At 35.6% G+C, this 61278-nt stretch overlaps 2 protein-coding genes and 2 pseudogenes across 3 annotated transcripts; 2 read left to right on the forward strand and 2 right to left on the reverse strand.

Moving 5' to 3' along the window:
- The first annotated feature begins 14788 nt into the window (after nt 1-14788).
- On the forward strand, nt 14789-18457 carry LOC120178178 (annotated as a pseudogene).
- Nucleotides 18458-20501: 2044 nt separating this feature from the next.
- LOC120178116 lies at nt 20502-30834 on the reverse strand (annotated as a pseudogene).
- LOC120178114 (zinc finger CCCH domain-containing protein 19-like) lies at nt 23376-35650 on the reverse strand. 2 transcript variants are annotated; one of them, XM_039184058.1, is made up of 10 exons: nt 33945-35650; nt 33783-33862; nt 29281-29468; nt 27607-28516; nt 27385-27512; nt 26743-26802; nt 26580-26630; nt 26200-26270; nt 25615-25763; nt 23376-25530 (listed from the first exon to the last, which is right to left on the reverse strand). In XM_039184058.1, exons 1-10 carry the CDS (start codon nt 35444-35446, stop codon nt 23498-23500), a joined length of 5172 nt encoding a protein of 1723 aa, XP_039039989.1. In that variant the 5' UTR covers nt 35447-35650; the 3' UTR covers nt 23376-23497. The 2 variants fall into 2 exon arrangements, with proteins under 2 accessions (XP_039039989.1, XP_039039990.1); XM_039184059.1 differs by having other exon boundaries at nt 23377-25530; nt 29296-29468.
- Nucleotides 27505-48296, forward strand: LOC120178115 (epimerase family protein SDR39U1 homolog, chloroplastic-like). Its single transcript, XM_039184060.1, has 16 exons — nt 27505-27508; nt 30183-30195; nt 33807-33814; nt 45400-45499; nt 45595-45648; nt 45884-45975; nt 46065-46108; nt 46285-46403; nt 46756-46800; nt 46903-46981; nt 47106-47167; nt 47238-47340; nt 47453-47513; nt 47636-47706; nt 47883-48022; nt 48098-48296. Exons 4-16 carry the CDS (start codon nt 45413-45415, stop codon nt 48197-48199), a joined length of 1059 nt encoding a protein of 352 aa, XP_039039991.1. The 5' UTR covers nt 27505-27508; nt 30183-30195; nt 33807-33814; nt 45400-45412; the 3' UTR covers nt 48200-48296.
- The last annotated feature ends 12982 nt before the right edge of the window (nt 48297-61278 follow it).

Consider the following 61278-nt stretch of genomic DNA (forward strand, 5'->3'; position numbering starts at 1 on the left):
GTTTAATTGCCTCTTGAGTCGATTCGGGAATAGTTACATCGATAATCAAGTCATCAATGGCATCCACTTCAAACGTCGACTCCGGTCTCGATTCGATGCCCGTCAACAAGCCTCCTTTCTTCAATGGAGCTAACTATGCCTATTGAAAGAATAGGAAGATGTTGTAGAATACAGATATATCAAACCTCTCACTCATCCAAGATTGTGGAGTGAAGGAGAGAGAAGAATGTTCTAGCTCAACTCCAAAGCCATCCATATCATATTTTGTGCTCTTGGACCAGATGAATATAGAAGAGTGTCATCTTGTACAACCGCCAAAGAAATATGGGATAAACTACAAGTCACTCATGAAGGCACCTACGAGGTAATCTAAACTAAGTCTTCAAACACATAGCTATGAAAATTTCTGGATGAAACCAAATGAAGATATCAAAGCTATGACGGATATATTCTCAACGATTGGCAATGGTCTCAAATCATATGGAGATATCATACCAAATGAAAAACTTGTGAGGAAGTTAGTTTACTCACTTCCAAAATCATAGCAATCCAAGAAGACTGCAATCATCGAGGCTAAGAACCTAAAGTCCTTAACTCTTGAAGAGCTAATCGGTTCCCTTTTCGCTCATGAAATGATGCTTGAATATGAGGTGGACCTCGATAAGATTGACGAGACACCAAAGGAGAAGGAGAAGAAGAAAAACATTGGAGTTGCTCTCAAATCCACAAAAGATGAGAGTGATTCGGATGAAGATGACGATGACGAGGAAATGACATTGTTTGCCAAACGGTTCAGAAAAATGATGAGACATTACCGAGGAAGAAAATTCAAACGAAATGAAGGCCTCAAAAATAAACCAAAAGTGAAGTACCCTATCAATTGCTATGAATGCAAAAAGCCTAGGCATGTCAAATATGATTGCCCACAATTGAAAAAAAAGGGTCAATCAAAAAATAAGCACAAGGCTCATATGGCTACATGGAGTGATGAAGAGGGTTCCGATAAAGAGGAACAAGAAGTAGCAAACTTGTGCTTAATGACATTCGGGGAAGATTCTAAGGTAACCTCTAACTCATCTGAATTTGATGATTTATCTTATGATGAGCTATTAGAGGAATATAATGGGTTGGCTTCGGATTATGAGAAATTATTTTTTAAAATATAAAAGTGATGTTTCAAAATTGAAAAATGAAAATAAACTCATATCCAAAACCAACAACGATCTTGAAAGTAAAATCAAAGATTTACAAATCAAACTAGAAGAGTTTGAAAAGAAAAATTTAGATTTGCAAAATTTACTTTCAAAGGTCAATGATGATCATCAAAAGAAAATTGATGATCTTAAAACTTATTTTGATAAAGTGGGAACAAAACATTTTGAAAATGGAGAAAATTCAAAATCCAACTTTGTTAGAAAAAAGTTTTAAAAACTATAATCATAGAGGTCCCCGGAGAACCTCTAATAGAAAAATCGTTAGAAGTATATAGGTTCCTAAAGAGCTCATTACTACTAAGGATAAGGATATCATACACAAATAGATACCTAAGGGGACTAGGATTTTGGAAACTAATAAATATGGACCCAAAAGAATTTGGGTACCAAAAATTAGAAATTAATCTATGATTGTAGGGAAATGAGCATTGCTACAAGGCACGGGAAACAAATTCAAACTCATGGTACCTTGATAGTGGATGCTCAAGACACATGACCGGAGACAAAAATCGGTTCATAGAACTTAACGCCAAAAATGGAGGAGAAGTGACTTTTGGTGATAATTTAAAAGGTCAAATCGAAGGTATAGGTAATATAGGTAATACCTCTTCCATACAAATTAAAAATGTTTTATATGTGAATGGATTAAAGCATAATCTCTTAAGTATTAGTCAATTATGTGATAAAGGATTCAATGTCATGTTTGAAACCAATGGTTGTAAAGTTATTGACATTGCATCTAATCGAATTATGTTTGTTGGTCATAGAATAGGAAACATATACATGGTGCATTTAGACTCTATTGATATGAGTAATTTATGCCAAGTTGCTAAGGATGAGCATGATAGTTGGTTATGGCATAGGAGACTAGGATATGCTAGTATGAGTGTTTTGCAACGGCTAATTCAAGGTGATTTTGTTCGAGGGTTGTCTAAACTAAAATTTGATAATAAAATCTGTGATGCTTGTGCTAAAGGAAAACAAAAGCGAGTTTCTTTTAAATCCATTAATGATGTATCAACTAGTAGAGTATTACAATTGATCCATATAGATCTTTTTGGGCCAACTAGGACTACTAGCTTGGGTGGAAAACAATATGCATTTGCCTTGGTAGATGACAATTCTAGATATACTTGGGTTCTATTTTTAAGTACTAAAGATCAAGCATTAGAAAAATTCATCACGTTTTCAAAAGTAATCCAAAATGAAAAAGGTTACTTTATAACTAGTGTTAGGAGTGATCATAGAACTGAATTTGAAAATCTTGGATTTACTGAATTTTGTGATTCTAACGGTATTAGCCATAATTTTTCAGCACCTAGAACCCCTCAAAAAAATAGAGTTGTTGAGAGGAAAAATCAAACTTTAGAAGAAATGGCTAGAACCATGCTTTGTGAAAACAATTTGCCAAAATATTTTTAGGTGGAAGCCACAAATACCGCTTGTTATGTTATTAATCGAGTAATGATTAGGCCTATTTTAAAGAAAACTCCATATGAAATTATCAAAAATAAAAAGCCTAACATTAGCTACTTTCATCCTTTTGGATGTAAATGTTTTGTTTTAAACAACAGTAAAGACAGTCTTGGCAAATTTGATGCTAAAAGTGATGAAGGAATTTTTTTGGGTTATTCCTTAAGTTCTAAAGCTTATCGAGTATTTAATAAAAGAACTTTAGTTGTAGAAGAGTCTATACATGTTGTTTTCAATGATAATCTCCTTCCGAGGGAAGGATTCTTGTTTGAATGATGATGTAGGTATTATAAATACAAATGACTTTAGACATGACGTTGGAGAATCATCATCAAAGGAAGAAACGAAAGATGAGGAAACTCATGATCTTCTCGAGAATCCAACCATTGAAGAAAGGGAAGTATCTTACCCAAGAGAGTACAACTATGTCAATGATGGTGAAATCATAGGTGATCTATCCAAAGGGGTAACAACTCGATCCTCTCTTAGAAATATTTGTAATTATGTTGCATTTATCTCATGCATAGAGCCTAAGAATATTAAAGAAGCATTAAATGATGAACATTGGATTATGGCTATGCAAGAAGAGTTAAATCAATTTGAGAGAAGTAAAGTATGGACATTAGTTGAAAGGCCTAGTAATAAATCTACTGTGGGTACTAGATGGGTGTTTAGGAATAAACTTGATGAGAGTGGTAATATAGTGAGAAACAAGGCTAGACTTGTTACTCAAGGGTATACTCAAGAAGAGGACATAGACTATGATGAAACATACGCTCCCATAGCTAGGATTGAAGCAATTAGAATGTTATTAGCATTTGCATGTTTTCATGAATTTAAATTAGAGAAAATAACCTCACTGACCAAAAATGCCTTATAATATACAATTTTAACCAACTTGTTTTGGATTTGCCAAAAATGACCAACAAATTCGTAACGCGATCTCAAATTCACAACGCAAATTCAAATTTCGTAACCCAGGTTCCAAATTCGCAACGCGAAAGTCGAAATTCGCAACGCGATTTTAAGATTCGCAACGCGATAGTCCAAATTCGCAACGCGACAGGATGGGACGGACGGCGGCAGCAATGCGCGAGGGTCCCCCTTATTCTCTTTCACTCGACAAGGAAGTGGGAAATCCAAGCCTTAAATACCCATTCCTAATAGTGTTTCCAATACTATGTGGGATTGAGTATTACCAACACTTGTTTCCAATGCTAAGTTGAAACATTTAACATTTAACATTTGGAAGTTGGAACACATTTAACCAAGTGAACATCCTTTCGGTTGCCAAGATAATTAAGTTGGAACACATTTAATCAATGCTTGAGAAGGCAATGTACTTGGCGAAAGTTGGGTTAAGAGAAGATAAAAGAGATGATGTGAAGCAAGAGTAAGCACTTCGTCGTGTTCCCCCGACGATGTCGCCATCATACCATGTAGCCAACACAAAAAACATTTGATTAACCCCAATGTGTTGTGTACATCCTGGCACGTAATAATGGAATAGGATCTTATGTTAAAAACAAATATCACTTAAATATTGCAAAACAAACCAAGTTTTCCCAACTCGATTACAAATATCACTTAATTATCTTGGCCACCGAAAGGATGTTCACTTGGTTAAATGTGTTCCAACTTCCAAATGTTAAATGTTAAATGTTTCAACTTAGCATTGGAAACAAGTGTTGGTAATACTCAATCCCACATAGTATTGAAAACACTATTGGGAATAGGTATTAAGACTTGGATTTCCCACTTCCTTGTTGAGTGAAAGAGAATAAGGGGGACTCTCACGCACCGCCGCCGCCGTCCGTCCCGTCCCGTCGTGGTAATACGTGTCTTCGACACGTCTACACGGATACTATCTTTTTAGAGAAAATTCTTAAGAAACAAATGCATTACAATTTTGGAGTATCGCGTTGCGAATCTTAAATCACGTTGCGAATTTCGACTATCGCGTTGCGAATTTGGAACCTGGGTTGCGAAATTTGAATTCGTGTTGTGAATTTGTTGGTCATTTTGGCAAATCCATAAAAAGTTTGTTAAAATCGTATATTATAAGGCATTTTCGGTCACTGAGGTTATTTTCTCTTTAAATTATATCAAATGGATGTTAAAAGTGAATTTTTAAATGGTTTTATAAAAGAAGAAGTGTATGTGGAACAACCTCCAGGTTTTGAAGACTCAAAATTTTCGGATCATGTCCTTAAATTGACAAAAGCACTTTATGGTTTTTAATTGAAAAAGGTTTTTCAAAAGGGAAGGTCGACACTACATTGTTTTTAAAGCATAAAGGTAAAGATTTATTATTAGTTCAAATTTATGTTGATGATATAATATGTAACACCCCCAACCCGTATCCGACCCGAATACGAGTCCGAAGTGTCACATTGACTTTTCAAACCTTGACTCTTCAGAAAAATCCCGGGAAATTTAAAACTTTATTTAAAACAAAATACAGACTTTATCAGAGTGCTCGTACTTAATGACTTATTACATGCCAACACTTTATACATAACCAAAAACATACTTTATCAAATATTTCTGATCTGATCTTTTGGTAAGGAAAACTGACCTGTCTTGCTCCGCATCACTCCTTACTCTTCTCGAAACCTACGTGTGAAACAATCACACGCTAAGTCGAAGACTTAGTGAGGCATAACCACTTATAATGCACTTTAAAACCTATATTGATACATGCATGGTTTGTTCTATCATGTTACAGCAAGTTCATGCATTTTTCATATCGTATAAAATCATATCAGAATAATTGCAGTCAATACATGCATACACATAATTCATCATTAACAGTTTATCATATAATCACATACTATTTCAATCAAACACTATACACACACAATATCATATCATTTCTATAGCATTTATCATACCACTAACTTATATTTGTTCATATCTCTGGATTAGCCCATGTACATATGTGAGAACTATCGATATGTGAGTCTATAGAGGTTGTGCACTATGCTGTCACCACAGCTCGTATAAATGCACCGAAGTGCCCCGTAGAATTGCACCGAAGTGCCCGTAGAATTGCACCGTAGTGCCCGTAGAATGATGTCCATAAGGACCACGTAGAATTCCTTAAGAATCATATACATATACTATGGATCAAGTATGTGTCTTTCAAGACTTCACACAGGTTCCAAAGGATATACATATGTCCTAAAGAACCGAATAAACCCTCGACTCTTGGCATGCCAACTATACCCCTAGCTCTCATGACACATAACATGGGCGTTATCATTTATTTCATTTCAAATATACACATAAACTTGTAATTCACTTTCACATATCACGTATCACATAGCTTCTTTTCATATGATCACATAGTCACGTAGTTCACTTACCCGTAGATCATTTCCATATAATTCACATGTCACATATGTCATGTTTTCCTATAATTTCTATCATTTCTCACCCAATCACCTTTATTCATATAAACATACTTATCATATCTTGTTCACCTAAAATCATATACTTCATATAATATATCGAAACACCTAGAACACTTTCACGTAGCTTATAGTCATAAGTTTTGTCTCGTATCATATACTTGTTTTCACATATATTTCCTATCAATTCTTATGCCATCACATAATTCCTTTAACATACATAACATATCATGTAACATTATAATAGAAATACTTATAAGTCATATCACTTAAAGCACATATACTTATAGTCACATTGCTTATATCTTAATCGTATGCCTTCTCTTAAACATATATTCACATGTTCAGGTAATTCACCATTTCATCACATAATTGGGTATTCATATAACTCATTTCATTTCATTTCATATCTATCTATATATATATATATCCTCAAGATTATCCTAATATAAATCATATAGCACTCTTATATTTCGTATTCATCTAGGGCAGACTTATAAACATATCTCACTTCTATTATTTCTATATATAATCTAATCTGTTACTTAATTCAATTTCTTATAGCTCTTATAATCTTCTCATATAACTTCACAAATTTCTATCATTCAACCCATGTTTATAGTTTTATTTAAACCTATGAATCTTTCTCATCTAGCTTATCTTATACGTTCATCTTATCATTTATGTTCAAATCCCCTAGTTGGTGTACTATTTTCACTTCATCCTATAGATCAATATTATCCAGTTTATTTCACTTATCATATAAAAATATAATTATATTTTACTATGATCACATAGTTTATATCTCATACTTTGCTTTCTCATGTTCACTATATCATGTCATATGGCTCATATCTTTCTCATGCAGTCACATAGTTCAGTTTCACATATGTATATATATACCTTATATAGCACATACTTCTCATAACATTACATTCAAAGCATGTCAACACATATATTCATGCATACATACAATTCATGTCATTCATATACGTATAATCATATATTCATGCATTCCAACATAGGAAATAGACTTGTCGCAAGTCTTGTTTCCATTTAGCACCATAAACTAACTAATATGCACTCACCTGGCCTCACTAGCCAATTCCAATCTCTTATCTTTCCCTTGATCGATCTTACTTGCTAAACGTTCCGGAATTGCTTTATGCGTAGAATCTACATAATGTATATTTCGAGACCATCATTAGATACTTACACCTTGTAATTGGATACTATCAATTTAAACGAACTTATTAAATCCATATCCCCAATTTTCCTTTAGGGGGAATCGGTTCCCCCCCATGGGGGTATCGGTTCCCCTATGACATACTGGAAATTCTTGTTCGTTTGAAGGGGTATCGGTTCCCCTTGAATGGGTACCGATTCCCCTTGCCCAGAAATCATATTTTCAACCCGAAAATTACTTCATTTCCTCTCAAACACTTCATATATCATCCCCTTTTCATCCTTAACTCTAGTACACATACTTAAACCAATCTATATTCATTTATTTCATCTTAAACCTCAAAATTCTATCTTCCATTTAAGATTCAAAAATCATACCAAATTTCCAATGTGTTCTAATTCCAATTCTAACACTTCCTACCTCTTAATTTAATCCTTGACAAGTCAAATTCAACTTCACAATCTATTAACTCCTTCCATATCAAAAATTCACTTAAAAACTCATTTTTCTTAATTTCTCATAACTTGTTAATCTTTGAGGTTTAAGCCCCCGAAAGCTTTCCTTAATCTTTCTTAATATCCCAAGAATCAAAACAAGCTTTAAAACGAAAGAATTAACCAACTAAAGACTCACTTACCTTACCTTATACCAAGCTTCACGGTGGAGAGGAGGAAGAAGAAGACTGAAGAATGCTCTGGACTCTTCTTCATACGTGCTTATTACCCTTAAAAAAAATTATAAAAAATCTTTCTGGTCAAATGACCATAATACCCTTAATTTCCTTTAATAATTACCAAATAACCTTCAATATATATTCAAATAATCATTGAATTCTTTCATTCTTCTACTTTAGTCACCAAATTCTGAAACTTTACAATTTGGTCACTAACCCGGTATTGCGGATGTTACATAATATTTGGTTTTACTAATGATGTTCTTTGCCAAGAATTTTCTAAGCTAATGCAAAGTGAATTCGAGATGAGCATGATGGAGGAGCTCTCATTTTTCTTGGGACTCCAAATCAAGCAAAGAAAAGATGGCATCTTCATCAATCAAGCTAAGTACGTCAAAGATATGCTCAAGAAGTTTGGACTGGAAATAGGAAGCCACATAACACTCCAATGAGCTCATCGACAAAGCTTGACATAGATGAGGAGGTAAATGTGTTGGATGTTAAATTATATAGGTCAATGATTGGTTCTTTGCTTTATCTAACTGTAAGTAGATCGAACATTATGTTTAGTGTTTGCTTATGTGCTAAATTTTAATCATGCCCTAAGGAATCACATTTACTAGCTGTTAAGGGGATCTTTAGATACCTTAAGGACACTCCTAGTTTAGGACTTTGGTATCCTTGAGACTCTAGCTTTAGCTTGCATGCCTTCTCTGATGCGGATTATGGAAGATGCAAATTAGATAGGAAAAGCACCTCCGGTACTTGCCAATTCCTTGGAAATATGATGATTTCTTGGTTTTCAAAGAAACAAAATTGTGTAGCATTATCTACCACTGAAGCGGAATACATTTCAGCTGGTAGTTATTGTGCATAAGTTTTATGGACGAAACAATAACTTTTCGACTATGGAATTGAAGTAGGTACCATTCCTATAAAGTGTGACAATACTAGTGCTATTTGTCTCACTAAAAATCCCATCCAACACTCTAGAACTAAGCATATTGAAATTAGACATCACTTCATTAGAGACCATGTCGCTAAGGAAGATGTAGTTCTAGAATTTGTTGATACTTTGCATCAATTAGCAGATATCTTTACTAAGCCTTTAGACAAGGAACATTTTTGGACACTTAGGAGAGAATTAGGTTTAATTGATCTATCTTCACTTAGTGTTTAAAATAATTTTAGCACTTTTAAGAATAAAAAAATATGCTTATAATGGTAATTTTTTATTGCATTCATTGCTATTAGTTAGGGAGAGGTTATGTTGCTTAGTGAAAATTAATTTTATGTTCAAATGAAATTTAAGAATTAATTTGATTGATTGAACATGATTAATTTTCATTATATGAGTTGCCAATACCACTAGAGCTAATTAATTTAGCATTTTGAGTGTTTAAAACAGATTTTTGACATTTTTGTGCTTCATGCATCGATGCACCTAACAGTGCATCGATGCATCCTTGAATGTGCATCGATGCACAAGGCCATGCATCGATGCATCCATCGGGTTTTTGGATAAAAACCCTATTTCTTCCTCATTTTCTCAAAACTCTCTCTTGGCCGCCGCTCCTCTTTCTCTCTTCACTATCAAAATTGCTCCAAATCCTTGGTTTTTGATCGGAATCTTCAAGATTTTCAATTCCGTATCCTGCTTCTATCATCAATTCGTGCAAAACAACATCTCATTTTCATTAATCCGAAATTTTCAAGGTAATATTTCAAAAACCTCTATTTCATTGATATTTGATCTTAGGACTAGTTTAGGTTAGTTCTAAGATGAACATTATATCGGGCATTGATTGTTTGATGATTATAAACTAGATTTTATAACCAATTTCATCAAAAACTCACAAATTTTCAATAAATTTTTGAATTTTCGAAATTAAAAAAAAATCGAAAATCTAAATTTAGTTTTTAAATTTGATATTTTTGATTTAATTATGTTGTCTTCATGAAAAACTATACATATTATAATTTTCAAAAGTTGTTTTCTAAATAGTTTTTCAAAAAAACTATGCCCATTAGAATTTGGTTTAGAGAACCTTGCATTATTGCGGACTCAATTGAGTTTTGGGATTGATTAAATTACATACATGTGTTTCAATTTGTAGGTTATATTTCTCATTTCGATTCCTAAACCATGTCTAATCCCAAACGCCCTAGAACTTCATCGAGTCGTTCTCGTTCAAACCAACCTCCTAATTCCATTCCTCAACCTTCTAATAGCCTATTAGGATCTTGCTTTAACATGCCTGAGCGTCGTAGAGATGAATTGTACTCTAGGTACAGAAATTCTTTCCAAACTTATAGAATCCGTGAAGAGCGTATTCCTTCGCTTCAAGCCATGGTTGATATTGACTTCGAATACCTTCCGATTCTTAAAGCTTGGAAATTTGAGAAATTGTTTCAGCTTAAACCTATCGTCTATCAACAATTGGTCCGCATTTTCTATTCCAATGCGGTGTGTATTCAAAATGAAACTCAATATGGAACTACAGCCATTAGATCCTATCTTTTAGGCCAATATATTAATATTGACCCCGAGACTATAGCTTTCCGATTTGGGTTAGATGATAGTGGTATATATAATGAGAGTGAAAATGTGGAATATCCCTATGTTCCAAACTCCGGTGTTAGTACTCTACGATCTCATCACGATCGTTTTCTCCATTTGATGATCTATTGGTGGTTTAGACCATCCGGAGGTAGGTACTCCACACTTCGTGCTAGGGATTTATGGTGGATGTATTGTATTAAAAATAAAATCAAAATAAATCTACCCCACATTATATTCAGTCAACTAGTGGACATCATAAACATTGTTCCTTCAAAACATGTTGAAACATTGATTTATGGATGTCTTCTTAGTAACCTCTTTATCAAACTTGGTCTAGACGTCTCTCTCGACATTCCTATCCCACTCCAAAATCAAATCAATCTTACTTCCTTGAAGAAAGCGGATTGGAAGCAAGACGAGGAAACCGGTCTTTGGGTATTTCGACCCGGTAAGCAAACCCCAAGAGCTAGCTCTTCACGAGCTACTCCTAGCTCTTCTCGTGCTCCTAGCTCTTCTTGTGCCCCTCCTCCTACTACGACACCGACTGGTGACGATGATCCTGAGTTTCATCAACTTAGGCAAGATATCGACGATCATGTTCCAGACGATGAGCCTGCACCGGAACCGGCACAACAAGAAGATCAAATGCCACCATATTTTCGATCCTTCTTGGAGTTGTTTGATCTGAGGTTTGCCTATATGGAGTCTCAGATTACTGAGTTTCAGCGGGAGATACGTGAACGTAAGGACGCGCTCACTCTTGAAGTTTGAGCTCATTATCCTCCTCCTCCCGACCCTCCTATGGAATAGACCTTTTTCATGGAGTTGTTTGTTTTGGATTGTTTAATATTTGAATTTGTTATGGTTTGGATGATTGGATTTTGAACTTAATTTATATATATTTGGTTTGGTTGAATTTTCTTATTTTTTTCATCATTAGATATATATGACCAATTATGCCATTTCACATTTACTTATGAATATTGTTTATGTAACTAATGGCTAATCTCTCTTTTGATTGTTATCTAAGCAGCTTAAGCTATATATATATATATATATATATATTATATTTAATCAATTGGCTATGTTTTTCAAAACCTTGTTTAAATCGATTTTTAAGTCTTTTGATTTAACAAAAAATGGGAGAAATGTTAAGTGTTAAAATGTTTTAAAAGGGAAAAGTGTTATAGTAAGGGGGAGTAATTTTTCAAAATTGATTTCAAATTTTTTAGAAAATCTTAAAATAACACAAATGTTTTGTTATATCAAAAAGGGGGAGATTGTTGAAAACATTTTTGTGTTTCGATATAACAAATTAGTTTAAATGAATTTTAAGATTTTACAAATGATTTTCTAAGTATATTCGATTCAATTAATCGAATATAAAATTATTACTCCAAGTCTTTTAAGATCAATTTCAAACCTTACTAAATGTGTAAAATTGTGTTTTATACTTAATATATTTTTGAAACAATTTTCACAAAGTATTTTGAACCAAAATAAAGCCTAAAATCAATTTTTTAGAGTGATGCACCGATGCACCAATCCATGCATCGATGCACCATGAATTAAATTGAACATCGAATGTATTTCATGCATCGATTCACATACCATGCACCGATGCACTGAGGATTTTATGAAAACATTGAATGCATTTGATGCATCGATGCACCAGCCATGCATCGATGCACTCTGGCTATTTTGAAACATCGAATGCACTTGATGCATCGATGCACTCTTAGTGCACTGATGCACAAAGAGTCCAACAGTTAAAATATTTGAATTTTACACTGATGCACATACACCTAGGGTATGCATCGATGCACTGATGCTCCCAACTGCTTTAATTAATTGTTTTCACACTTAAACGACTCTATTGACTCCACTAATCATCCCCAACGTTCAGAATCATTTGAAGGTGTATTTAAACATGCTTAGAAGCCATTGATAAAAAAAAAACAAGAAACAACAAGCAATTAGAATCAAGAGAGAATCAAAGAGAAAGCATCAAACCTCAAGTTTGAGCATTTCAAGCCTATTTTTCATTCAATATTCATTCAATCTTTTCAATTTTCTGCAAAAGCTTCCACCGAAATTTTTAATTACCAATTCACCCCCTCTTGGTCGATTCCGACGATCGATTAACTCAACACTTTTTAAAAGGATCTATCCCTCGAGAGAAAGAAAAAGGATCGATCCCTCGACCAAAGGGATCGATCCCAAAGTTTCTGTCTAACAAAGGATCGATCCATTTTCAAAATGATTGATCCCTTGAAGAAAATGATCGATCCCTCGAAAGAAATTATCGATCCCTCGAAAGAAATGATCGATCCCTTTTCTCTTTTGCTCGATTAAAAATGATAGATTTGTGTTCATTAAAGGTCCTAAGTGTTGTTGAATGTTCTTTTGACCCGTTTAAAGTCCGTAAGATCTAAGGACGATTCGTAATAGTAACACTTAGTCCGTGAGGGACATAAATGACCAAGCATACCTAAAAGCACTCATAGGAGTAGGTTACATCGGGTGTAACCATATTAAGCGTAATATAACAAAGTATCTTCAATCAAGGATATATACAGATAGTTGGGATCGAAGATCATTAAAAGAGATATCCGATAAGTGGTACGATGAATATGTTAGATTCAGTACTGACAAAAAAGCATGGGGATTCGAGAATGTCAGTGAATTGGGAATGGATAAGTTGTTCCACTACTTCAAGGGTTTTGGTAGAAGTACAATAAGAGCGTTAGGAGTGTTGTTAACCAATAATAAAATCAAGTCAGGTATTGGGCTAACTAGTGTTTCAGTCATTAAACAACAAACATAATCGGCTGAAAATCGTGAAACGCTTAGAGATCTCTCTAAAGTCATATATTAATAAAATACCCTTTAAGTGCTAATTAACATTTCCTTAATATCTTAGGTGAGAGAACGAGCGAGATAATCCATGTGAGAGGAAATGACCTTACCTGACTTCAGCAAGATCAGTAACGAGTGAATAAGCTACTTTGATTTCCTTAGAGATATAACATGTGTTAAGACGTTAGCTTTAGAGAAAGAATTATAATAATAGCGAGATAATAATAATTGTGTAATAACAATAAGAGTCTTATGAGGTAAGATTCCATAAGACTTATGCCCTTGTGTGCAGCTCAGGAAACAGTGAGGACACCCAAGTTACTTTAGCAGTAGGACGGTCGTCTTGTGTGTATAGAATATTCAAATATATCCAAGTCAGTGCAAGATGCATTTTAGTCGCTAGTTGAACATGGTACTGATGTTATGTGACCCATACACGTTTCGAGTACTCAAGAGGATTAAACTAGCCAGACAAGGTGTCGACGCTGTGTGACCCAGACCTAGCCTAAGGTATTGGGAGGTGCCGATGCTATGTGACCCGGACCTCACCTGAGATAATTGGGAAATGCTGATGATGTGTGACCCAGGTCTACCCATGGTACCTCTATTAAGCAAACAGAGGTGTGAGTTTCGTGATGCTATGTGACCCTGAGCTACATCACGATGCTTAGTTATTGTTGAGTGATAATATCAACGTCTCTGTGATATCGGGTACCGTCATGTTGTTTGGCATGATGATGCATTATGCTGGCTTACTTGCAGGCGGTGATAGTGGGAGTGGACGACAACTATAGAAGGAAAAAGGGGAAAGGAAAAATAAAGAATGGGACGAGGAACAATTGATTTTTTTTAAATAATATATTTATTTAGACACATATTTTTAGTAAAATATTTTTTACATTAAATCTTATTTAGATGTAATATTTTTCAGTGTTATGCCTAAATTTAATTTAACTTATAAATTGAAAAAGTCCAAAAGCTTGGGAAATGATCACGTGCAGCAATCTTAATATACAGTTAAAAAATGTGTTATCAATTTTGTTATTATTTTCTTAACAAAACCAGTAAAAATTATCGGAAACATTATTATTTCTATCGGTTTTGTTATTATTGGACACTTTACAGGGTTTGATAAAGCGCTACCGATTTTGTTATTTTTTCTATCGATTTTGTTATTATTAAATATTTTACCGAAAATATTAAGAACATTAATGTTTTATATATAAATAAAAATGTTTCCTATATTTTTACCAATTTTATTAAAAAATAATAATAAAACTAATAACATATTTTATATTAAAACAGTATCACCGTTTAACTCAAAAAAAAAACATCTTTAGCCGAAAATTTAACACTTTGAGAGCCACAGACTTTTTTGTCAAATGGAATCTTGAAAGCCAGGTTGAAAATGAATAAAGATCGACTCAAAGAGATTGCCTTTGAAAACTGTTTAGCTAATCAGGGTCGCCAGAAAAATAGGCCAATACCAAGCATCGTTTCAGTTAAAACTATAAAAGCACCCAATTAGTATTTCCCCATTAGATATCCGCCCACCTCTGTTTCTCCATATAGACAGATTTGTTTTGGATCTGGTTTGAACATAAATCTTCATTTAATGGGGAGTTTGGGAGCACTTGTGAAACACCCAGATGATTTTTATCCTTTGTTGAAGCTCAAGATAGCTTGCAGGCATGCCGAGAAACAGATCCCATCGGAGCCTCACTGGGCTTTCTGTTTCACCATGCTTCACAAAGTGTCTCGTAGTTTCGCCCTCGTTATTCAACAGCTTGATCCCAATCTTCGAAACGCCGTAAGCAATAAGCGTCTGGGTTCCCTGGTTAATCATTTGAATTTATATGGCATCTTCTGATTTTTCTTAAGATTTCTTGTGGATTTCGATGATGCTTGTTCTGGGTGTTAATCCTTAATGTTAAGACTAATTATTGTTCAATTTGATGCTTTATTCAACAGCTTGATCCCATGCTTGGAAACACACATTTCAGTGTTTTGATTTTCTAATCTCAATTGTTCCATTTGTGTGGTTTTGCAGGTCTGCGTATTTTATTTGGTTTTTCGGGCCCTTGATACCGTTGGTTTGTTCTTTAATCTTTTAACCCTTTATTTTCTTTTTTTTTGTTGTCATTTTCCCAGAACACATAATTTTTCACTGATTCTAAATTATTAGGAATAATTTCTGCATATTTGGCTTCATTGCCTGGTTGGTTGGGTGTTAAACCATGATCTATAACTTGCAGTTCCATTTCTAGTTGCTAGATAAGAAACCAAGTTTGAAACTACCATTAAATTCATGTGTTGGTTGACCTGTTTGATGTTTTTTTGCTTGCAGAGGATGACACCAGTGTAGCAACAGATGTCAAAGTTCCTATCCTTGAAGACTTTTATCGTCATATACACAATCGAGACTGGCACTTTTCGTGTGAGCATTTCGAAATTTTTCCTCCTTCAAAGGAGGGTTATCTTGTCTTCCCTGGAATCGGGCTCATTTTACTGCTGAAAACTTCACTGGGTTATAGTGTCCTGGTTCGTTTGCTTATATAGCTTTATCTCTTTTCTTCAGGTGGTACAAAGAACTACAAAATCCTTATGGACCAGTTTCATCTTGTTTCTACTGCTTTTCTGGAACTTGAAAAAGGGTCAGTTATTTTTTTTTCTTGATCTTCCTCGTTTATGAAGATTTCAATGCAATGCTGATTTATTTGTTTACTTTATTGGAATTTGACCCCCCGAAAAATCAACAATTTTCGACCGATTCTGCAGTTATCAGGAGGCAATCGAGGATTGCGAAGAGAATGGGTTCGGGGATGGCAAAATTTATTTGCAAGGAGGTTTGTCATGCATGCATTATTTATTTTCACCTGCTCATTATTTATCTGAAATATATGAAAACTGGAATGAACTTTACAAATGGGTTTACCTATTGACATTTTAATATGAATTTGTTATATCTGTCATGACTCGTGAGTTACTGAGTGCTGACCTATACCTGGATGTATGAATGAGAAAAAGAGGCTTTTCACTTTAGATATTTGACTATTGTAAATGAAATTTTCGTTTACCAAGTATCAAACTTGGGTTGATCTCGTCTAGATTGTCTCTTACCATATGTAAGAACTTGACCTTGCTAGCTTAGCCTGATCTTGTGTAATATCTATGCATGAATACAACTCTTAAATGTGTTCATATTATCCTATTTATGATCCTAGGATCTTGTATTGCAGGTAGAAACAGTCGATGACTATGATGAATATTGTCACTATGTAGCCGGGCTTGGGGGATTAGGTCTTTCCAAACTTTTCCATGCCTGCGGGTCAGAAGATTTGGCTCCCGATTCTCTCTCCAACTCAATGGGTTTATTTCTTCAGGTATGAATGAAGCAACATTTCTCGTGCATGGATTTTGACAGTTGTTTAAAGATATGATTCTTTAACCTTGTGTTTTGGATCTAACAAAATGGCAGAAAACAAATATTATCCGAGATTATCTAGAGGATATTAATGAGATACCAAAGTCGCGCATGTTTTGGCCTCGTGAGATTTGGAGCAAGTATGTCAACAAACTCGAGGTATGCCTGTGTTACATCTTCCATCCTGACTCCCACTTAAAAGTCGTAACCAAATTCCATTCCAGTTTGGGTAACTTCTAAATTCTTATGAATCTATTTTTTTGGAACATCTTTTACGTGTGTTTCTTATATTATATTTTCACCCGTAGGACTTGAAATACAAGGAGAACTCAGTCAAGGCTGTGCAGTGCTTGAACGACATGATTACTAATGCTCTAATTCATGTGGATGATTGCCTGAAGTACTTGTCTGCTTTACGTAATCCTTCAATCTTTCGATTTTGTGCTATACCTCAGGTTTGAGACATTACTTCATTACTTCTTTTCACTCTTGTATATCGGTTGAGTTGCACGCCATCTTTGTCAAATATTATCCTTCAATTACTAGGTCATGGCTATTGGAACACTAGCCATGTGCTACAACAACATTGAAGTCTTCAGAGGCGTAGTGAAAATGAGACGTGGTAAGTTCATTAGTCTTCGGATTGGTTTTCTTTGAAGTTTAAAGCTAAGAGGCATCAACCTTTAAAAGGGGTTTGAAGTTCTTTAAACTTATGTATGTAAATCGAATTTGCCATTTTGTGTCGAACATTACTTGAATTTATCCTTGGCTGTGTTTCCAGGTCTCACCGCGAAAGTCATAGACCGAACAAACGTGATGGCTGATGTCTACGGTGCTTTTTTATGACTTTTCTTGTATGTTGAAAGCTAAGGTATGCGATTCTTCTTAATATTTAGATAATGATATACCAACTAAATCCGAGCACGATAATGACATCATTTTCATATCCTATCCTGCATTATAGGTTGACCATAAGGATCCCAATGCACAATAAACGTTGACCAGACTGGATTCAATCCTCAAGACTTGCAGGCACTCTGGGGTCCTGAATGACAGGTCTACCAAAGCTTCATATTTATTTACCTTATTTTTATTATTTTCGTATCTTCATACTTAAAAAGACATTTTTGACCAGGAAATCTTACATTATTCCGAGTCAGTCCAATCACACTGCGCTTCTGATGAGCTTACCGTGACCGTTTTCCGGCATCCTTTTATCTATATTTCCAAGGATATGTACTGATTATAACCCAATGCAGGTTGTCATACTCTTCATTATGTTGGCCGTTATTTTGGCTAATCGGAGTTCCGATTGGCCTAACAACTAGTAGGTTTTCTTACTTTTATAATGAAATTTTGTATTATACATAAGGTCTTATATCCGTCCCTGAGTTGCCCGTCCAGTTCAATTGATAAAGCGTAAGACTCTTAACCTTGTGATCGTGGGACCGAATCCTACAGTGAGCAATTCATAATTCTGACCGTCGGAGGTCTTCCACGGAAGCTACTCTCAATCCGTTGGGGAAAACCTACTACCTTACCTCCCCTCATCCTATTACATATAGGAATAGAGTCAGCTAATTTTTCTTATATCCGTCCCTATTTATTATATAGCTTGTAAAAATAACCCTTCACTAACTTCTCGTTTTCCTTTGTGCAGGACCATGCTCTGTTATTAGAGGAAACATCTCATTAATCACTTTTATCATTCGATTGAAACACAATATTTCAATAAAATAACATTCAATAACTCGTCATTTTCAGTTTAATACTAGCACAACAACTACTCCAATTATTTCCGAATTATTTTGATCCGATTCACAAATCATAAACGCGCTATTAGACACGTGGAAATAGATCCGACACTTACTTGAAATTCGAACACTGATTCGAAATTATGCAGATTAAAAAGAAAATCTGATCGACGACAAAACGCACTATATGTGTGCGCGCGCGCATGAGAAAAAAAACATAGAGATAGATCATGTAGGCAGCTGAGGAATAGGCGTTCACCTGGATCTAAAGCAACTATGAAGAAAAATGAAGTTCGAGTTCGAATTAGGATGCAGAGATAGAGGGACCTGTAGCTGGCGGCCGACCTGCTCTCGGAGTCGCGTAGCTTGTTTTCTGATCGCTTCCATTCACCGGACAGCAAATCGGAGCTTTATCCGATGGATTCAAAGAGCAATAAACGGAGAAATCGGCAAACGGATGCCTTCGGTTTTGGGGAATTTTGATCTATTTATTTATTTTTCTGTTTTTCCGATGGAATTTTGTGACACTGATATTTTGAAATTTTTGGAGGCTATAATCTGAAAGTAGGTTGTTTTGGTGCGCACGTTCCTAGTTTAATCTTTCTGAGCCCTTTTTTTCTGGATAAAGTATACAAATGCTCACTAAATTATTCTGAAATGATTTTTTAATCACAAGCTCCATAAATTATAAAATAACCATTAAATCTCTCAAATGGTTACAAACTAATCATTAAATTTTCTCAAATTATTACAAAATATCTTTAATTTTATTGAAATTTGTCGTTATTTTATAACATGCAATGATCAATTTGTAAGGATTTGATAAATTTGATGGTTATATATATATATATATATATATTGAATTTTTAAGTATTAAACAACCGATCTCCTCTTTGATTCTATTTTATATTGAATATTAATACTGGAAATGTACTTAGTTTTATAAAATTAAGGGAACAGCTAGAATTATGAAAGTGGAATAAAAACTTAATTGTAAAATTTTATATTGGCCAAAGATTGTGAATCCATCTAGTTATTATTTGTCTCAATCCTTTTAGTTTTGTTGATTATTGGAGACTTGGAGAACTTCGGTAATTGGTCATGACATTCTTTTATGCAATTTTTTTGTTGTTGTATCTCTCTTTTACGTGTGGTTGTAAATGAATCGAGTTTAAACGATTAAGATTGTATTTTTGTTCGTGTTTATTTATTTATTTTTTAAGATGAACTTATTCGTTTATTTATTATTCACGAATATATTAGTTTAATGTTCACGAATATATTCTATTGATGTTTGTTTAATGTTCATTTAACATTCGTTTATACGTTTAATTTTTAATCTTTTACCTTTTCATTTGCAATTTAAAGAAAAATGATAAAACTACACCAGTAATTCTTAAACTCCTTACTATTCACATTTTAAACTCTAAATTTCACCAATGTTTAAAATATAAAAAATAAAAGAATAAAGGAAAACTTGATAAATGAACTTTTAAATAAGTTTATTCATGAACATAAAAGAACAAATCGATAAACAAACTTGTTCGTAAACATGAATGAATAAGTCAATAAACGAGGTTGTTCGTAAATATAAACGAACCAAACACATCTTTATGTGTTCATTCATTTATTAAACTAATATAAAAAATTTGTTCATATTTATTTGTTTAGCTTAATAAACGAACATAAACAAATGTTATACAAATGATTCACAAACAGTTTACCAAACGCTCTGTCATATACACCCTTACTTTTATGGATAGAAGGACCAGCATTGTTGTGTGTTGCCTTGTTCAATATTGCGTTTCAAAAGTATTTTTTGGAGTGAAAAGTAGGATGAATAATCGATCGAATCAAGTTAAATTAAAAAAAATTAAGTTAATCTGGCCAATTTAGACATTTGTGCTATGACAACAAAGTAATTCTCACCCTTTTTTCCGGCCGGGTATTCAAGTTGCCCGTAAAAGAATGAAATTCGGTATTTATGGAGGCGAAGTTATTGTTACCGGAAACAGTATGTAATGCTACATCAAGATGCGGAGTACGGCTAAGCCGACGGCAGAGATGGAGACAAGTGAACCTATGCAGTACTTAATCACATCATATTTTGCAGCTTCCAACTGGGCTCTTAAGGCATGAATTTCCTGTAGACGGTTCAAAATGTCAGGTTAACATCCGTATGTCACCCCCAACACAAAGATCATCAAATGAAAATAAACATGCACGCTCACCCTATCTAGCTTGTTAGTTAGGTTGGTAGTTTCTGCATTTTGATTGGCCAGTTCATCACGTATGCGGCTGAAATCGGTTAATATTAAGAAAATAAAAGCCTGAAATAACAGAATAAAGCAAGTGCAGTAATGAAGAGAAGCAATTGAAAAATAGCACTACCTACCCTCTTTCAAGATTCAAATCCAGGCGCTGCCCGGCAGTGACCTTGTCAATTTCATACCTGCTTGAAAGACCAGTTGTATAAAATCAAGCTCGTAATTTTTTAGAAAAGTAAGAATCCTTGACTCATCCCCTATAAAACATGCCTTAGTTCACTTCTCTGTCACCTTTAAGCTTTTCAGTTTCGCGTTGCAGCATAGAAAAATGATAGTCCTGCATTAAAATGAAAAACTTGTAAGAAACCAAACTAAGATGGTAAGTTAACCATCTGATGGTCTATTCTCAAGGATAATTAAGAACAGATGAGTTAAAACTTAAGAGAACATTTAGAATTACTTACTCTGAGAATCACCATGACATCAAATCATAAGGAAAGAAACCTTCCCACCAGGGACCAAGCCAAAATGTTAAATGTAAATCCAAACCAGCTCAATGAGAAGAGTTTTCCTTCAATTCCAACATGATCCGATGGAAAAACCGCCACTAGACTCTCCATCTCATTTTCACTCTACTTCATCTTATAATAACTTCTAAAATAAAAACTTGATTCGTTGTCAACCACCAAACATTGTTCCAAAACGGCAAAATCTCACTGTTCCCCACCACGGAAGCATCTTCACCTGAGTTTTAATGTATGCATCTAGTTTCTACTCCCAACTGTACTGTTCTCTAACCTACTTTCGCCGTTTATACAAGATTTCTCATGACCGCCATGATATAATCAATTCAAATAGAATGAACTGCAAGATAACTTGTTCTCGACTGCCAACTGAATCTCTAGAGAATCCCAAATACCGGCCTCAGTAAGAGATTGATTGAAGTATTCGCTTCTTGCGGAACGGAAAGCTATAAATAATGAAATGCTAACATAACAAGACAATCCTTTTTCTCAGCTTTGCCACTTAAAAAGTTAAAATTAAGAGTACCCGGGAACTTTTTACTTCAGACTTAAACTTCGACAAATTGGTTTCTTGAAGCATCTCAGTCTACAAAGTAAAACATAGAAAAAACTTATTATCAACATGCTGATGAAGATCATACATCATTGAGACAACACCAGAATCAGGGAGATAAAAATCAAACAGTATTGAGTACAGAGAACAAAAGAAAATGGAAATTAATAAACATATCCTTTACCTTCTGCATTTCTGCCTTTGAAACAAAAGAATGGGAAACATTCTCCAAGCTGTCGTTTAACACTTCGGTAACTGCTCCTGTTATTGCCTCTGCTTATTTTGATGGCACGCCTTGCGCTTCCAAACTTCGAACCTATGTCCAAATAACTCGAACATAACGAAAGAGGCTAAACAAATGAAGAAATTTCATTTCTAAAATTTTCAAATAGCCATATCTGACTCGAATCAAGCGTAATACCTAAAAAGAAGTAATCAGGATACAAACTCAGATCGATCTTTAATTATAAATAAACACTAAATCATGTTTACTTTACCCTAAGTTCTCTCGGCAACTAAACACAAAGTTCTGAGATAATAGAAGGAAAAAGGAAAGGAATACCAGAGCTAATGTATCCACGAGAAATGCACGCTTTCCGTTGGATTTAACGACTTGATAAATCTGGCGGTATCACGCATTAAACCCTAATCGAACCACGCGCTTATTCGCACTCATTACTGCAACCGAAATCAGAGATAAGGATCCAAAACAAAAACGAAATTTCCAAATTGATTACGAAGAAAAGGAGTAAAACTCAAATCATTTGTCTCGGTGAAGAGAGCCAAAGAAAGAAATCAAAATCTGATGGAAAATAATGCCAAGGAGGAAAACGAGGATGACCTACCCCCAACTCAAATAGAATTTAGGATAAGGTACATATTTAGTACCTAAATTATTAATTTTGTTCTATTTTAACACCTAAACTTTTGATTTTCCAAAACCTATCTATTGTTTACTTTTTGTTTCATTTTAATACATCGCAATTAAAATTTAGGTGTTAAAATGAAACAAAAAATTGACAGATGGACTAAAATGAAATAAAAAGTTATCAGATAGGTATTAAAATGAAAAAAAAAGTTAATTACGGTTACTAAAATGAAACAAAAAGTAAACGTTAAGTATAGTTTTGAAAAAAAGTTTAGGTACTAAAATAAAACAAAAGTGATAGTTTAGGTATTAAATATGTAGTTTACACTAAAATTTTAGTACTTGAAATAATTTGAATTGAATTTATATTAAGATTAACATTAATTATCATGATATAATATATAAATTTTGATTTAAATAACTCTATAAAATAAAAAGCTAGACCTTAATTCGCTATTTTATTTATTTACATACTTCCTTCGAATTTAAAAAATAAATCGCATCGACTAAAATAGGATTATTCAATTATAATAAGTATGTCTAAAATGTCATATAAAATCAGATTTTAACACCACAAATTCAAGATAACTTACTATTAAAATATTCACTTAAAGGGTTAAAACTACTAAAGGAAAAGGTTTTACAAACATATATCATTCAAAGGAAATTTCCAAAAGGATACCTACAGACAACCTACCCTAAGCTGCTCTATATGTACCAAAAATTTTAAGTGTGCATGTAATCACACGATGCCCCTTTCTTGCAGTGCCCATTTTCATGGAATTTGCACACTCTCTGTCCTTTAAAGGACGACCTCGAAGAACCACCGCCGCCGCCGAATGATGATTGCCTACTCCAAGGTTTTGCTCCACTGAAACCGGATTCACCGCCCAGGGAGCTCCTATCTCGCTGATCCGGAAACTTGTCTCCATTGTGATTCGGTTCATTTCCCCACATGCCACCTGTATTTCTAGACGGTATCGCGAAACCAGGATTCACACTTCCTGGTGCTGCTCCTTGATCTGGTGGAAGCCATACAGGGTTTGCATTATTAACAATGTTAGGTCCTTGTCCAGGTGGTGCCCATCCTTGCATTGTATTTCCAGGACCAGTCCAACCTGGATTTGCATTCCCTGGCACCTGTCTTTGGCCAGGGACAGCCCAATTTTGTAAAGGATTAACAGAAGCTGAACCCTGATAGCTCATGTTCGCAGGGTTCTGATTTCCTGGTGCCTGTCTCAGGGTAGCACCCTGGTTATCTGCAACGGCCATGCACCAAGGTAAATTGGTTGGAGCAGGAAGCTGAACATTTGACTGAACAGGAACGGCAGGCCTCCAGGAATCCGATAGCATCGTACTCGGTTGACCAGGAGTTGGAAAAACCCCAGCGGGATTTCCAGTGCTGAAAGGAGCAGGAAATTGACCGGTTTGTGATGCACCATCCCAATGACCATAAGGAGCAAGTTGAGCAGGAATGGCAAGGGAAGGATTTGGTTCTAGCTTCTGGGTTGAAGCATTACACCTTTGAGGTCCAGCGGCAGGTATGGAGGATACAGAAAATGATTCTTGCCTTGAAACTGAGACAGAACCAGGTCCATGAGTCTCGGCAGAAGGATTGTGGGAACTCAAAGATTGAACCAAATTCTGGACCGACGCAGCTGCATTTTTTATATCAACACCTAGATTAACTGAAGCCGACGCATTGACCTGTCTCCTGTGTAATTCACTTGACACCATCGTATGCGAATGCACTACAGGAGCAGCAGCGCTCCCACTCTCTGGAATAACAGTGGGAGGTTGCAGCCCTACCGCACCCCCTCGGACTGAATTAGCTACTGGAAGAGAACCCGATGGCTGCGCAGGGGTAGGAGACCATTTGTTTTCAAACGGTTTTCCCCAATTCCCACCGGTGGGAGTTCGGTTTGGAGTGGGAGAAGGTAGATTTGTGTCAGAGCCCCATGTAACTCGAGAATGCTTCGGGATCTCAAGTGAAGATGGAGCAGGTTGACCCGGCGAACCCAAAACACGTTGAGGACTCCAAGCTATGTGATGCTGATCAAGCCTTGATCGTTCTCCAACTTGGCTTTCCATTCCTTGCTTCAAGGTAGCTCCAAGAGGATTCCCATACAAGGCCATTTGATCCTTTGGCAGGCTATTATCTACTAATGGAGGGTCTTTCTCAAACTTTCCAGCCAAGGCATCATTCAAAAGTATAGAATCATCTTGTGTCTCATTGGTTCTCCATATTTTTAAATCGGCAGGGAAATATCCAGTGTTACTCCACTTCCGCAATTGTACTATCGAAAATGGTCCTTGAATTTTACCAGATGGATCCTGGTAATGCCACATTTTCTCTGATTCATTAATTTGGCTTGTTACTCCCGTGGATGGAGGTGCAGGGGAAATTTCTGATGCAACCTTCAAAGATGGTTCCTGGATTACAATAGAGTGGGTATTCCTCGTCCCAATTTCTGAACTCAAAGCAGTTTTTGGCTTGCTCCAACTGTTTGGTTGTTGTGCTTCTCGCTCCCGTGCAAGACTCCATGAATTTTCATTTCCCATTTCACTAGCTCCGATAGAATCATCCCCTTTGCTTGTAAATCCTTTACCAGATACGTTCCTGCTTAATTCCCGATTCATGCTAGAATAATTTATGTTCCCACTCCAAGAATCAGTTGAACTGTAACCTCCTTTTCGCGGAGAAATTGGTTCTCTGCCTCGCCTGCTAAAACCACTACCTCTTGGCCTCAAAGAATTATCTGTATTAACCAAAAGATTATCAAGCACAAAAGACAAACAAGAGATAAAAAGAGTACATAAAAATTTTCACAAGAAAAAAGGACCTTGTTTCTTATCATCTTCCTTCTCTTCTTCTGATTCGTAACTAGGATCCATGTTGGGGTCTACATGTACCTCAGGAAACTCCTCTAATCTACGCTGTAGCTCTTCAGGTGTCTTTAAAACCTGCAGTTTCTCTACACATTCTCTAAGCGTGAACAAAAGTCAAGGACTACTATGAAACTGTCAGAAAGTCATTTCCATTAAAAAGAAATACATGATGAACTTTAGATGATCATTTAGTGTATTCATTAAAAATTATATACTTTATGGTTATAAATTATAATAAAGGAGCGTAAAGTAAAACTACTATAACGAGGCATCCTACTCTACCAAATCCCCAAATTTGGACACTTAAAAATTTGTAGGTCTCCGAGATTTAGGTGGGATATCTCTCCCTTTCTAACCTACAAGACGTTATGGACAAATGTGAGGTTTACTGGTCCTCTCAATCCAGACATCACAGTCAAGCCTCTAGCATATCCAATGTCCAAAAATGTTGTAAGACGTCAGAAACTAATTGATACCCATCCAACAATATTTTATGAGAATAAAATGCAGGCACTACTAAAATCATGAGCAAAGGATATTCCTTTCTACGTCCTAAATCACTGGCTCGATCACGAAGATGGCTGAGGCGTGTAATCTCCGATTCTAACCACTGCAATTTGTAACAGAGAAATTTTCGGTTATTCTTTTTTAAATAACAAAAGTTGATATGATACTACTCAAACAGATCAAATTCAGGATTAAGAACATGATCCTTTTAATATATTATTCATGTTTAACAAATTTCCCTCTTTTTTCAGGTATCATACTTGATCAAGAGTACCGACAGAAAAAGTGATGTTTCATGATTTTCAAGATCACAGAATATACTAATTAGCCATTCTCAACAAATAAAATGCCTCTTCATGCCTATACATATATAAATATATGATAACACCTAGTTGAAAAGAGAGGTACTTACATCTTTGACTCTGACTGCCTGGATTGCCATGGCCTTTTCCTGTATATCTCCCTGTAGCCATCGATAAATTTTGTAAAAATGACTCCAAATAACATTTAGAAAATATACAAAGATATCTGTGGGATAAAATATGAAATATGATAAAACAAGAAGTGAAAATTACCAGAGTCAGCCGGTTGATAAGTCCACACTTGATGCTCTGACGCAGACGCTTGCATTCATCCTAGTAGATTAATTGGCTTAGCATATTCTTAACCAAAAAAAACAGTTGATAAATATATACTCAAAACAAAATACTGCCAGATCGAGATTCCAATATATATCTCATAAGCAGGGATTTAAATAGCGGTCTGCGACCGCGATAGCGCCCGCGATATAGCTATAGTGGTGCACTCCAAAAACTCTATTATTTGACCACGACACCCATAATTACCGCAATAGCGCCTGCTATTCCTGTGATATAGCGGTAGCTGTGCCCTCCGAAAACGCGATCACGATTTGAATCCCTGCTCCTAGTACTACCGATACACTTTTTATTCCATATGAACAGGAGAAATAGGATTTCCATATTTACAAGCAAATAAAATAAATTAAGCAGGCCTCAAGCTTCTAGTGACAAATTTAGATTTTTTTTCTAGTACATGTATTCGGCAGGTTTCTAGAAAGTGCAGACTATTTTTATATCCAATACCTTCTTTAAAAGATTATATTGTACTTTAGTCAGAGAAAAGGACAGAGAACTCCATCAAAGATGCAGTTAGTCAATAACGGGAAAAAAATGCAATTCCAGACAGCTAATAACTACCTCAGTGAACTCTTGATTTGATATAATATCAATCGATACTGCCTCCGTCTTATTCAAATTTAGAATCTCTAATAGAAAATCAGTTGTTCTTTTGCCAACTCTATATGGTTCAGCAACTTTGCTTGTATCTGTACACCAAATCATTAAGTTCAACAATCTTATGAGATTTTGGTACTTGTGCTGAAGTAAAAAAGCAATGGTAGATGGTTTCCAGGTATTTACCAACAACTTGCACTAGCCTATACAAATCTTGCTTTTGACTAGCTCCAGATATTCGTATTCTCACAAAAGAATTGACAACCTTGTCATGGAATGTTTCAGTATCTTCAAGCAATTCCTCCACCAAATTTCTTCGCAAATAAATTAGATTAATATTATGTATATCAATGGCAGCATAATCCTCCACATTCGATTGAAGTCCCCTTCCATCACCCTTCTTACGGGTTTTACGTTTCTTATCTTTTCCAGTCTTAGTCAAAGCACCAGAGTTCCAATCAGCCTCGACCTGATTAGCTTCAGCATCGACAACACTCCCTTGGAAATCATCTGTCTGAGAATCCTCCTTGGTGAAAAATATGTGAGGATCCAGAAGATTTAACATTTCAATATGCCCCACTCTCGGTTTCCCAAACAGATTCTTAAGCATTGCGTCACAAATGACGTAAGACTTATTGCGACGATCTCGAAGCTTGTACTTTTGAATGTAGTCCAATATAAGTTGACTGAGCTCCATTCGAGATAAAACAGATTTGTCCCCGTTTCTCATGTTCATAACAACTTCCAAGAGCTCTTTTGATGCCCACTCAGCATTTTCATCTGTAGATGCCCCTTCATCACTAGCTGCCACAATGCTTGGTGAATCATCCTCCCTTGCGCGTGCCTTTGATTGACTCCTAGTCTTTCTCCGTTTAGAAACAGCTACTTCCACATTCCCAGAATAATTATCGGAGTCGGATCCTCCAGCATCATTCAAACCATGTTCATTAGGTGATTCCCGTTTGGCAGCACCTTTCCAGGGATTTTTTGCCAGAGCAAGTTCATCTGAAGTTATAGATAACCTCTCTTTTAGATCAGTCCAATAATCCTTGAATAGATATTCCCAGCTACCTCGGTCATCAAAATTTATTTGTGCCTGCAAAAGCAACAACAAATATAATGGGTAACCACAAAATGAAGAATTTCCACCAAATTGGTAGCAAGAGAGAGAGAAACCACTAATATATCTAAAAACCCCAGACAAGGAATGAATCAACAATTATATGTGAACAAAGCTACAAAATACTTCGTTATGACTTATGACTGTTGAATATATTTTGCATGTTTCTTGGTTACCCTCTACGCTCAGGCTCAGGCAAAAAAAATAGCTCGAGAAAGATACTAATCTTTTTGACATTATATGAGGAAAGAAAGTTGAATTACGAATTCCGCCTGTTACATTTACAACTTACCCATGAATAACCCTATTAACCTAAAAAAATTAATCAAAAGAAATTAAAATTTGAAACACAACAAATCAAGACAAATTGAGAGAAGTGCAGAAATGGTTCTAAATATCAAATTCCCACTAACTATTAAAATCATGGAAACCTACTTGAAATACAAAAGACAATAGCCTAAAATATTATCAGAAGAAACTAAAATTTGAAACACAATATATCAAGACAAATTGAGAGATGCAGAAATAGTTTCAAATATCAAATTCCTACAACCAATTAAAATCACGGAAACATACTGCAAATACAAAAGACAATAACAGGAGTCACACATTCTTAATGCGTATGTGACTAAAAACAACACATTCATGCTTGCAATGTTCAATAATAAAACGATTAAAGAATACAGCAAATGCAAAGACAAAAAAAAGAGAACGGAAATAAAATAACAGTATAATAGTATCATTTCTTCATTTACCTGCTCCTTCCTTTCAATCAACATGACAAGATTCATGCATGACTCACAGAAGCCTTTGTTACCCCTAACACATAGGATTACAGCATCTTTGATGCATCCCTTGCATAAGGAAAAGGTACATGTGTAACACATATAAAGGGCATTCTTCTTGCAGTTGCTACAAAGATGCCAACCTAATTCAAAGAAATCATAACTTGAATTAGAATAGAGATGTAAAAAGTAATACAAGACATTTTCTCTGTAAATAAAAATCAAAGTTGATAAGTGTAAATTATACATATACATTAAGCAAGAATGTCAACACATCATACCACAGTGTCAACTAACATATTTTTTACCTGCAGCATTTAACAGAAAGTAACAGCAAACAAGCAGTCACGTCAATAGGCAAACAAGAAGACACTCTAGAATACACATTCCACATCTTGAACAAGCACACTTGCATAAAGAATTCTAAAAGCTTATGAACCAGTCTTTCTTTCTTCGGGAGGAGAAAAAAAACTGTAGACAAATACAAGCTGCAAAAATGGTATAACCTTAATGTGAATATTCTAGTAGACCCTTTTTCACACTATAGAATGCTCGTCATTCATTGATGATCCCAAAGCGTATAACAAGCATGTAACATGGTTATCACTCGGTGGATTATGCCACAAAAGTTAGCTTATCCCACCAAATGCAACCTGAAATTACATAACCAGTTCTGTCAACTGTCTTGGCCATTGCTCATTCAAGTCAAAAAATCCATTTTCCATTCTAGTCCTTTTCTTTCGTTTTTCACACAAAGATTACACTCTTCAGTCCTCACTGCATCTTCTCATACTCATGACCATCTAAAAGTTAGGCTTTCTTAAGGAAAAGGGCACTAATCGGAGCTATGAAAGAAGAGAAAAGAAAAAATTCTAAGAAAATACCCAAAAGGTTTATCCAGTGTTCGCAAAATAGCAACCTCTAATCCCATAATCATTTAACACGAGTTACTGAAATTGCAAGTTCTTATTCCTTTTTTGCGCACAGTTTAAAGAAACAAAAGAGAAGCTGGTTGGCTCAAGGGCATTTAGGGCAGATCCAAATTGCCTTTTGCAAAGATAGCTACAAGCCATTTGAAGCCATCTTTACATCAGAACAAAATTGATCAAAAGTCCAGTTCAGCATCCATTGCACTCCATGTGAAATTTCAACTGTACATAGCACTAAGAAAATCACAAATTTGAAGTTGCTTGGCCCCAAATGCACAATTGCACACAAGTGGATATCTGTCACTTGTATATGAAATTCAATCAATTTGCAAGTTCCGAAACCGAGGTGACAATTTCCTGCTCACTTATAAAGTCAAAGTACAGCAGTTGCATGGTTCTGCACTTATGTTTAAACAAAAAGGCTGGTAACCAAGCTCTCGGAATCTTGACCAGTTGTATTACAAATATAAACACTTAAGTCACTGGAGAGCTCAGCCTTAATGACCTCAACTGAATATTTATCCGAGAGAAGGGTATCTGATGACCAAGAGAAGATTGCATTCCAGGACAATAACTACAATGTGCAGTTTCACTACAAATCCAAGCATTGCCACTTGCCAGTAGCCATTGTCTTGACTCGGAATGATAGGTGAACCCTAATTGCTACAGAGAGATACTACACTTCAAATGTTCTTTTGAATGCCATTAAACCAATTCGAGGAGAATCCAAAACTTAACAGTGTGCTGGGAAAAACTAAACACTGAACTTCCAGTGCCTTCAGAAAAGCCCACTCCAGCAAGTTTCACTGTCATTTACATCAAACGTCTTGCAAAGAAAAGAAGTAACAACTTCAATAATGAGTAGAATTTCAAACCTAGTTCTCTTGGTTCAAGGTGTTTTTTGTTTTCATCCATCATTTCATCTCATCTTTTCCATCGCCGCCCGCCAACGTTCATCATCGCCGTCCGCCGTCTACAGTCCGCCGCCACACTCCGTCATCCGTTCGCCGTCATTTTTACTCAGGAAGATAGCCACCTCACTCTGATTTCATTTTTGAGATTAGATTTACGAGGAAGTCAGTCATTCAGCGCAGATCTAAACGCCGTTCTTCACCGATTTTCGCCTCCGACCGTCGTCGGTGCTCGGTCATACCACCGGGCTCGTTGTTCACTCGCGATCTAATTCCATCTATCCAAGCGGACAGACTCGCTGCCATTCTACGTTAATCTTCCTTTGACCGTTTCGTCAAAAACAGAACCAGCCATGGTTCTGCCAAGCTGTTCTCCCAATCTAATCCTTCTCTGAGAGTTTCGTTGAAAGACAACTACGTAGCTCCACCTTTCCTCAGGCTCAAATCTGCCTGTCGGACTCTCTTCTTCACTTCCGTCCTTCTCTTCTTCGTCGGCAGTCACTGATTTCACGATCCCGATTTACTCTGAGGGTTTCGTTGAAGTCACAGCTTTCTCCATCGTCGGGCGCGTGACCGGGATTTAACGTCAGGTCACTGAGATTTCCTCATATGTCGGGTGCTGGAATCCATTCTTGTCACCAGCAGAGACCTCCGGTCCTTGCTCCTCCGCCCTCTGCTGCATCGCCTTCTCCGCCATCTCACCATTCCCATCATGACAATGTTCGTACTATCTTCATTTCGGGTCTTCCTGAAGATGTCAAAGAGAGAGAGCTGCAAAATTTGCTGAGATGGCTTCCAGGTTATGAAGTCTCGCACGTGAGCTACAAGGGAGAAAAGCCTAAGGGTTTCGCTCTCTTCTCTAATGCAAAATTTGCAGTTGCTGCCAAGGATGCCCTTCAGGAGATGGTTTTTGATGCAAAGTTGAAGTCCCTTTTGCACATTGAGATGGCAAAGAAGAATCTAGTTGTTAAAAGAGGAATAGGTACAGATTCTGACATGTATGGATGTTATCTTGTTCCTCCAGTACTGCCAGTGCCGTATCCAGCTCCGATAGTGTCTCCAAGTATTCATGTGCCTGATAAATCTGGGGGTTGTGTTGAAAAGTCTGCTGCAGATGTTGTCCAAGATGGAACCAAGGAGTCAAACACAAAGGGGTACATCAATGACAAGTCTGGATGCTACACGTTATTTATTGATAATTTACCAGAGAAGATCCATTGGAAGAGGTTTGGATCTTTATTTTGCACCCACGGACGGGTAATTGATGTTTTTATTCCAAATAAAAGAAATTCAAAAGGTGTTCGCTTTGGTTTCATTCGCTTCGCAACAAACGTAGAAGCAAGGAAAGTGATCTCTATAATGAATGGTGCTCATATTGACGGCAGCAAAATTGGTGTTTCTTTCACTAAATTCAAACCTCGTCATTCCTACTGGAGAAAGTCCTCCGCAATTGTTCATCTCAAGACTGGGATGGAAGTTGTATCGAGGAATAATCATGGGGAAGTTGAAGGAGTGGTGGACGACGATAAACTTCTCGTATTGAGTAATTGTCTAGTGGGGCGGTGTAAGAACTTGGTCAAAATCAGTAATCTTGCTAATCAAATGCAAGCCAAGGGCCTCACTGGTTTCTTGATAATGAGAGCTGCTGGAAATGCAGTTCTATTGGTTTTCGAAGACTCGGCTTCGTTGAGAAATGTGCAGATCGATAAATCAGAGATACTTGCAAAGTGGTTCTCCAGAGTTGAAGCTTGGTTAGAGAGTTTGGTAGTTGAGCGACATCGAGTGTGGTTAGTTTGCGAGGGTGTCCCTTTTCATGCTTGGAATTGGGATACTTTCAAAAACATTGCAAATAAGTGGGGTCATTTATTAGCAATCGACGAAAACTGTCAGTCACCATCATCTTTTGATCGGACAAAAATACAAGTCCTCACAAATCTTCATGTGAGAATCAATGAGACGTTGAAATTGAAGGTCGGTGACAACTCCTTCAAAATCATGGTGCATAACGAAGTAGATTCTCATTAGATCTCGTCTCTTCAATTGCGACTTTGATTTAGTGTATAAGGTTGCAGGTGTTGGTTTTCTCTTGTATTTTGTTATTTTGAGTTGTTTGTTATCCTAATGATGGAGGTGTATCTTAGAAATATGATTTTTGCCAATTGTGGATTTTGGTCAAGGAAGCGAGAGTTTAAGGTGTTTGTTGTAATGGTGTATATCACCATAGGAGGATATTTTGTGTTCTCTCGTGTATTGGGTATTATTATTAATAAACTATGGGGTACTATTTTCTTCCTTCCAATGTTCGTTAACATACTTCTTAGTGTGTGGACGAATACGAAGGGAGTTTTTAATGAGACCTCCAACTTCTATAAAAAAAACAACTTCAATAATGATGCAATTAAATACGAAAGGAGAAAGGGATATCAGAGTTCAAAATTGTGATGCTCATGTTCCTAAATCTGTATCAGCCAGCTAGCAAACATCAATTTAATATACTTGAAGTACAAACAAAATAGCACCACCGTGCCAAGCAACATATTGGTTCATAACTTCATATTGCACGAGGCCCTAAATAAACTCAGATATTAGAAGTTAGAGAGTGCAATAAGCAACTTACCACAATTCCATTTACCCCTTGATTGAAAGAAAGCATCATCACGACCAACACAAGCAGAATGGTAAGCCTTTGGGCAACCCCTAAGGAGGAAAAACAACAAAAAGCATAAGACATTTAATATACATATACAACTTGCATGAGAATCGGTTTTGGTAGACTCACCTGCGGTCACAAAGCACAAGGGCGCCACCATCAAAGCATATGAAACAGACATCCTCTTCTGCCTTCTTATTAGATAAAGCTTTTGCCAGAACCTTAGTACTTGAATTCTTTCCCCGCTTCCTCTTGCCACCACTAGCTTTACTGCTATCCTCTATCTCCTCCGTGCCCTCCGTCAGCTCTGCTGCCTCAGTTTCCAACTCTTCCGTCATGTCTGGCAACTCAGTATCATCTGCTGCTTCCATTACCTCTGCAGTATCTGTCATCTCGGTCTCAGTCCCCTCTGCTTCGTCAACATCATCTCCTATATTTCCCAACTCAGTATTTTCTTCGTCATCCAATTCCTCTTCCATTACAGGGTCCTCCTCAGCCTCGTCCATTTCCGTACCTGCTGCCCCTACGGCATGAATATCCTCCATATTTTCAGTTTGCCCAGGCACATTATTCACCATATTTTTTTCCATCACAGGGTCCTCCTCTGGCTCGGCCATATCAGTACTTACTTCCTCTACAGCATGAATATCCTCCAAAATTACAGTTTGCTCAACCACATTATTTACCCTTTTTTCTTCCAAAGTTACACCTTTCTCAACCATGTGAGTACCAGTTTCTCCCGCAACCTCAGTCGGAACTGCAAGATCAGCCACGGGTTTCTCCAGAAATTCACTTTCCTCAGCAATGTCATCCACCCCAGTTTTATCCATAATCCCACTTTGATCCACCTCATTATCAACCAGTAATTCACTTTTCACAGATACATCAGCCACCTCTCTTTTCTCCATAATTACAGTTTCCTCCTTAACCAAGGTTTGCTGTGTTGAATCATCCGCTTCTACTGCTAAGGTTGTTTCTTCCTTAACAAAAATTTCCTCCGTCGCACCATTCACCTCTGCCTTATCGTCAGTCCCTCTTTCACCCACCCCGTCAAGCAACTCTTTCTCCTCTGGAACATCTAGTCGGTCATTTACATAATCAGCTACCTTTTGCTCCACCGATTTACCCGCTTCCTCAGCCGACTCAACAACTTCTTGCTCCGCCACAGAAACCTCAATCCCTCCAGCTGTTACTCTTTCATCCGACAAATTAGCCTCATCCTCCACTTTGTCCATCACATCATCCAATCCCACATCCTCCACCAATTCAGCTTTCTCCCCTTCCATACGGCTGTCCCCTCCATCACCATCTTCGTTATTACCATCAACCGGAGACGAACTTTTTAGTTCAACAACAGCACCAATCTCATGCTTCTCCTCTCCAACAATCAAATCCCCGCCGCCCTTTTCATCACCAACCGCCACCTCCACATCAGCTCCCTTCCCCTCATCTTCCTCTTCCTTTCCATCAACAGGGGACGCCGCTGTCGTAGCAGACTCGAGCTCGGAACGTGACTCAGTGTTTTGATTCTGTAACTCGGAGTACGTGGCTGTAGTCATCTGGTAATCGTCAAATTGAACGGAGGAATCGACATTGGGGACGTGGTGAGGCTCTTCTTCCTCAGTATCCATACAAGGAAAAATAAAATCAAATGATTTGCAAAATTAAAAAGCGAGTGAAACCCTACAGATTGAAAGCCCTAGGGTTTTGAGTTCTGGGTAAAATCGGGCGACGTTTTATCGTTTATTGATTTTTACTTTTAAAAATAATATTTTTACTTAGCGAAATGAAAAGAATCGGAGAGAGTGAGAGAGACGGTGTCGCCGTTCGCAGATATGAAATGAAAACACTAGTAGAAACGAGCTGGCGAATATTTTTAGTTTTTTTCCGGCAGGTAAATTATTTGAGAAAATAAGATAATTAGAAGTTTATTTTAAGATTTACTATATTTTTATGGTATTTATAAAATTCATTATACCTCGTGTTTTAATAAAAAAAATATTTAAATTTATTATATCGAAGTGTTGAATTTTAATAAAATATATTTATTTAAATTTTATAATATTAAAATTAAATTTTTTTAATAAAAAATATTTTTTATTAAAATTCGTCACTTTAATATAAAAAAATTTAAGTCATTATAGCAAATGTCATATATCTTTAAGGGTGCGTTTGGTTTACAGAATATAATATTACCAGTGGGAATAGGATTATCAGTTGGAATTAGATTACTGTTAATGTTGTATTTTGTGTTTGGTTCGTTTAACATGAATGTAAGATTACCGTGTTTGGTTAAAGGAATAAAAGATTATTAGAATGTATATTTTACCAAATTGTCCTTATTATATATTTGTTTTTTAATAAGTTGAATTCTACTATAATTTTACTATAATTAATTTATATATTTTCTTTAAAAAATTAAATTCATAAAATTTATATAAATTTTTTTACAAAATTAAAAAGATAAATAGGTTTAATGAAAGTGTAAAATTTTATTTTAACCCCTGAACTTCATATAAAATTCTAACTTGACTTTTTTTTGTAAATCTAAAATGGTTTAAGGATAAATTTGTAATTTAACATTCGTATATTTTTTTTCAATGACAGAAGAATGATATTTTTGAAAGAATTTTTTTAAAGGCATTTTAGTCCAAAACACCGGAAATCCAACAATACCTAAGGAAACGGATGTAATCACATTCCCGGTAATATACCCAAAATACCATTGTTGGTAATAAAAGATTACCGGGGGCTGGGAATGTTGGCCAACCACGGAGAAATGAATTAGAATCTGTGAAGGAATTGGAATCCAATTCCATATTCTATTTGGTTGGCAGAAAATGAAATTGGAATTCAATTCCATATTTTGTTTAGTTCACAGAAATATCAGATGAATTTGATTTCAGTAATGTAAAATGACATAATTGCCCTTCTTATTTTTTTTACTTTATTTTAGTTTGTTTTACAACTTACATGTAGTAATATATTATAAAAAATTAAAAAATATTAAATTTTCATTTTATTGATTAATTATTCATTTCAATAAATTATAAAAATCATGTTAATAAACATTATAAGTTAAAATCATCGCAATCAAAATATGTTAATAAGTTACCAAAAGATAGAGCAATATTTCGATACATTCCAATCGGAGTATGTTAATTAGTTACCAAAAACTATTTTTATTCAATATATGAATTAGAAACCCGACCCGACACAACACAAAATAATAATAAAAAATTATTTTTATTCAATAAAAACATTGACTTAATTGAAAAAAAAAATTATATATAGAGTGGTATTATTATAATTATTCCTAAATATAGAAGGTAAAATTATATATTTTTTCGGGTCGGTACGGTTTTTTCACCCTAAACCCGACCCCGACCCGAATATCACTCTTAAAAAAACCCGACCCGACCCGAATATCAAACTTAAAAAACCTGACCCGACCCGAATATATGAATAAGAAATCTTACCCGACCCGACCCGAAATAATAAAAAATTATTTTTATTCAATAAAAACAGTGACTTAATTGAAAAATATATATATAGAGGGGTATTATTGTAATTATTCCTAAATATATAAGGTAAAATTATATATATATATTCGGGTCGAGTATTTTTCACCTTAAACCTGAACTCGACCCGACCCGAAATAATAAAAAAATTATTTCAATATATGAATAAGTTACCAAAAGATTGATGAGGGTAGTATGGTCAAATTTCAATTCCCTCCAACAAGGGAATTGAATTCCATCCATTCTTGGATGGAATTCACTTTCCCTCATTTGATAGAAAGTTGAAGCCATGAGGGATTCCAATTCCCTTGGAAAACTTGAATCAAACATGGGAAAGTGGTGGAATTGGATTCCAATTCCCCCCAATTACAAGGGATTACATCCAACCAAACGCCACCTAAGGGAAGACAACCTACTATAAGGCTAAAAAATGACAACCTTGAGCGTAACCGAAAATGTGATGAAAATCTTAACATTTTAGGTTGAAAGACGTAAAATGTTATCTTTTTCCTAACATTTTCAATTGAACCGAAAATGTTATTTTTTCATAACATTTTCGGTTGCACCTAATCCAAAATGTTATTATTTTTATCACATATTTTGTTACACTCAAAATTATTTTAAACTTATATTAGGTTGTGGCTTAACAAAATCACTCACTTTTCTTATTCCATTATTCCTTCATATTGGCGGCTTTTTCACTCCTGGCCATATGGCGCTTAAACCCAAACTCTATTTCTTCAAAGCCTCCACTTCTGTCGATATCGTCGAAGCAACCTCAACCGTCCCTCAAGCCCCACCACACCAGGGTCGTATTTGGACCTGGGTAGGAGGGGTACATGCCCAGACTTATAATTTTTTTGGATAATTTTATTTCATTACCCAAGAAGCAGGAAACTGCTACAAAATACAGTGTATAAAAAGGAAATAAACAGAACAATTAATCAAGGCCAAGACAGCAAACAAAACAGACCCAAGTTACACATGAAAAGAAAGCAACAGAACAGACTCCTCTATGTAATACCCCAATTTTCACACAAAACATCATTGGCTGGTTCTGTTCTGCTAAACGCCAAATATTGTAGGCGTATATGAATGGTGTTCTTGATGTCTTCTAGCACATCATCCTTGGCTCGACTTTTTCTGCCAAATAATCTATTGTTTCTTTCCATCCAAATCCCATATATGTGACCAGTCCAAGAAAGTTTTAAAACACGAATAATGAGAGACTTGCCTTTAAACAAACGAACAGCCCAGGTCAGTTCACCATTCCAGCTGCTAACTCCACGTTCAATGCCACAAAGATCAAGGATGGATCTCCATAGCTCTTTAGCAAAGTTGCACTCAAAAAATAAATGTTCTCTAGTTTCTAACACAATACCACACAGTAAACACATGTCAGTTTCGATGGATAAGCCCATTTGAACAAGCCTAACCCGAGTAGGCAATCTATTAAGCATTGTCATCCATGCTACAATGCTAAATTTGGGAATGCGCCCAGAGAACTAGATCAGATGGTGCCAGGGAATTTTAGGGGCAGCAGCACGCAAATTATCCTAGATTTGCCTAGTGCTCAGTTCACAAACCTGACCCGAGAAGAGATGAGCAACTTCAAGCCTGATTTCTAGCAAGTGCTTGAAGTTCCAGCTAGCATTTGCAGGGATAGCCATCTGCCAAAAATCAGTATTCTTAATAAGATAAGAATGCATCCATGCCACCCAGAGGGAGCCCTCATTAGCCAAGAGCTTTATAATTAGCTGCACAATGCAAGCCTTATTCCAGCACCCCACATCTTGCAGCCCCAATCCCCCCTCGGATTTCATGAGACAAATTTTCTTCTAGCTAACTCTTGCACTTTTAGCAGGTACATCAGAACCCTTCCAAAAAAAACGAGAACATAATTGCTCCACTTTCCTAATGATCGCGAGCGGCAGTATAAGTTGTCTACACCAATAGTTTGAGATGCTAAGCAGAACAGAACGAATGAGCTGTAATCTCCCAGCAAAATTAAGGCGCTTATTAGCCCATAAGCTTAGCTTTGTTCTTATCTTGTCAATAAGGGCTTGACAGTCCTTCACAGCCAATTTTCTTGTAACCAATGGAACTCCCAGGTAACGAACTAAGAGAGTACCCAAGCTAAAACCAGTAAGTTCCCTGATGAGACTGTTATGCTCAGCAGAAATACCAGAAACAAATATCTCACACTTTCTAGCATTTAACTTCAAACCTGACATGAGATAGAATTGATCCAAAACAGCTTGTACCCCCATGACAGAGTCAAGAGATCCTTTGCAGAAAATAAGTAGATCATCCGCAAAGCAAAAGGTGAGTGAGCCTGATCCTCTTACACTTAGGTGATAGCCAAAGACCCCGTTTAAAGCAGCCATATTTAAGAGATTTGAAAGCACATTCATGGCTAAAACAAAGATGTAGGGCGAGAGGGGATCACCCTGCCTTACACCTCTAGCACATTTAAAATACCCAACAAGACTACCATTGAGAACAATAGAGTACCTAGGATAAGCAAAGCAAGCCCATATCCAACTAATGATCTTTTCAGGCAATCCCAAAGCATGCAGAATCACCCCTATAAACTCCCAATTCAAGGAACCAAAAGCCTTCTGCAAGTCAATTTTAAGTGCACACCTAGGAGACATGTTCTTCCTAGAGTAGCCCCTCACAATTTCTTGGGCTAATAGAGTATTGTCTATTATGCTTCTCTCTTTCACAAAAGCAGTTTGGTTCATAGAAATCATGTCAGGGAGAGAGTCTATCCACTAAGATCCTAGTGATTGTTTTGTAAACAACAGAACAACACAAAATAGGCCTAAAGTCTTTAATTAGACTCGGATTCAGGACTTTAGGGACCAAGACAACAACCATTGCATTGAAAGAGTTAAGCATAAAAGAGTGGTCAAAACAATACCTTATTGCAGCCAATAAATCATCCCCAACAACAGCCCATGCTCTTTTGAAAAAGAAAGCATTATATCCAACAGAGCCATGTGACTTGTTGTTTCCCTGCCCCTATAAGGCCTCCTTAATTTCAGCATAAGAGATATCATTGCATAAAGTGTCAGTTGTATTCCTTGGTAATGAATAGCCAAGTAACTCCTTAACAGTGCTAATATTGCTGCCCTTAACCTCAGGATCATCTACTCCCAACTGTTTCACAAAGAAATCAACCACCTCATTAGACATGGCATCAAAAGTGTCAAGCCTTTCACCTCTATGATTGAATAAAACTCTAATTGTGTCGTTCTTTCTTTTGCTCGCAACCATAGAGTGAAAAAATCGGGTACCATAGTCACCATCTTTAATCTAGTCCGCTTTTGCTTTTTTCCTTATAGAATAACATCTCTGCTTCCTCAAGGGACCTCAATTCCTTCTTGGTCTTCACTTCAGCATGTATGGCCATACCAGCAGTAGCTGAGTCAAGATTGGCAAGATGCAATCTCTTTAATTCCTCCCTCTTATCCCTAACTTGCCCCAAAATATCACTGTAGCATATTCTATTAAGCTCTTTGAGAGGTCGCTTCAATATTTTTAGCTTAAGGTAAAGGGATTGTATGGGATTAACGTTGATAAGAGTCTGCCATGATTCTTTGATGATGGCCATGAAATTGGGATGCTCAGCCCAGAAGTTAAAAAATTTAAATGGTTTAGGCATAGCAGCTGGAATGTCCTTATGCAACCATACAAGTGTTGGGCAGTGATCAGAGTCCCCAGGGGCCTGGAATTCAACATCAGAAGCCGAAAAAACATCAATCCAGCTAGAACTAACAAGGACTCGATCCAACTTACGTGCCAAAAATGAATCATGTTGTTTATTAGTCCACGTGAACAATGGACCAGTGAAAGGGTGGTCAAGCAGACCAAGATCCTCCACACAATTCTGAAAATCAGAAATATCAGCCAACGTGTTAGAATTTACTGGATAAGAGCTTTCCTCAACACTTAAAATGGCATTAAAATCGCCTCCAATTAGCCAAGCCATACCTCCCACAAAAGCTTCAATAGTATTAAGCTGAGCCCATAGCTGCTTACGAATGAAACTATCATTCGACCCATACACTGCAGATATACAAAAACTGGAATTCCCCGAGCAACCTTCAAAAGTAATACTTTGATAAAAAATAAATATGATGATACAATTAACATTTTTTTGCCAAAGCACCCAGATGCGACCATTATCAGCATGCCTATAGTTACAGCAGTAGTGCCAGTCACTGAACTTATTAGACAGAATAACAATGGAATTAGTCTCCTTCACTCTTGTTTACAGGAGACATAGGATGCTAATTTGGTTTTTGATGGCCCAATTCAGAACTTTTCCTTGATTAAAGAGACTGTTGAGGCCCCTTGTGTTCCAAAAATAGATTAACATACAACAATGCAGGAGGAAGAGACACCACCACCCCTATCCTCAATTTATTTAACTTTGTCCACATGTTCTTTTCTCTTCATTTTCAAATCTTACACTAACTTAGCTACACCCAAGGAAGCAGCTCTGTGTTTTTTACCAGAATCAACCATAGAGGATTCTAACAGATTTTCAGGGTCAACAACGCTAAGGACTTCAAACTTATTCTTTAAAGCACCAATAACCTTGCCCTCATTAGCTGGCCTACCCCGTCCCCTCTTAACAAAGGGCGGTTGCTCAACTTGTTTAATCATTGCCACCTTATCATCTGTAGCAAGGCAGTTTCCATCTAAAGGTGAGGTATCATTAGGAATTCCAGTTGAAACATCAGCAACCAGACCAGCTTGTGAATTTACAGGAGCATGAAGATCTTTGCTGGAGCAGATCTCCTTAGATGTTGCACTAGAAGCAACAATAATATTCTCCAGTGCCATGTCCTTAGCATGAGCATCTTGCTAAGCATCCTTCACATGCCCCTTAATTCTCCAAACCTGTTCATCCTTTTTCCCGTTCCCCCAAGGGTAAAATCTCACAGAATGCCCAAACCTCCCACATTCAGTGCAAGAACTTGGCATCCAGGGAACCGAAACCCTCACTTGTGCTACTGAACCATTATTCAAAATAACATCAATGTTGTCCTGGATTGAAGACCCAGCAGGAACCTCAACACACACTCTAGCATATTCCAGTCTTTCCCTAGAATCTGTAATTGAATCCATATGTAAAGGCTTTCCCACAATACTTGCTATATAACTCAACCCTCTCTTAGAGTATAACTCAAGAGGAACGTTGAATAGATGGATTCAGACAGGCATAAAGCATAAATCGAATTGTAATTCTTTCATATTGGGCTCCCATTTCCTAAGAAATAACGGCTTGTGTTGAACATGTCACGGACCATTATCTAATATCCAATCCCTAGCAGTCGAATTTGCAAAAGAAAAAACATATAGGTTTGACCCAGCTATCCTCACATTGAATGGAGAAACCTTGCTCTATAGCAATGCAACTATCTTTTGAATAGAACTGAAGCTTGGAGCCGAGCCAATAAATTACCCAACTAACCCATGCTTTCAGTCTTGTATACCTTCCTCGAACACCTCTTTCGGCGGTTGCACTATACACGAACCCTCAACCACTACTAATGGAAAATAATCTAATTCCTGATCAATCCCCGCCGCAAAAAACCCTCAACAATCAGTGGAGCCATCTCCTGACATAATCCACCAAAACCCCTAAAAACCAGCCTCAGAAACGCTGGAGAAAACTACCCGATCAGAAGAAGAAGATCCACATTCGCCCGCTGTTAGACCAACTAACATGCACCGAGAGAGAAAACGGTTTTTTTTGCAGACTCATAATTTTTATAATGTATTATATTTATAAAAAATAGTTTTTATCAATTAGAGGGTCCAATTATTTTTAATACTTGTTATTATTGGTTCAATTTTTTCTAATATTTATTATTATGAGCTCAATTTTTTAATAACATTTATTATTTGGGTCTTACTCTTATAATTTTGTTTTTCTAATATTTATATGTGTCCAATTTTTGCCAATATTTTTCCTAACATTTTTTTATTAAAGCCCTAATCTTTTTTTCAATACTAATTATAATAGGCCCGATTTTTTAGTACTTTTATTAGATGCTCAATCACGCTGATGCTTTAACCTATAACCTCTAGAAATAACAATGATTCCTTTAACCACTGAAGTAAGTTAGTTCATACTTAAAATTTATTTTTTATATTTATTATTAGGGATCTATTTTTTTAATATTTGTTATTATGGAGTTACTCTTAAAATTTATTTTTTTCAACACTTATTATTAAAAATAATTACTTAAATAATGGTCCACAATAACATTAATCTCTAAAATTCATGTGTGTTATTGACATATTATTATTTGAATTGATCTCTAAACTTACAAGTAAAAGATTAAAAAATAATCTTTAAATATTTTTTAACTTAATTTTCTCTTAATATTTTTGCAATATCTTCATTTTTCTCTTCTTATTTGATTGTTATTTAATCGGCGACGACATCAATTTTAGTGTTAGTTGTCGATCGTCGATGGTTGTTAGTTCTTTTATTTTTTTTCTATATTATATCATTTGTTTTTTTTCTTGATATTTTTAATGTCTGCTCTTGTTCTTGTGACACACATTTTCTCTGCTATTGTGACACAATCCTTATGATTTTTTGTACGTCTTTCGCATATTGTTACGATCATTTTAATGTTCGCACAAAAATCATCATCACATTTCTTTTGGTCCAATTGCTATTGTTAAAAAAAAGTAATGGTATTCCAGTGACCACCCAACTATAGTACTTTTTCATTTCGACCACCATTTTTAATTTATTACCAATCAGACCACTAGACGTTAACAGTTAACGAAAGTGTTGATGTGGAAATTAATAAAATTGGTATAATTTACATTTAGTCATTGTTACTTGTACAATCTATCAAATTGGTCATAATTTTAAATTAATTCAATATATTTAATCCTCCAATTATATGATGACATATGTCATCATATGATGGAAGGAAAATAAATTGAAACAATATTGTCCTTTAGGGGTAGGGGGTGGGAGGAATTGAACATGGGCCTCCTTGAATCACAAGCAACAACCTCAATCACTACTCCAAAATTAATTTTTAATATAATATTTACATCAACTAATATTTATCTTATAATATAACGAAGGTCAGAACAATGAAAAGAGAAGCAACACTCAAACGACTTGATTCAAATAAATTAATATTTTAAAATATATTGTTTATATTCAAGCCTCCTACCCATAAAATATATTGTTTATATTCGATCCACCCGACTTAATTCGAATAAATTAATAATTTAAAATAGTTAAAACAATACACTTGTAATTATTTATTATTTTTTAAATTATTAAAATAATATATTTTTTCTTTAAACTCGATCCGATTTGAATATATAAAAAAGGCAAATTAGTAATTTATACCGGTTTAGATCGAATCAATAAACCAACCCCACCTCGATTAGAATATATTAATACTTTAAATAGTTAAAATAATACATTTATAATTATTTATTATGATTTAAATAGTAAAAATAATATATTTTCCCTTAAAACTAACCCGATTTGAATATAGTTATAAAAGAATAAACTAGTAATTTATATTAAATTGGATAGAGTAATTTTAGTATTGTTTCTATTTTCATTATTCTGACCTTTATTAGTAAGCATTATACCAAAAACTAGTCTTAGAGTAGTGGTTGAGGATGTTGCTTATCATCCAAAGAGGCCGAGGTTCAATTCTCACCTTTTCAAAGGATGTTGTTTTAATTTATTTTTCTCATGGTGACACATTCATAAATGGTGGTTGAAATGAAAATGGGTTATTTAGTTAGATGGTGACTGGTACATTTTACCCAAAAAGTAAATATATTAAATTCTAAATATGTAAAGAGAATCAGGACTGAAATCAGAATTAGACCAGGAAAAATGAGAAGACTCTCTTTTCGGTGTGGTTCCCTGAGAAACACGTCCCTCCTTTTTTGTTCAACTCTTCAATGCTAAAAAATACAAGCTATCTCTTCGACTACAGTACAAAGCTCTCCTTTTCGGGAATCAGCTAGCGGCTTAAAAGTTCACTGGGAAAAGAAAAACCCATGAAAATGGAGGTGATTTGCAGTCCCTCGTCTCTTTCATGGACTCGTTCCATCTCTCATTCTCTTCACATCCCTCACTCTTTCTCTGTAATGTCCGAGTACTCCCAAATTCACCGCTTTTTACTTCATTCCTGCTTTCAACTCGTGACCGTTGTTTGTTCTTTCTGGTTTTGTGGTTTTAGGTGGGGGAGACGAGCAGGTTCAGGGTTTCTTGTAGTGCTTCTCAGTCCCAGAAGGTTTTTTCTAACGATTTACCACCTCTGTTAACTTGAAAGCTACTTTCAAGGACCATAAATTTATCATGTTGATGAAATATTTTATGTTAGGGGCGGATTTATAAAATTTTAGTGGACGAAAATTGATTGTCAATAGAAAATATAAAGAAAAAATATGTGAGAATTTGAAATTATCCCCTCCATCCCTTCTCGGAGTTGGAGATACATCTTTTTTATTCTTTATAGGTTGTTGTAGGCAAATCGGATGACTGTATCAGTGACGGGAGCTACCGGTTTTATAGGTAAAAGATTGGTGCAAAAACTTCATGCAGGTACCAATAGTTATTATTGAAGATTATTTATTGATTAGTTTCAAGTCTTCTTTTAGCAGCAAATTGACTTTTAACATAATCGAAATGCAGATAAACTTGGTGTTTTGTTTTGACACGGTCTAAATCAAAAGCTGAGTTAATATTTCCTGGTAAGAAGGCATGCTCTACATCGCTTTCTACATATCGATTATCGAAGTTCGATAGAAATCTTTTTGACATGAAAGGGTGAACCTTTGGGAGTCTGAATCAAGCAAACTTTAAAGCTTATCTACATATAGGTGTACATAGATATGCACCTACTTATCTTTTTCCCCATTGCTTGTAGTGAAGAATTTCCCAGGAATCATAATTGCAGAAGAGGCTGGGTGGAAGGATTGTATTGAAGAATCGAATGCGGTTGTAAATTTGGCTGGAATGCCCATAAGCACAAGATGGTCTGCTGCGGTTGGTGCTGGAAGAATTATCTTTCATCCTAAATTTTGTAATATGTTGTGAGATAGACACAAGCGTTTTAGCCCAACAGGAAAGAAACTGTCTAGTGTATGATTAGCTATCATATACGGCTGCACAATCAAAGGATATAGAATTGTCAGCCCGATGTGCACACACACACACACATTGTTTGATTGACGACATTGGCTAAGTGATGCATCGAATATTGAGCCTTCAACGACATTTACGTTAAGCGTCTATTACACTATCGATCAATTAGGTCTCTGTTAACCACTTTTGAAATCGATAGGGTTGCATCTTCTCATGTCCCTGAATGCTATTTGTTCCTTTATATGTATTGCAGATTAAAAAGGAAATTAAGGAAAGCAGGATCAGAGTCACGTCAAAGGTTAGCCTTTTCATTTTCATTACTGGTACCTGCAAGTTGGAAGCGATGACATTCTGTCACCTCATAACTGTTTCGCCATTGCTCTTTTTTGTTGATGTTAAGGTTGTAGATTTAATTAATAATTCACCTCGAGAAGTTCGGCCTACTGTGTTAGTTAGTGCAACCGCTGTTGGTTATTATGGTTTGTATCTCTTTCCTTTTTTTCGGCATACTTTCATGAAATGTTGATCTAGGATGATCGACTTCAGCTGCTGTTAGGCTCCTCTGATGTTCTTAATTCCACCCTTTTCTTCCTGAATGCTCAGGCACGAGTGAAACACTAGTATTCGATGAGAGCAGTCCATCAGGAAATGATTACTTGGCTGAGGTAAGAAAGAAGAAGATAAACCAAGACGAGCATTGTTATCTCCTTTCACTAATGCTAGCAACTTGCTCAGGTTTGTAGAGAATGGGAGGGAACAGCGCTTAAAGTAGATAAGGATGTTAGGTTAGCTCTTATTCGCATCGGAGTGGTACTTGGAGAAGATGGCGGTGCTCTAGGTATAACCGATGCTTTTCTTTTGCTCTCGCTCACCCACATATACATGCCTGTCATGATTAAAAACAATAGGGGTCTAAGCCAATCTAGTTATCCTTCTTATTTACTTTGCAGCTAAAATGGTCCCTCTCTTCAAGATGTTTGCCGGAGGACCTTTGGGATCCGGAAAGCAATGGTATGACATCATCTCTAGAACCGACCTATCCGCATTTGACATCTTTTTGTTCTTCCGAGGGATCTTTCGTCCTGCTCGTATCACTTCTGCTTATCTACTTTTTGATCATGTTTCTTATATAGGTTTTCCTGGATTCACGTGGATGACATAGTGAACCTAATATATGAAGCTTTATCCAATCCATCTTATAAAGGTTATCTTCTATGCATAAATGCATTTAAGTTTTTGTGGTGAATAAACCATTGTCGTGGATCAACTAGATCAAGATTTCTTCTCTTCTCCTGCTCGTTTATTATGTTCATTCAGTTTTCTGTTGTATCATAACGACGGTCCATCTTCGGTTTTGCTTTACCTGAATGTCATCATTAGGTGTTATAAACGGAACTGCACCAAATCCGGTTCGATTGTCGGAGTTGTGTTCTCAATTGGGAAATGCCATGGGCCGACCATCATGGCTTCCGGTGCCCGACTTTGCCCTCAAAGCAGTATTAGGGGAAGGTGCTACAGTGGTAAGTGCCCTTTCTTCTTGACTACATTGATACAAAGCATATGCATTTGGTTTTTCAATTTGTTCTTTTTTGCAGGTTCTGGAGGGACAGAAGGTGCTCCCTGTAAAAGCCAAGGAATTGGGTTTCCCATTTAAGTACCCTTATGTTAAGGATGCCCTTGAATCCATTCTTAAATAGAAATTTCTAGGGTTCTTTCAATTTTTTGTTATTAGAGGTTTCAAAATTCGGATCAATATGGTAAAAATTCATTATAAGAACGGTGTTTCCAAGTTAATTATCTCTACTTTCAATACTCCCATCATGAAAATTAGAAAATTGCTTTTATTTAAAAAAAAATTAACATTTTATTCTAGTAGATCAATGTGTAACTAATAAAGTTTAAATCATTTTGATCAACTTTTTAATTAGTATTTTTTATATATTAATAAAATAATTAAAAATAAAATCCATATTTATATATCTTTTCAAGGAAGGTAATAATAATTACACGACAAAAGTGACGAATCTATAAATATTTTTGAAGATAGACAAAAAATTATTATTAATGATATAAAATTTTTATATAACAAAAAATTTAATATCTTTGAAGATGGACAAAAAATTATTAATGATATAAATTTTTCGTATAGAATGAATGCAAAGAAATGGATAACTAACATGCAGGTTTCGAGTGAAGTATCCTCTGAACAACATTTACACTGCCACTGATAACAAGTGATATTAGAACAATTCTTTAAATAGCGAATTCTATGTCAAACGTTTCAATAAATAAAATATATAACATGAATAAATGTGATCATGTCACATGATGAGAACACCAGGGATAGAACGAGAGTGGGGACAGTTATCATTTAAAAATTTAAAATTATCTTATAGTTTTAACTTTTTATATATATTTTTTTATTAAAATCTATTTTCGTTTCCTTAAAATTTTAGTTCGTTCCTATCATAAAATTCAATGTTCGTAACCAGATTAAATAAGAGAAAATGTCACTTTATCAAGGCATAATATCTCTTGAGCTCATTGTAAGGCGAATCTATCAAGGTAGATAGGCCTCTTGACCCGTGAGTAGGATTAGACGTGAGTATCGAAGGATAATCATCATCTCAAAAATTCAAACTTTCCAATAACAAGTTTGAACATAAAAGCAAAATACAAAGAAAAAATAGCATTCAAACAAGGAAGATGGTTCCTGTCAATTTATTCAGAGAAACTCGATTCTACTTCTATAAAATCGACAGAGCGACCACTAAGTAACTTATCAAAAGTAGTTGCTTTCATCAGAATACTAATGCCAACCCTGGGCCGGCTGTTTAATCAGATTTAAACCGACCACGATCGAATAATCTTTTCGCAAACGGTGATACAGACATAAGCAATGAAAGAATATAAGATTACCGAGGAGCTGCAAGAGCATCTTATTCTGCTCTAGATTGACCAGCTCGAGAAGACAAGATGATGCCGACGATAAGGCCATAGAGAGCCAAAGCTTCAGCAAAGACGAGGATAAGGATCATTCCAACAAAAAGTTTTGGCTGCTGTGCATTTGCTCTTCAAATAAAAAGATAATCGCCAGGCGGCAAGTAGCATTCAAATGTTTTTTATTAAATTTTTTTAATGTTAATTTAATAAAAAAATTATATTTTATTAAAACTCATCACATCGAATTGATAAATTTCACGAACATAGTAATAAATATTGTAGATCCCAAAATAAAACCCGGGTTCCCTAATAGGCTAAATAAAAAAATCCAAATATCTTAATGGGCCAAAAAAATTGACTTGTTAGGTCATTTCTAAAATTAATTTGAGATCTACATGTAAATGTTACAGTGCAAAAAAAAACTTGTCACACCCATATAACAAGTTTATCTAAATAATATTTTTATGCAAATTTATCACATCGATGTGATAAATTTAAAAAAATATAATTTTTATTTAAATCAAAATGATAAAATATAATAAAAATATATATTTTATTAAAACTCATCATACTCACATAACAATTTTCAAGTTATCGTAATAAATATACTAGATCCAAAACTAATTTAGGATGGTCTAATTAGCCAATTTTTTTACCCGTCTATTGGGCCAATTTTGTCCATTAATCGGTTTGAAACGGCACCGTTTCCAGAATCCATTAGGAAACAGCCTTTTCCCGTGAAATTATTAGTGGAACAGATTGCCTAATGCTCAAGTGGGGCCGTAGTTTTCGCTTTAGTCGTTAATGATTGACAACTGCTTAAACTTAAATGGATAAGCTTTCCACTACCTTTTCCCTCTTGATGCACCTAAAATTCGCCACGTGTTATGAAAAAGGTTGCGTTCACACGTATTTTTATATTCACCCAGCCCGGTCAAACTTTATGATGCCATCTGCCTCTATGACTCGTGCCACCTGAATAACAAGACGCGTTTCATGGAATATTGCAAAATTATTTTAATTAACTTATATTTAATTTATTATTAATTAATTTATATTAATTATTATAAAACTAATTTTTAGTTTATTTACAACACTAAAATTTATAAATTTAACAACTATTTTTTCCGATTAAATAATTAATTAAATTATTACATCATTCTAATTATTAGCTTGGGACGCGGAGTATAGGGACAAAGTCATAAATTTTATGTAGAAAATTGACCAAAAAATTATAAAATTTTGGAGAGATCGGATGAAAAATAATATACAACATATACGGAATCAGAATTAAATATTGACAGATGTTGAAATATTATACTATTTAAGAAAAATATAAAGTCTAATTAGGTATTTAAACTCGAAATTTAGCATGAACCAAGTGACCTTAGTGATTAAGGGTTTGTTATTATCATTGATGTCCAGAGTTCAAGCAAGTATGTAGGGATATGAGCGTTCATTGTCAAATAGTTGAAAGTCTTTATACATATATTACCTTCTATTCACCCTAAATTAAAAAAATCTTAAAACTCAAAACTTAAGAGACAACTTCTAATTTGTCTAATATTTAAACTTACAATGAATTAAATTGTAATTAGATCAAAATTTAAGAACATGAAATACTATTTACTTTTAAGAACCTAAAATTTGAATATTTTTTAAATTTAAATATTTACTTTTACATAAACCAAAATACTATTAAACCAAAATTTTATCAAATATATAAAATTTAAGAGGGGTCAGGGCCCTTAACCTTAAGAGAGGTCCATCCCTGATATAGAAGTACTAAAATTTAATAAATACTTCTTTTTAAGAGGAATCAAATTTGTAACTTTTCTCATTTAATAAAAGAGTTAAAGGGACTTAAATTGTATTATCATTATTTGGGAAAGACTAAAAAAATGATTTTCCCCCCTTCAAATAATCAAGGGCCTTGCCTTCCATTGTTTTTGTCGGGAATGGAGCTACTATCTTAGTTTGGGAGAACAAAGTATAACATTTTTCAAAATGTGAGGGGGATAACTTAAATTATCCCATAAATATTTAAATTATATATATATATATAAGAAGGTTCTTTCCGAGATTAAGGGCGCTACAGCCATTCCCAATTAGTTCCACCGCCGGTCTTTGTTTTTGGTTGAATATTGAATGTTAATTTATATATGACATAAAATATGTTTAAAATATAAAAGAGTAAAATAAATATTAATCAACTTTTTAATATATTTATATCCATTCTATGAATAATTTGTAAAAAAACGTGTTAAAAATAATATTATTAAAAGGTATAAATGTTTTTTCCCCTTTTAACACAGAAAATCTAAGCTCTCAATATATATATATATATATATATATATTTAGATCGAGTACTACAGAGACAATAATGATCATCTCAACTCTATTTGCTTCATTCGCAAACGTCAAAATTCAAAAATCTAAGCTATCGATATATACACACACTTTAAATTTGATTCACTTGTTTTTAATATATTCATGTAACATTAAAACTATTTTTAACACTTAAACTAATAATTATGTAGATGAAATAATAATAAAATATAATATACGAAAATGATGTATTTCTTAGAATTAAAAATAATATATATTTGCACAAATCAATTTATTTCAGTGGCTAAAAGAATCGTTATTATTCCTATAGATCACGGTTTCGAGCACCATCAATTGTAGCAGAGTGATTGGTCATTCATTGTTAAATAATTGTGAGTATTTAGAACACATATTATTTTGTAATCAACTTAGCTTAATAATATATATATATATATATATATATATATATATAATTTCATTATCTCAATAATTAAATAACAGTAAAATCCTATTACTTAAGATTTAAACTATATTTTCCTATATAGTTATCAAAATAATAATAATGATGAGAATAATATAATATACTTCGTTGATGAAAGTCCAAACTTTCTGTTAGAAGTTCACCCAAACAATCTCGATAGTAAAATAAATGTTATTATTTCTTGAGGTCTTAAGAACGACTATCAAGATTGAATATCAGAAGTGTGAACGTTTAATGTCAAATAATTAAGAGTTATATTTAAATAAATATTATTTTATATAATTATATTCAGTTCAGGTTAATAAAAAATTTGTGCCGGAAGTCTACACTGAATTATTTTACTAGTCTATATATTTAATATATATTTATTTTTAAAATATAATAAATGAAATTAATGCAACCGAACATTATTGGACCCCCAAACTTTTTTGACTTTTGTATTAATAATTGTGGTCCCATTTATTTTTTTGGAACTCAATAATTTTCTTGTCACATGAATTAATAACTAATTGAGTAAACTACACAGTCACTCTTTGTACTTTTAGGATATTTTCATTTTAGCTATTTAACTTTTAAAAATTATATTATAATCATTAAAGTTTTAATTTACTTTCATTACCGTAATTGTTGTTGAATGTTAACGTGATATATTAAGTTCCCCCTAAAAGTCTAATTCTATAAATTAGTAGTAGTTGCAAATATTGGTTTTTTGATAAATGAAGTGATAGCCGATTAATCTCAATAGTTAGAAGGTTATGTTTGATCAGAATATTAACATAGTTGGATTCCAATTTTATCCAATGGTTAACAATGATAGATCAAAAGATCATTAAACTATTTTTCTTATTGTCACCTTATTTTGTCATTGTTTCTACTGTCGTTCAATGAATTTCTTCGATTGAAAAGATCATTAAACTATTTTTCTTATTGTCTTTCCATTTTTTAGTGACTAAAGTGACTGATTGTATGCATGTCTTTTAGGTTTAGTGACTAAAGCGAAAATATCTTAAAAGTTTAATGTTTATAAATATAATTTACCCATATTTAATTGTTGTTGGAAAAATTCAACATCATGTTCTTTGATTTTATGGGATTAACCTTCTATAAATGTACTTTTGAAAAAAAAAATTATCGGAATATTCATCTTTTCATTCTTCAACTTTTTATTAATAAATCCTTCACCAAATTTTACTCTTTAAAGTTTCATAATTGTCATAAAATATAATTAAAGTATTAAACTATTAAAAAATTAAGGGTGTGTTTGCTTCTTGTAATTGGTTTTCCAGAAAATATTTTTCTCATTTTTTAGTGTTTGGTTGACGAAAAATAAATGGTCAATATAATTCATTTTCCTGATTAACTGAATTTCCTTTGCATTTTTCGGAAAATTACTTACGGTTTGATTTTCCGTAAGTCATTTTACGAACTTTTCACTTCAAAGCATAAGCACTCAAAACATTTTTATTTTATATATTTAATATTAATATATTATTTTAGTATCATTTAATAAATTTGTTAATTATTAAATTATATTTATTGATAATTTTATAGAATTATTGAATATTTAAAATATACTCCTTAAAATATAAGATAATATTCTTATTTTCATATTATAATTGTTAACATTTTATTAATATTATTATTATTTCAATAAATAATTAATATAATTAATAATATATTTTTCATATTTAATAAATAATTTATATAATTTATAGTATATTTATTTTAATAAAATATAAATGTCTTAATATTTTTATTTTTAAATTTGTGAATATAATAATTTAATAATAATATTGACATAAATAATATTAAATGAATTATTCAAATATTTTTAAAATATTATTATTTTATTAATAAATAATATTATTTATTGTATTTGATGTTTATAATAAAGAGTTTTTAAAATAAATTACTAACTATTGAAAAATCAATTACACAACACATCATTCATATACCGTAAAATGATTTTCAGAAAATATAATTCATTATAAATAATTTATTTTCCGAAATTTATTTTTTGTGAAATAAATAAAACTTAAAATATAATTAAATAAATTTAGATATTAACTGTATAGTTTTATGTGAAGAAAAATAATCAATTATTTTTTACTGGCTTTGCTGTTCGAGAAAACGTATAAAATCTACCATTTGAATGTCTACAGAATTTTAACTTGGGAGACAAGCAATTCGTATGAGTTGCTTACCATTTGAATGTCCACTAACCTTGGATTCCACGTTTGATTATAATAAGCTGTATTTAAGGCTCGTATAACAAATAAGTACATAAAATATTTTTTTCATTTAAGTATTTGAAGTATTTTTTTTGTCAAAATAAGTATCTAAAGTTATATGTTTGGTTAAAATAGGCATTTAAAATATTCAGTTTTTTCATGTAAGTACCTCAAGTATTCTTTAATTAATTTCACATGTCAACTATTTTATAAATTAGATTTAAAAGTTTGAATAATTTATATACCTATTTTGATATAAAATAGTTTAGGTGCTTATTCAGACCAAAAAGATAACTTTAGATATTTATTTTGATAAAAAACACTTTCAATACTTAAATGAAAAATAATGTATATTACTTATTTGTGATATAAACTATTTCTAATTACAAGGATTTAAAGGTGTTGCGAGTCCTTATATTTTTGCGATAAATTAATTAAGTTTTTTTTATTTTTTATACATTTATTAAATTTTAAATCTAAAAATTAATTAATATAATCTTTTGACTAATATTTTGCATTAGAATTAATTTCGTATTCATATTTTAGTTTATTTAACAATTATGAAAACAAATTGAACATAAAAGGATACTGAAGCTAATTGAGATAATTTGAATTGACAATGATGATAAGGATTAAAAAGATAACTATTTGCTTTCCTTGGCTGTATGAGTAATATTTAATAAATATTGGGGCTTAATTTATTAGGAAATAAGCTTCCATGCCCAAATTTAAAGAAATCCCAATTACCAAATTTGTGGAAAGAATAAACCATCAAAATGGTTTATGAAGCTAGCAAATCAAAGAGGTTGGGAGGGTAATCATGTGTTTTCGAATGGAGAAAATTGGGTTTGGAGGCTCGCCTTCGCCTCTGTAGTACCCGATCTGAATTAGTCGGTCAATAGATCGAATACCAGTGATTAATTCAAAAAAAAAAACAAAACAAAAGGTAAGCAAGTACCATTAAAAAACATTTTAAGACGAAGTCAAGTGTGCGATTCGAGTCGGTCCAGATTAGTTAAGGAAAAAAACATTTTAAGGATTTTAAATTTTTATTTACCTAAATTCCAAGCCATTTATGATATAAAAATTTATAATATAATTAATTTGTTAAAAAATAAATTAAAATAAAAGTTTACAGTGGATTTAATTTATCTTAGGATGCCCAAATTGTACCCCACCATTGATCATATACGATACACAGAAGCTCCGCTTTGTGGTATAATATAATTTTATTCAACTAAAATTATTGTATCTATATAATGTATACATGTAACTACAATTCTAGTGTTTGAAATATTTTCATATAATATTATTGTAATTTACTATCGACTATAATGAAATTCTTCTCATTTGTGTTAGATCTTTTCATTTAAGTTTTTTCACACAAATCTAGATTTTATTATATTTTTTATTTATAAAAATGTATTAATTTTTATTACTAGGGTGCCCGTGTTAGTTGAAAACTTATTTGTTTTCCCAAATTTGATAGGGCATGTATGATGAAGTGCTTATGGCTCCTTTATCACTCAGTTGGGTTCTCCTTCGGTGGCCTGAGTTAAGGAATATGTTTTGAAGGGGGCGTTCTGTCACGAAATTTGGCATTTTCTCCACACTTTGGGCTATTTTGGCTATGTTGGGCCACACTTGGTCTTGGAGGTTGATAGAATAGTGTAGATTATTCTAGAACACTCAAGACTTGTACATATTCTAGAAGCATTCTAGAGTCTTCCATGTTAGGTAGGAAATTATGGAGAATTCTAGAGAATCTCTCCCTACCGTAGGATCAAGTCAATCTCCACCGTCCATTGAGGAGGTGGGAGGCTATAAATAGATATAAAATCCTCATTTGTAAATCATCCAAGAGTTGTAAGCTTTCAAGCATATCAACAAGTTTTCTCTTAAAGTTCTTTCCTTTTTTGTTTCCTTGCCAATCCTTAGCACGAGTTTGAGGGAGGCTGACTTATCTATCGCGAGGGGCGAAAAGGAGCTAAGGCCGCACGAGGCTTATTGAGAGATTAAGTCTGTGACAGTTGGTATCAGAGCCGGTAAAGGTGTCAATATCGTGCACGTGTCTTGTAGGAATGGTCGGGAACTCGAACGAGTCGATTGTTGCTGAGAAACGTGGGAGAGAAACTACACCCACCAACAAGAATAAGAAGAGGGACCAAAGTAAGGCCCGCAAGAGTGCTTCCTTAGAACCGATGGTGGCGGAGTTTGGCGAGAGGCTGGAGAGGGTCCAGCACGATTTCAAGACGTTGGAGGACCATGTCTTAGAACAAGTCAACACACTCAAAGGAAATGCCGAAGAAACCAACAACGAGGTGGAAACTCGGTTCATATGGCTAGAGGATATGATCCAAGCCGTATGTAAAAGCATCGAGGGGATGCGGGAGGACTTGACGCTCTGCAAGAGAGCCACCGTTAGCGGGGGTGCTAATAATGTCTCCACCCCGAGGGTCGAGTGCCCCAAGCCGCAAGGGTTCAACGGGGCGAGGGACGCCAAGGAAGTCGAAAACTACCTATGGCAGATGGAGCAATACTTCAAGGGAATCGGCCTTAACGACGAGGCCGCCAAGGTAAAGACCGCTGCCTTATATCTTTCCGATATTGCTATGTTATGGTGGCGTAGGAAACATGCCGACATTGAGCGAGGGGCTTGTCGGTTAGATACGTGGGATGAGTTCAAGAAAGAACTCAAGAAACACTTCTATCCCGAGAATGTGGTATGCGAGGCTCGCAAGAAGTTGCGAGAATTGAAGCAACGGGGTATTATGCGGGACTATGTGAAAGAATTCACAGCCCTTATGCTTCAAATTCCCAATATGTCCGAAGAAGATCTCTTGTTCTACTTCATTGACGGACTACAAGGATGGGGCAAGCAAGAGATGCACCGTCGGGACATTAGAACGATTGATGAGGCCATCACCGAGTCACTCGTTGACTTCCAACCCTACTCCCACACCAATACGACGAAGAACAAGGATAAGTATCCAGCCAGAGGTGGGGGAGAACGGCGGGAGAATAACCAAGGTAACCGAGACCGAGATCACCGAAGGCTACAAGTTAAAGAGGGGGATCAAGATCGACGTCCGGGTCGAAGGGACTACGAAGAGAAGAAAAAGGCATTCGTTCCTAAAGGATGATGCTTCTTGTGTAAAGAACCGCATCCGATGAGTAGATGTCCCAAACTTGGTTCATTGTCTGTCATCGTCGATCGTCAAGACACTGAGTCTCAAGCCGAGATGGGATCGCTCCAAGTTCTAAACGCCTTGAAGGCCAAGTCGTTGACACCAACACCGAGTAATGAGCAAATGTATGTGGAAGCGGTGATCAACGAAAAGCTGACAAGAGCTATGGTGGACACGGGGGCTACCCACAACTTCGTGTCTAAAGATGAAGCCAACCGTTTGGGCCTGAAGTACACTGAGAGCATATGATGGCTCAAGACAGTAAATACACAAGCGACACTACTCTATGGCGTGGCACGAGGGGTCGAACTACGCTTAGGCACTTGGAAGGGCCGAGTGAACTTTTCCATCATTCTCATGGATGACTTCAAGGTCGTTTTGGGGTTGGACTTTCTCTGACAGGTAACCGCTTTCCCTATGCCTTCCTTTAGTTCTGTTTGCATGTTGGAGAAAGGGTCTCCTTGCATGATCCCCATTGTCGAGGCACCGAAAGAGCAAGGTCGAGATGCCACCCAACTCTTGGCCATACAACTTGGCAAAGGCATCAAGAAAGGGGACATTACTTACTTAGTCATGCTAAAGGAAGATGACGAGAACGAGAAAATGGATGACCTACCATTGATCATCCGTGAAGTCTTAGAGAAGAACAAGGACGTAATGCTGCCCGAGTTACCAAATAAACTTCCACCAAGGCGTAAAGTGGATCACAAGATCGAGTTGGAACCCGGTGCCAAGCCGCCTGTCCTGGCACCCTACTGAATGGTCTCACCCGAACTTGAGTAACTTCGAAGGCAACTCAAGGAGCTAGTCGATATGGGAATGATTCAACCTTCGAAGGCACCGTATGACACACCGGTACTCTTCCAAAAGAAGCTCGATGGGTCGTTGCGCATGTGCGTCAATTAACGGGCACTTAACAAGGTAACTATTAAAAATCGCTACCTGATCCCTTTGATTACCGATTTATTTGACAGACTTGGAGGAGCTAAGGTGTACACAAAGATGGACTTGCAAAAAGGCTACTACCAAGTTCGAATAGCAGAATGCGACAAGCTAAAGACCGCATGCATTACCTGATACGGATCATACGAGTGGTTGGTCATGCCTTTTGGTCTAACCAATGCACCGACGACGTTTTGCACGCTCATGAACAAGCTCTTCCAATCGTACTTGGACCAGTTCATGGTGGTGTACTTGGACGATATCGTGGTATATAGTAACTCCATGGAGGAGCATATAGACCACTTGAGGATTGTGTTCAAGATACTTCGAGAGAACGAGTTGTACGTCAAGAAGGAAAAGTGCACGTTTGCCACTGATGAAGTACACTTCCTTTGACATGTAATCGGCCACGGAAAGTTATTAATGGACGAGAGCAAAATCAAGGCCATAACCGAGTGGGAGCCGCTGACCAAGGTAACTGAGATAAGATCCTTCCTTGGTTTAGTAAACTATTATCATCGGTTTATACAGGGTTATTCGGCGTGAGCCTCACCATTGACGGACCTACTCAAGAAGGGGAAGGCATGGGAGTGGTCCGAACAATGTTAGAAGGCCTTTGAGGACCTGAAGGCAGCAGTTAGCCAAGAACCTGTCTTGGCCTTACCCGACTTTACCATGCCGTTCGAGGTGCATACCGATGCATCCGACTTCGCTATCGGGGGAATACTAATGCAAGAGGGACATCCGATAGCATTTGAGAGCCGCAAGCTGAATGACACCGAGAGGCGATACACGGTGCAAGAGAATGAGATGACGACCATCATCCATTGCTTGCGGGTATGGAGACATTATTTACTCGGCGCACACTTCACCATCAAGACCGACAACGTGGCGACGAGTTATTTTCAGACTCAGAAGAAGTTGTCACCAAAACAAGCTAGGTGGCAAGACTTCTTAGCCGAGTTCGACTACACATTGGAATACAAGCCAGGCAAACCCAACGTCGTAGTCGATGCCTTAAGTCGAAAGACAGAGCTTGTCGCGATCTCTCTTGCCAAGGGAACCGTGTTGGAACGCATCAAGGAGGGCCTTGAGCAAGATCCACTGACAAGAGAATTAGTAAAGCTGGCTAGCGATGGCAAAACCCAACGTTTTGGGTAGAGGACGGTCTACTCTACACCAAGGGACGGTGAATCTATGTTCCAAAGTGGGACAACTTAAGGCGAGATCTTATCAAAGAGTGCCACGACACCAAGTGGGCCGGTCATCCGGATCAAAAGCGCACTATGTCATTGCTAGATACGACATACTTTTGGCCCCATATGAAGGATAGCGTGGAGCTTTACGTGAAGACTTGTCTTGTGTGCCAACAAGACAAAGTAGAGAACCGACAGCCGGCGGGATTACTCGAACCTTTACCAGTTCCCCAAAGATCTTGGGATTCAATCACCTTGGATTTCATTAGTGCATTACCTAAGTCCGAAGGATACGATTTGATCATGGTCGTCGTGGACCGATTTTCCAAGTATTGGACTTTCATACCATGCCCCAAGGATTGCACTGCGGAGGCGGCCGCACGAGCGTTTTTCAAGAACGTTGTGAAGCATTGGGGCTTACCAAGGAGCATCATCAGTGACCGAGACCTTCTATTCACCGGACACCTATATACGGAATTATTCAAGCTCCTTGGCACCGAGTTAAATTTCTCCACAAGCTTTCACCCTCAAACTGATAGGCAGACCGAACGGGTGAACGCTTTGTTGGAATGTTACTTGCGGTACTTCGTGAGTGCTAACCAGCGAGATTGGGCAAATTTACTAGACGTCGCCCAATTCTCTTATAACCTGCAGCGGAGTGAAGCCACAGGTCGAAGTCCGTTCGAGCTTGCGACCGGACAACAACCGCTTACGCCTCACACATTAACAATGCCACTTGACGAGGGTAAAAGTCCCGGAGCCACCAAGATGGCTAAGTCATGGGAGGGAGACGCCGGCATCACCCGCGCGTGTTTAGAGAAAGCGAGGAAGAAGATGAAGAAGTGGGCGGACGAGAAGAAGCGACATCGAGTGTTCTCTGTTGGAGACTTAGTCATTGTGAAGCTTTTGCCACAACAGTTCAAAGCTCTCCGAAGCGTTCACAAAGGACTAATACAGAGATACGAGGGACCGTTCCAGGTACTTGCCAAGGTGGGTAAAGTGTCTTATCGCTTAGACTTACCAAGTACACTCAAGATTCATCCGGTCTTCCATGTAAGTATGCTCAAGCCATATCATACCGATAAGGAAGACCCAAGCTGAGGGTATTCGCATCGAGCACCTCCCGTAGTAACCAAGTCTTACGATAAAGAGGTAGAAACGGTGCTCACAAGTAGGACGGTCCGCAAGAGATGAGTCCCACAGCGTACCGAGTATTTAATCAAGTAGAAAGGACTACCAGATTCCAAGGCAACATGGGAACTAGCTGAAGACTTGTGGCAGATCGAAAAACATCTCAAAGCATACGAGGCGACGAGGACGACGCCAGAATAGGTGGGGGAGAATGTCATGAAATTGGGCATTTTCTCCACACTTTGGGCTATTTTGGCTATGTTGGGCCACACATGGTCTTGGAGGTTGATAGAATATTATAGATTATTCTAGAACACTCAAGACTTGTACATATTC

This window comes from Hibiscus syriacus, unplaced genomic scaffold, assembly GCF_006381635.1.
Source record: "Hibiscus syriacus cultivar Baekdansim isolate YM2019G1 unplaced genomic scaffold, ASM638163v2 tig00112344_pilon, whole genome shotgun sequence".
Classification (NCBI taxonomy): Eukaryota; Viridiplantae; Streptophyta; class Magnoliopsida; order Malvales; family Malvaceae; genus Hibiscus; species Hibiscus syriacus.

Bases quoted from the DNA above. Each gene is read 5' to 3' on its own strand.
- LOC120178114 (XM_039184058.1), bottom strand. From the start codon at position 35,446: ATGGATACTGAGGAAGAAGAGCCTCACCACGTCCCCAATGTCGATTCC. The intron at 26,631-26,742 runs GTAATTTTCACT...CGATGGCTACAG, and splicing joins TTATCAACCGGCTGACTCTG to GGAGATATACAGGAAAAGGC. The intron at 25,764-26,199 runs ATATCCTTTGCT...ACTTTTGTTCAC, and splicing joins GATTTAGGACGTAGAAAGGA to GCTTAGAGAATGTGTAGAGA.
- LOC120178115 (XM_039184060.1), top strand. From the start codon at position 45,413: ATGAAAATGGAGGTGATTTGCAGTCCCTCGTCTCTTTCATGGACTCGT. The intron at 47,168-47,237 runs GTAAGAAAGAAG...CAACTTGCTCAG, and splicing joins GAAATGATTACTTGGCTGAG to GTTTGTAGAGAATGGGAGGG. The intron at 47,341-47,452 runs GTATAACCGATG...TTTACTTTGCAG, and splicing joins AGAAGATGGCGGTGCTCTAG to CTAAAATGGTCCCTCTCTTC.